The sequence below is a fragment of the Mastigoproctus giganteus genome, chromosome 5, assembly GCF_048544385.1.
Source record: "Mastigoproctus giganteus isolate SK-2022 chromosome 5, ASM4854438v1, whole genome shotgun sequence".
In the NCBI taxonomy this organism is placed as follows: domain Eukaryota; kingdom Metazoa; phylum Arthropoda; class Arachnida; order Uropygi; family Thelyphonidae; genus Mastigoproctus; species Mastigoproctus giganteus.
The window spans coordinates 155,243,262-155,315,350 of NC_143579.1; positions in this window are offsets into that span (position 1 = coordinate 155,243,262).

A 72,089-nucleotide genomic window follows, 5' to 3' on the forward strand; every position below is an offset into this window, starting at 1 on the left:
CCAGCAAACAGCAAATTGACCACAAGGCACACGCAATTTACAGACATTATACATGGTGCAATATGGCCAAAGTTGCTGATGCGCCTAAAACCCTAGAACAACAACAACACGAACCCTTCGTTTTCTGGAGGTGGAGATGTACCCCTTGCTTTTACTGAGAATTTTGTGTTTTGATACAGGCTCGTAATGGTTGATCTAGGACTCTAGATTATCATTCTTTTGAAAAAGACATTTTTGTGACGCTGGTAGGTGTTTTGCTGCGAACTTTAGTGGCAACTCTAACCTGCCTTTTGTTCAGGAGTATGGAGTTGTGAACAAACACATATTCACGGGATTCGAACTCAGACCGTTTCCACCCAAATAGGGGAGGAGACGGTCATTATAACCACTGTGCCACCTGCCAGAGCCAATATGGACATGTTTATAAACTATGATATCGATGTTTCCATTCTGTGGCCGATGTTTCAAAAGAATCTATTTAAAATTTGTTTTTTCAGCCACATTCTCTGCTTCCAATAACAATATGAAGACTTCTTCCTCTCCATGCTCCTGGAACAGCTCCACAAATCGAAATAATAAATTTTTCGCCACATAAAGTCAGACTTGTCTACAAGTTTGGTTTGGTTTTGGTTTTTCTGGCGCATGAGCAGCTAAGGCTATAAAGCGCCAAGCCCAGTCTGTCTACAAGGTAGATAATACAAGACCATCACAGTATTTATCGGCCACGTTCTCTCAAACACGTGTGCTATTGTATTCCAGCGTTAACCTCTTAGCTGCTACAAGTCAGAACCATATTCAAAGAAAGTGGAAACAAACCCTAGATGGTGGAGATTTCATTTTGCCAAAATGAAATCTCCACCACCTAGGTAAAGGAACTGTTCGATCGAAAGGAAATTTTTCCTCTCATGTCCTGTTTGTTTCCTGGTAAGCATCAGAATGTTTATATTCTAGCGATGCGCCAAATTCAGGAAGGAGTTGACCACCACGGAATGTACTATAAATATCCTTTATTGGGGACGGGAGCAAAATAAATGTGATATTCTTGACATCAGCAACCAAACGGGAAATAAAGCTCACCAAAGTGCAGTACACAAAATGACTGGAAGAAATGGAAGAAGTGAAAAACTTCGGAAAGCCAGTGAGATAATGTCGCCTTTTCTGGACTAAATCTATCACAAGCTGAAATGAATTTAGAGAAGAATAAAATGGTCAGCCTAGTGGAACGAGGGTGGAGGATGTGCATTATATATAAAGAATAAATGGAAAATACAGAGGAACACAGAAAGAGGACCTCGTGGGTGGCATAGTTGGTAGAATCGCTGTCCTCCCCACACCAGCTGAAAAATGTCAGTAAACTAGTAGCAAGGGGATGCAATGTAGAATGAAAGAAGAATGAAAGACAGAATAAGTGACCCAGCATGAGGGAAAGAGAGAGTGAATGAGTGTTATGGTGAGTGGAAGAACAAATGTAATTGGCTAAAAGAATACAAAGTTAATAATAACTTACATTATTTTCTATTTAATAACAATTCAAACACTATCACTGCATTCTCCCCTGGCCTGCAAAAATCTTGCGACTAGGCCTACACCATAACCGAAGAATAACAGTAAGTTGGGGTGCTCAGAGAGGGCAGTGCAGAAAGCAAGGGTCGAATAAATGAAATGAAAGCCAGAAGAATGAATGAGAGTGTAAGTGAGTGAGAAAAAGAACACAAACCATAAATGTTACAGTTAAGTTCACACTAACCCTAGTTTTAATCTTTTATATTCTTTCTTATTTAGTTTAATTATTAAGCATTAGTATTTAAATTTACATTACACACCACTGCATCTCACCCTGGTGTGTGAGAAAAAAGATGAATGAGTGAGTGGATTGCCTGGTGGGTTCCCCACTGCCAGTTACATAATCCCACCCCAGAGCAGGTGGGCAGTTTGACCTTCCTACGAGATTCGACACTTACATGGACCTGACAACGATCACAGATGGAGACATGATGCAGCTCTGCTGCCGACAAACCATTTGGCGAGCTGAACCGGGTACTCAAACTCGGTTCCCTTTAACACCCCATCCCCAGACAGGAGGGGAGGTGACGGGTCTTTGTCTCCTCCCCCCTGCTCCCTTACTTCGCCTGGTGGGCTCGTCCCCACTGACCTCTTTGGGGATGCCTACTCTATCATCCTCATCCTTCTACCTGTTCTCCCTAGTCTCCAGACTCCCCCTACTCTAACTAAACCGACCGAGCGCACCCCTAACAACGATGCCAAATTCTAATCAAATTCTAAATTCAACCGCTTTTTCGTAAACTTCTTTCGGCCTTTTCAAATTCTAGTGTTCACCCCTCCCCCCGTTTTTTTTTTTTTTTTACATAGACCTTGCCACTGAAATCCTCGGAAATTAGATGGCCGAGTCTGCCAGAGTACTTAAATAATCTACTGGGTGCCTGACATGCCTCCTCGTGGCAAAGTGTGGGCAACGGTGGATCCCAATAGGGGCCCAACGGCTAAATGGTCAGAGAAACAACAGAACATAACAGTACACATCCTTCCACTCCCCACACACTTTTTAAATATCTGGCCTCCATAGAGTTCTGTGTCACCCATACAGAGAATACATTGTGGAGATGGGGGAACCCCAGAGATCTAACATATTTTACACTTGTCCTCCCCACACCAGATGGAAAAGACCTGAGTTCGCGTACCGTCGATGACGTGGTTAATTTTTATGGGCCTTTCTCACAACGTGTCTGAGTTAATTGGTCTCAGGCATGGTTTTTTCTCCCGGGAACTCGTTTTTCATCCATATCCTCCTGGGTCTTCCTCTTCTCCTTCTTTCTAGTGGTATCCATTCCAGGACAGCCTTTGGATATCTGGTTTCTTGCATCTGTTTTACATGTCCATGCCATTTTAAACGCTTTTCTTTGATAGTATCAATAATATTCTTTTTCACTTCAATTTTCTTTCTTATGTCTTCATTCCGTTTTCTGTCTCTTCTAGAAGTTCTTGCTGAGCGTCTCCAAAAATCCATTTCTGTGGAGAGCAATTTGTTTTCCCCCTCGCCTATTCAACGTCCAGGTTTCCACTTAAAGGGTGTATGCTTAGTATAAGTGTACGATATAAATTCATGTGTGTTTCTGTTAATGAGCCAGACACCCAATCAATCTTTGCATGTGACATCACTAGACATTGAGCAACTTTAAACAAAGCGAGATCTCTTTAAACCACGCCCCACTATACTGATAATGTGGGGGGATAAGAAAAAGAGAGAGATAGAGAAAAAAAAAAAAAAAAGACATGCAAGTAGAAATAACCACATTTAGGTCTCTACAACAACGGCTGCTCGTTGCAAGAATCCGTGACCTGAATGTTGCTACAATTGGGTGTATCCCCACAGAGAGGCCATGAATTTATTGTTACGCCGGATTCATAAAGAGTGCCTTTCACAATGACACGCTGTGAAAGATCTTAACCAAGACCCTGATTGCAAAGCCCAACCTGAACAAATAATGGTTTCAACATTGGCGCATTTAATACCCGAAGACGATCTTTCTTCGGTTTTATGGTCGATTGGTTAGTCTCAAAAGCGATTTCTTAATTTCGCATTTATTTTAACGTTCAGAGCTGTGACGTCATAAAAGCAGTTTTTCGCCCAATTGTGCTAAAAGCTAGTTTTTTTTTCCCACGATCTTCTGTGGCCATTGGGCGCCCACGAAGTGTCGCAGAGATACGATGAGACTGCATATCCCAAAGGATAAGCTATCAGAGATGATTCATTAAGTTTCGGTCTTTGGCCAGCGTTTTTGAGTCAGCCGTTTTCTGTGGCGACAATAAATTACCCTTCGGCAGAACGTGTCTGCAAGAAATGTTGCGTATCACCATGGACGGCAATATTTTATCAGCTGACGTACTGGTTCGCCAGCCCTCCTCAGATGGGCTGTTCCGCGAACTGCCACAGGTGATCAATGCGCTATACATCAACAGATTTTGCACAGGGAACCAGACTAGCGCTGAACACTCGTGAATACTTGAATAATGCAGAACCTCCGATAGACCGCATGTTCCAGATCTGTTTATTAGTTTCTGCGACACGTTATATCAACGGAATTGATGGCATTTTCGTAAAAACCTACAGTTTCTTTGCGAAGGACAACATTAAATCATTAAAGACACAACAATTCTTTCTAAAAGATACGGATTACTCAGATGTTTACTAGTGATCGTGAGCTGGATGCACGCTACTTTGGTTATTTATCAATACTGAAGGAAGCAGCGTTTTTTAGTGGGTGATTAACTTTACTGCAAGAAACAAATAAGGTATAAAAATCCATCCTAAATCAATACATTGATCAATGCATTCTTAAAGCAGCAGTTCGGGAGGATGGGGACTTTTAAAAGGTTCAAGAATTCAAATTCACTTCTTTTTTTGTAATTTTTTACATATTCAGCCGGAGACTTACTAACTCAACCTCCTAGAAACTCGAATCAATCCAGACTTTCCCAGAAGGGTGTTGACTAACAAATGCACTTGGCAAAGTCGCGTCAATTTAATAAAAATACGCTCGCAGATGGCACACGCTGGTGGGATAATTAAAAGGTAGCGCGTAGAATAAACACCGTTCAGTATTCCTGATTTGAAACAACAGGTTTTTGGGTGTAACCTAACCTTTGGATGTGTGACCTAGGATGGTTTTATGTTAGAAAATTCTTGTAAAATAACAGTGGACAGGTATTTATCCGCCTCATTAGCGCAATTAAGTGACATTAAAAAGATGAATTGGACTTTAACCATTTATCAGACATTCATTAAATGTTCATGACTGATGACTCAGACCATTACTTTATGGTAGCGGCGAATTCAAACATTATGATGGAATTATTCGAGGGAAGTTATACACCCACAAGAGATCTAAAGTTTCCCCCCGTGAAAAAGAAACAAAAAATCTAGTAATAAAAACAATGACAAAGGAAAAAACCCTTGTTGTAATTTTAACTTCCACCACGTTCTCCAAATTTTCAACGAGTTTCAGGTTCATTCTAATACTCCTGCCACAACCAATAATTGATGGATTATTTGTATAATTGATCAAACACAACTATTCAAATCTACTAGCGATTCTGATCGTCAAAAAGATGCATCCATTGGCTAAAAAGATGGTTTCCAATTACCATGAAGTAACCCAATACAATTAATATCTTTATTGCACTACATTCAATTGAAACCGGTTACAATCAATCGTAATTGATGAGTTTATTTCCTTTTCATTTGGGAATACATATACAAGTATCGCACACTTTTTAAGTTGCATTTATTGTTTTAAAAAGGAACATATAATAAATAATATACAAAATAATATCTCATTCACCGCAGAATGACATTTAAATTTTATTTTTCTTTAATATTCCACGACTCGGGTAAAGGACAACAAAACCCGGAACACGAATAAACATGATTAAACAGAACAGATGGCCAAATCTAAACGAAATTTAAAAACAAAAACTGGGGACACAGAAAACTGATTTTTCGTATTTTCCTCTTTTAGGAGAAAAATATGAAATTAACCTTCACGAGAAGGGCAAATCCGTCAAGGAGAAGAGAGGAGGCTTATCTTATGCAGAGTTTAACTGACTTCACTTCTGTGGGGTGAATAACATCGTTCTGTGAAGGTCAAAGCAACTATGCCTCGGGGAAAAGAAACCTGAACTGTTAACAAAGGACCGTATCTATTTATTTAAAAGTCACCACTAGTAGGGACTAATAAGTGTACCGGGGCACGAATGTCAGCGTTCCGTAACGCGCTGCGCGTGACTCGGTCCAAACCGCAAGGTCCGACGTCACTTCCGGTTCCATAATTCACGCGGATTCCTAAGAGATTTCTAGAGAATCCATATTTCCTATAAGATAATGCCTGGCTCGCCGTGTTGGTTTTAACCCCTTTCTCGGGACACGGTAGGGTCATTATTTCACGCTAACATCCCCCAGACAGGGCCCTAATCAAATAATCCAAACATGCCACGACCATAGCGCACGTCGTTCTTTCACTCTGATTTATTCCTGGTGTTTTTCATTTGGCTAGCAGGGGTCAAAGGGAAGGTTTATGAAGAGGGTACTTCCGTATCATTCCCGCAAGAAATATTGTTTTCTGTTTGGCTCTCGACGATAAATACGAAAGAGACCAAATAATACATTACGCAAACCTTCATTGTGTGTGTCATATGATATATATACGTTTCGCATAACCCTAATAACGGCACGCACATAGTGACCCACTTTACTTACTGGCACCGTGCCAAGAGCGCACGTGCATGGCGACCAGCTGTGTTCTTGTGGCAGCTCCTGTCAGGATATTGATAATGTCTATTATACGGAGAACAGAGAGCCGCAGCGTTAACTCTAAGACAGGTAATTGGGGAATTCCTAACAACTTGAAAGGCAGCTTCCAGATTTAATCAGCAGAGAGAAAAGTGAAATGTGAGAAACATCTTTTCGCTATTTGATAGTGCACGCTCACACCTCTACACTCATCCGACCAGGATGGGTTCTCGAATCTGCGGGAGGGAGGGAGGAAGAGAGGGAGAGCTGTGTGGAAATCGGTGAGGTTTCCTTCGCTGAGAAGTATACCAGTTTGAGTTCTTTTTTGCTGTTCTCTAAGGATGAAGCGATACCAACCAGCGAGAATCCGGCCAATAACGCAAATGGGTTATCTCTTTCAGAATCTGCCATGCACCATTATTTTTACTCCCTGTTATTAATTAATATTAATTTCCTTGTCGAGATATCGGGCTACTGATACGAGTTAAAACTATCTTATGCATATTTCATAGATAATTTGCTATTTATGGACCACTGCCAACATAAAACTCGTGTTTAAATCATGAAATAGAGAGAGGAGAGGAGAGAGAAAAAAAAGGGGGGGGGGGGAGAGGGAAAGGCTTCTGGGTGTACGTTATGATAACGTTGGCAACTCCTACTATTTCCACCCAAGGCCAGATTTATTGAGCATAGTTGTTTCGGGGACCAACGCAAGTAAGTTTTTAACTTTTAAAATTTATGCACACTACTTAAATCCGGAATTTCAACCCTCTGGGGAAGGTCTCGTGAGTGATATGCCGATTCTACATAAGATAACAACTTGTTCCAGCAATCACCAACTATCTAGTCTCACCAACTATCTAGTCTAAAAGAAAACTTCCTACAATCTAGTCTAAATCTCTTCCTCTGTAATTTGAATTTATGCCCCACTTCTGGAATTCTTTATAACAGTTAGAGTTCCACCTTCATTCATTTTACTTATCCCTCTCAGAGCCTTATAAATCTCAATCAGGTCACCTGTGAGGTGCCTGGTTGCCAAGCTCTGTAGCCCACATAATCAGTCTTTCCTCGTACGGTCGTCCCTTTGCCGATCTCAACATGCGAGTTGCCCGTCTTTGGACAATTTCAAGAAGCTCAATATCTTTTTCCAGATGAGGTCTCCATACTTGAACACAGTATTCCAAATGTGTTATTACTATTGCCTCATACAGTGGGAATATGGCTTTCCTATCTGTAGAGGATAACGTTCCATAAATCATCGATTGGACACCATGGGCTTTCCTGGCTGCCTGTTTACACTGTTCAGAAAACTTCATATCTGCCCGTATCCTAAACTCCCAGATCCCCTTTCTCTACTTTCCTACTGTACTGTTTTTGTTTCAAACCCACCAATTGTATAATTTATTTGGGGTTTGCTATTCCTCAACTGTAAGACCTTGCATTTAGCAGCATTAAAATATAGCTGCCACTTCTCTGACCATCTCTGAAGTCTGTACAAGTCACCCTGAAGGAGTGTTGCTTGGCACATCCTTAACGACCCTAACAATCTTTACGTCGTCTGCAAATTTTTACATCACACCTTCAATTCCTTCGTCGGAGTCATTTATGAAAATGAGAAACAACAGTGGTCCAAGAACCGATCCTTGAGGGACCCCAATCCTGACATTAAACCAATCTAAAGAATATTCATTAATCACACCCCTTTGCCTTCTGCCCTGCAGCCGCCTAGCAATCCATCTTAGAATCTTACCAGTAATCCCAACCTGTTCAAGCTTATACAATAACCTCTCATGAGGGACCGATCAAATGCTTTGCTAATAAACTGTCGAAATTGTTTCCCTAAATCCAGCTCTTGAGCAACTGTGTAAAAATAGCCTACTAATTAGTTAAAATGATTTTCCCCTAACAAAGCGATGTTGTGTGTCCTTCAGAATTCCACAGCTATCTAAATGTTTCTGGATTGCACTTTTACTCATTGCCTCTAAGATTTTAACTACCACTGAAGTCAGACTAACCGTTGTGTAGTTACTAACCTCACTCTTAGAACCGCCTTTATGTATTGGCGATACGTTGGAACTTCTCCAATCCAAAGGAATTTCCCCCGAGTCCAAAGGTGCCCTCATAATTAACCTCAATGGTTCAATACACTCCCTGGCGGTCTCCCTCAAAACTACAGGGTATATTCCATCAACTCCAGGTGCCTTACTTGTCCTTATGCTCAAAAGTTTTTCTAATAAACAATCATCTGTAATTATGAAATCACTAATTTTATATGGCTCAGCCTTACTCGCGCAGCCTCTTTCAGCATGAAGGGTCTTAAAGACGATGCAAATTACTTAATCAGTTCATCCGCAACATCAGCTGGGTTATCTAAGACTTTTCCCCAATCAAGGCACAGTAGAGAGTTGAAACACTAATGAGGTATCCCCCACCCCAGATTCCTATTCTTTTACGAGTAATTCTTAAAATGTAGAATTGATGGGAGCTTAGAATTAAAAGCAAAACGTTATGGGAGAAGAAATACGAATATTCAATCTCGCAAGGCTGTTTTTCAGGTTGTTCTTTGCTTATTGATTATATTATGTGTATTTATGAGTTCCGGTCAACCAGATGGTTTGCAAGTGCGTTCTCATAGTCCCAGTGTATGCATCGCTGATTTAATTCACTCCTGCATACCCCACAGTGTCTTTAATGGTTTCTCACCAAATTATCTGCTACGAGCCTATTTACCGTCACTGCAACTTGCAGCACCCTTTCTCATCCTTTTGTTCTTGCCACGGACTGCGTCCTCTTTCTCCTGATTGTCGGTTCTGCTTTGCTAAGCGTGCTAATAGATGTGGTGACCTCTTTCAATGTAATCCAGTTGCACGGAACAGGAGGTCATCGTTGTAGAGAGCACACACGAGTGCTTGATTTGAAACAGTCCTGTCTTTCGGCTGTGTGATTCTGTTTGAGTGTTAAGTTTACTAGATGCGAATAATCAGGATCGATTTCCTTCTGTGGTACAGAATTCCGGAGGCGAAAATTATGCCCCTCCAATAGTTTAAGGGTCAATTATAGATGTATTAAGTTAGCCGTCTCAAAGGAGGATACAGGCTTTTGATTTTTTGACCCAGACAAAAAGCCAGATCTGCATTAGAACAAAGCAACGATGGTGCTGTAGAGCTCAAGTTGCTTTGGTGATAATATAAAATGACTTCTTTTTCATCAATCGTTTTGTCACCACAAGAAACATTACCGTGAATAACGTGTAGTGAATTCCAGTCTGTATTAGTGTTTTCTTTCATTTTACTAACCCCTCTCAGAGTCTTATGAACCTTAACCAGGGCCATTCTAAGATACCTGGTTGCCAAGCTCTATAGTAGCTCACATAATCGAAGTCTTTGCTCGTACGGTCGCCCTCTTGCTGACCTCACCATGCGCATTGCCCGTCTTCAAACCCTTTCGATAAGCTCAATGCTGTCTTCAAATGAGGTCTCCTCACTTGGACGCAGTATGTAATTGCCTCATACAGTGGGATTATGACCTTCCATCTCTACAGGATATTGTTCGATAAATCATCATTAGGACACACGGGCTTTTCTTTTCTGTTTACACTGCTCAGAGAACTTCATATCTGCTCCTGATCGTAACTCCAAGATCCCTTTCTTCCTCTACTGTTTTTAATTCAAACCCACAAAGTGTACAAGTTATTTTGGGCTGCTATTCCCCAAGTACAATACGTTGCATTTTGCTGCATTAAAATGCAGATGGCCACTTTTCTGAGTAATTCTTGAAGCCTATTCAAGTCATCGTAAAGGAGCGCTGCTTGGCATCCATCATTAACGAGTCTCCCAATTTTTACGTAGTCTGTAAATTTTGACATCACGCCATCATCCCTCCTCGTGGGCAGCACAGCTGGTAGAATCGCCATCCTCCCAACACGGGGTGGAAAAGACCGGAGTTCGAGTTCCGTCGATGATGGGAGAAATTTTTATGGGCCTTTCTCACAACGTGGCCGAGTTAGTCGGGCACAGGCGAAGGTAGCATGGTTTTTACTCCCGTTAACTCGGGTTTTTTTATCCAGCAAATTTACAGATAGCAGATAACGGAGGAATATGGCCCTTAGTCGCTGATGCTCCTATTACAACAATGTTTCGTGAACCTTGAGATGTAGAGGTATGGAGAAACAACTGGATAAGACATTCCCTCTCCCCTTCCGTGACTACCTAGCCATGGGCTAGTTATCGGACTGTCTGGTGAACACCTACATCTTTTTCATCTACAAAGGGAAAATATCATCTAAATGTCTCTTCATAGCACGCTTATTCTCGACACCCAAGGCCTTTGTACATAGGAAAACAAAGGTATACTAGACAAATACATGCAGGCGTTCCACAAGGAGGAGTCCTGTCCGGAATTCTTTTCACTGCTATCATCTACCCACTAATACACAATAGAACAGATATGATATCATATGCAGATGATTTAAAGATCTTCACAAAAATAAATTTGACCGATGAAGCCAAAAACGCCACAGTAACCATCAACAAGACCTTATCAGAAGTACAGCAGTACCTCAAGAATTTTGACCTGCAAGTGAACCCTGAGAAATCTGCCATCATGGTATTCTCTCTTAAACCCATACCAACCATAATTCAGCCTGCGATTGACGGAGTCCCGATCCCCTGCGTTGAAAAGCAAAGAGATCTGGGTGTAATCTTCGACAGAAAATTACGATTCCATCACCATATAGAAGAACTCTGTGCTAAATTCAACAAGAAACGGTGGGTTGCCAAGCAGCACTTGCTACACATTCACAACAGCAACCTGATAAAAATGTACATCAGGATGATGATTTTTGGAAGTGTACTGTATGGAGTAGAGTTGTGGGGCTCAGCTGCAGACACCACAATTAAACCATTAAAAGCCGCTGAATACTGGCTCCTGAAGTGGGCAACCTGGAAGTGTCATCTCCCACCACAGCAGCGCACAACACCGATGGCCAACGCGCTGAATTTAACCAGGTTTTCAGCATTAATGCACGAGAGAAGACTCATCTTCACCGTAAAAATGATTGCCGGGAGAGTCTCAGCACCCAACGTTTGGGACACCGTGTGCTGGCGGATTCCCCAACCAGGTCTCCGCTCCACTCCCAAGCTTCTTGCTCTTCCTTCGAGACTACATTTGAAAGATCGGTTCCTGCCTTATCAGAAGCTCCACCTGGTTCAATCCCTGGATGCTGACTTATTTAAAATCATAGATGATAAAAAGTATAGACGGATCATCCTAGATCTGCACGTGGTCTCCAGAACTACCAACTGATCTCAGATCGTAATGGCGGGGCAAGAGACTCTCAGAAAACTGGACTTGAGGAAAAGCTTTTGTTATCACAATTTGTTATTTTTGTTATTTTGTATTAGTTTTCCTTTCAAGTCAATGTTCTCTGCCATGAGTACTTTTTTTTTTTTTTTTTTTTTATTATATAATTTGCTTATAATTAATCTTTACAATTTCTTTATTATCTCTGCCGTTTGTTAACCTCTGGCATGGTGCCGTGAAGGGTATTGTATGGTCGTGGTACCTGCGTGTACCGGTGAACTGTACAATAAAGATCTTATTTTTTTTCCATTAAATTAGTTAGTTATGCCTTCAACTTACATCACACTTTACCGATCTTAGCTATGTCTTAAGAACTGGATTGGCACCCTTCCTCAGTGAATCTGCATCGTTCACTTATCTCCATCTCTATGGGTTTCCAAATGTCTAAACGTAAAGGACTCCTTGCTATACAATTAAACAATCATCATATGATACAATAATTGAATCAAGCGAGTGGTCATTGCCGAAGTACAGATTTAATCAGAACACTTGTTCGAATTCACGTGATTGAATGATAATATTTCAGTTTCTCTCGTGTAAACTCCTGTAGTCGTCACGTGGCTGCCCTGGAGTATAAATAAAGAAGACTTCTATTTAATAGGCAACGTTAGCCACGCCAGCGATCCATCAGAGATCATCCACCACAAGTTTCCTCTGCAAGGTGCCTGGTCCTGAACAGTGAAAAGGTCAAACACCGGAGACGAGGTTAAAACACATGGGATGGTTCGAAAGATATACTGTATCCCACTAAGGGGCTCGAGGAGTGATACAGCGCATTCATTCTTAGACTCAGTTATGCCGCACGCCCTCGGCTTTGTGAGTGACATAAATTTGAATATCAGAGTTTTAAAAGGTAAACAAGAATTTCCACCCACCGGAGTGAATGAAGAGCAATTTCTGTTTAAGGCAGAACCGGAACGTTAACAACCTCGCCTGACCACTTCTTACAAACACGTGATCTCGTGCGGTTAAACGGTGTCTGGAAAAAGTGACGCCTGACTCGACGGTCTGCGCGTACGCAAAATTTATCATTGAAGTTCATGGAAATTGTGGCCTTCCCCTACTTTAATTAAGTTGTGTCATTCTTCGCGCATCTCGGATCGCCTTTTTGTTAGGTTTAGATTCGAATCGTTCGTGTTCCGATTGTCACCCTGACGATTCCTATTCAACTTTGTCAGTTTGACGGCGAAAACTCAACTTTCTGGTTAATGCACGCATCCTTCACATATCGCCAACTTCCCTAATGTGTGGTCTCTGACAGGCACGTCAGTTTATGAAACCTGCTGTTCGTGACACCGCTTCATGCATGCGAGGTCGTGTATTATTAGCAAGTGCCGTCTTTATTATGCGTGACAGCTATTTGATCCAAATGTCTTAATACGTTAAAGACTTTCTTATGGTTTATGAGGCAATCTTTTTAGCAGTCGCGACTTAGAACTGATGAAACTTGTGTTTAATCTGTAACAGACACGAATGTTTCTCGCTACTTCTCAAAACTGTGATTCATCAGAGCATTTTAAGGAGAATGACAAAACATTGAAAACAAACCGTGACAAAACATTGAAAACGAATGCAGACCAGAATATATATATTTTTTTTTATGTGAAAACATCTTTGGTGGTACCTACTAAATTTTTCGGACTGAAGTAAACCCGATTGGTAACGAAAATGCGAGACAGAAATGACGCCACATTTAAGGATGGTATGAAAGAGGATTGGAGACAGATCCTTTATGAACATGTGGCGAACAGGAGACTTGGACGCGTGTAATTTTTTTTATGTCGCGAGTATGAAGACCAAAGATAGACTTTGATGGCACATATTCCTGGCTTATCGTGTGATACAGTACATTTACTTACTGCAAATCGTGACTGTTTTAATTCATTTCAGGAGTTTTCAGCTGCTGTTTTTGCAAGAAGAACTGTTCTTAGAGCCTTTCTTTGAGAGGCAAACCTGGTGACTGGATTGTCTTCATGGAGTTTCTTGTTGGACCTGATTCCTTCTTCTCAGTTCTGTGATTTTGGAGAACGGTGCGTTCAACTATTGGTTTCTACCTCTGGCTAGCAGCTGGAGTGCTGGACCTGGTGCTCTGGTTAGTTGTCTTTTGTGCAGTGATAATGAATACTTCCTTCGGGATTCTGGGGTGCTGGACGTGATTCATTGCGTCGGGTCTGGTGCTCTAATGGTTCTATTTTCCATGGCGGATAGTTGGACATTTGCTGGACAGTACCTTTATTGGGTTTGGAGGTTCCAGTGCATGTGGAATAGCAAATGAAGGAAAATTCAGTCGAACTGTGATTTCTGAAGTTTATAGTTGTGCCATCCAGATATTTGATTATTAGTGTTGTTTTATTTTATTTTTTTCCCCTGCTGGCTCCCTGGTATGGGCAACCCGGGGAGCGGGATTGCTGGCACACGATGGCATTGCACTACCTCCAGTGTGTGCGGGATTTCATGCGTGAATTGCATTACAATAAAACCAGACCCAGGTAATTCAACATACTTTTCCAGGCCTGCTTTGTAAAGACTACGTATTCACAAGTTTTCAAGGTAGAGTTGGGCTTATGCCTGGGAGTTACCCTGATTAAAGAACATACTTACACACGAGTGTTTAATGATATGTACAGAGCATATCATATGTATAAATATATTTTATATCAACCATATATATACAGTACTTTGATGTACATAATCTTGAGACTGTATACTGTATTGTGTGTAATTAATAAATGAATGAAAAAAAAGACTAACTCAGTCACTAACGTTGATTCGGTATAGTAAGTTGCGAGCGTGAGCATAAAACGTTACATCGTTCATAACTTCGGTTCTAGCTGTTCGAAGTTAAAAATTTGATTTGATTTTCATTAGCATCATTTAGAAAATGCTGTCACCGAGTCATTTCCGTCTCGCATTTTCGTTACCAATCGGCAATAATTCTTTTCATTCCTAAAACCCGTTAACCTCATCCAAGCCAAGGATGTTTTTTCTATTAAGTACATTTTTGCCTTGTCTTGTCAAAAACCAACAGTCACCCGCCATAGCTGGATCGCACATTCTTTACTTGTCGTTGTGCTAGTGTTTTAGGCACATTAGCGACTTAGACCATATTGCGCAGTGTGTATTACGTGTGTCTGTAGGACAGCGTTTACTGGCCGATTAGCATGTTGTGCGGGGAACTGAAAAACCCAGAATAACTCAAGGGGAAAACTCTATTCCCTCCAACTAAGATCGGCTAACTGCAGCCCTTTAAAAATTCCTCCAGTCTACGATGAGACTCGAACCCAGACCTCCCCACGGTGTGGCAAGAGACGAATCCATTATACTGTCGCGGATATTTATCCTAGTGGAACCTTTCGCTTTCAACTGGTTGAGAGTCACAGGTGGGGGATTAACTCTTTTAATAAAGCAAAAATAAAACATTAAGGGGCCAAATAAATAGAGAACAAAAATCACCGAGTTTTATTGAGCTTTTATATTATAAAAAAATTAAAGTACGTATAGAAAATTAGAAAACATTTTGCCAAGGACCCAAATACTCCAAAGATAGGTCCTGCCGATGACTTTTAAATACCGAAGATACACCTACGGGGGTTCTTCTACTTTTTATCCAACCCAGACACCATCGACTACAGTAGTAAACGCAGATCATTTACAGCTAATCCCTCCCACCCCCCAAATGAGAATAAGCCAGTCGTATCGTTAATAATTAAAAACTCATAACTCAAAATAAACGAAAAGTGTATATATGAGGGCGATGAACTAAATTATTCATCTACAAAAGCATAAAAAAGTGAAGGGTTCCCTAAAAGGGGACCGGAAATGTTTGAATATACATTACGAAACTCTGGATTGTGATTTTGGCAAATAATTTGATTCAGGAAATGTTTAATAATTAATAGCAGGAAAAACGGACTGTGGATAGTTCCATGGGCTATAAGGTTACAGCAAACTGTAACCTTATAGCTCATGGAACTATTAAGGACCCACTGACTGCGCATGCTCTTACAGTAACTGTATAGACGCTTATAAATACACGTGTCAGATATAATAAATTTATGTTTATACTCTAGAGCAGCCACACAGATGGAGCACTAGCAGTAAATGCATTAAGAGCTTAGAATGGACCGAAACGCATTGGTTCATCACGCTCATCGGCAATGTCCTATGTATACTTGATTATTAAAAACAGTTTATTTAACGAGCGTTTCGCTTTGTAAAATTCCATTTCTATCCCTGAATGTGATAGATATCCCTATATGAGTCTGTGCAGATGCTGAAAGAAAGCGCATCCTTAACAACAATTCCATGGATTGAACGATGCACAGGTATTCAATCCACCGCTGCACGCAGGGCCTCGGACACTGACATCTAATAAGTACAGATCGCCACACTCGAGTAAAAACTGCGGCATGCAACAGCACGTGAAGTGATTGTCGTTTAAGGGGGGAAACAGCGGACGAGTAGCGACTGTGGCAGAGTTCGCAGCACGCTCCTAATATCTCTTCGAATTTAATGCGGAGTTTAATTAACACGGTTATCCCCAAGTCGGAGCACCGTAGGCGATAAGCGGAACCTATGCAGTGTCCTTACCCTCCAGTTTAGCGGGGTCATTACACCGTTGACGTAAGGCGGCAAAGCTGCGGAACAGGGACCACCTGGATGGTGCAACAAATGAAGCGTAATCTTTCTATCTTTGTAAGCTGTCCATTCCTGGTGTTCCCCATGATGCTTGTCAAATTCTGGAATTCGTGTACCCCTTCCTGTGACACGGGGGAAAAACAGGAATTGGAATGCCGAAGCGTATCAATTGAACTAAGAGACAGCGAGGCCGTTCATGCGCTGTAGGACAAATATGGAAAAGCAAATCATGAATTTTCAGCGCTTATATACTTCTTACGAGTTTATATTAGCAGCCACTTTGTAGCTCATTTCCAGACACTCCTGAAACAATAATCAAAATGCGTATAAAATATGTATCCTTCTTTTCTTCTCAGATTTATTTATTTATTTTTAAATTTCCGATCTAATTTCTGATCGACTGCATATTTTTCACGAACATTTGAATGCGCTTCTGGTCTTCCTGAACACCGAGAAAGCATTTAAATCTTTCATTGTGAAGATCATTTTGCTTTGTTTCAGGTAATTTTGATCGCTCTCTCTCTCTCTCTCTCTGACCCGATTCCCATTTTGCTTATCAGTCAGCAGATGGAATGCAAATCTGGTGTTAATCCGTTGCATGTTCAATCTTGCGTGAAAATTCTTTATCATGAACCAAATGAGATTCCCATTTGATCAACCAAATCAGGAAGAATGAGATGCCTGTGAATACATCGATTAGCTGAGTCAACTTTGTAAGATTGAAGTTCGTTGATTCGCTATGGCCGAGTTGACCACAAATGTTTGTTCAGTTTGAGTATTAGTCCCTTCCAAGATGCTTGATGTATGGATGTGATCGCAGTCACCTCGATTTAAGTGTTTTTTCTGATCAAAAATATGGAAAAAGGCCACCACCGTAGCTGTTTGAATTCAGTGGACAATTTTTGTTATGTGTGGACTATTTGCAAGAAAATCACATGGTCAGCCAATAACAAAAAGGATTAAACCTGATTATTTTCATCTAACGTTTGGATGCCACGTGGGAGATCAAGGCAGAGTTCGGCATCGCATGTGTGATGCATATCGTGCTATGCAAGCCTCACTGGATGAAAGGAGAGAAAAAGCATGCTGTTCCCATGATGTTGCAAACCAATCAGCAGTACTGAAGACTGCTATTTGTATTCTACAAAAATTTCGTGTTTACTGAAGAGCCGCAAAAATAAATTGGAACATCTAATCGTTGCTTCTGCAGTGAAGCCAATTCAGCATGGAGAAGTCTTCTTGCTTCCGTACCACCTACTAATTGGAAAGAACTTCCCATTCCCCACGAAGAAGAAGAAGAAGAGAACCCAAGGGAAGATCCAAGTTACATTCCACAAGTAACGAAGAACCACGCCTAACTGAACATGGAGTTAATTACCTAGTACGTGACTTAAACCTTTCAAAAGCAACAGGCAAAACTTTCGGGATGAAAGACTGCAAGAATGGAACTTGCCAGTTGATCGTACATGAGTTTCCGTATTTAGAAAGAAAAATACAGAAAATAACCAAATTTTCGGCCACGCAGGAGTCCCTTTGTGTCTGCTTTCTGTTCACAACCTTTGTATTATAAATGAGTTGATGGAAGAATTAGGATATGAACACAAAGCTGAAGAATGACCAAAATTCATTGATTCACCTGAAGTAGATTTAAAAGCAGATCGAAAGGAAGATACTGTTCCTTTTTGACTTCGACCGCAGTCCTCCAGGGGAAGATTAGTAGGGATAATAGCCATCTGTCACTCGGTTACGGGAGATCTGGGTTCGATTCCTGCAGATGGCTGAAGGAAATTCTGAAATTCTTTTCAATCGAGGCTGTAATTATCTGATCTCAAACGGAGGAAGTAGGTTTTCTACCCTACACCTAAAGCAAATAAATTTCCATATACAGTATTTCTAAGGAAATATATGCAAATCTGAACACAATAGGTGTGTCACATATTGTATTCAGATTTGACCTTTTGACCAATTTGAAAGTATATTTTGTTTGAAAATTTTATAAGGAATACGATCCCTCATGCTCGCCGTTATGCTACTGGATATCGCTGATTTTGGCTGTATCCATTGCCATTTACGGCCCCCCGCCCAAAAGCACGGTCCCCAAGCACATGCCAAGTTAGCCTAGGTCTAAGATAGGCCCTGTTTATCAGGGCTCCTCTCGAAATAAGGTATTCAAAACTAGAACTTTGCCAGATGAAGTCCGCTGCCCATTTTTAACTCCTCTTGGACCAAATGAGTGAACTTTTTCCAATGAGAAGACAGTTCCACTTGTAAATCAAAGTTCATCCATCAAGTGCTGGGACTGGAGTACGTATATATTAATATACGTATACATATATTAATATACTACGTATATATTAATATACTGGAGTACGTATATAATAAGGCTCTCTCAAAGGCAACATTGTAAAGAATGATTATCGACAAATGAAGTAATCACTCTACATATAAAAAGTGGTCCTCATTCCACTTTCTGCTTCCTAGAAGAAAAAAAAAAAAAAAAAAAGCAACGTGTTGAAATGTCCGCTTTTTCTTTTTCTTTTACTGCAGCTCACTGGATAAACAAACTGGCAAAAAAAAAAACAGTAATTCTGCACGAATAAAGAGCATCTCTTCTTTCGTCGATTTTAACAGCATCCCAATCTCACAGCGATGTAAAGTGATGCGAATGAAGTCGTATCTGAAGAACAGCTGTTGCTAAACTTCATTACTCGCGTCCAATTAAGTAGTTGAAATAATCTCGTGACCCATCAACCTCAAATTTATCAACTTAAATATCAGCGCGATCAGTGACGCAGGTGGTCTTTTTGCTGTTCCAACTTATCATTCGGCCAACCAGCATTTCATCACGTGCCACTGCATCCGATTCTAAACAGGTTTCAAGAAATCGCGATCTACTTCACGATCGGTGTAAGCTCTGGGCCGTTGATTTCTTTTTTGCGCCACGGTATCTAAAGCCACGAATCAGATATCGCGTCAGTAAACTGCGTGATCCAAGACGTGGAAGAGAAAAACCTTAGGTTTCTTCCTTAGGCTGGCTAATTATATCCCCGAGTGGAAAAGAGCTTTTCCAAGATTAAAAGCCAGTTGAGTCTATCTCAGTGTATTTAAGTAATTCTCTCATGTCTCGCGGGTTAAATGAAATATCGTCTCGTGCACCGCATAGGGTACTCTTGGAAAAAGTGGCAATAACTTCAGCAGGCTCCTTACCAGAAAAAAAAAGAAAAGAAAACACCTATTTATCCCCACCAAAAAGAGACTTTATGCTACAGTTGGAGATTGGATATTCCAAGATATAATAAGCCCTCTGTGTCATTCTGGAAAGGGACTAGTTACCCCCCCCCCCCTTCATAAATGGAAGCACCAGAATGTAAGACTTCGACAAAAGGCATACGAAAGATTCACAATTTTTAAGGCTAAATATTAAACAAAAACGGACCAAGTTTTAGCAGTTTAAAGAGTGGTGGTGGTTAGTGAGGCAGCAACGCTTTGCACACACACAAAAAGTGTGCCGTTGTGTGGGGAGGATGGGTTAAGTCATGATGTGCAGGGAAGGTTCGATAACACTCTACCGATGTCATTATGTTGCCGAACAAAGCTACGATAAGATGAAACATCTGGTCGCTTAATACTAGCTTGCCTCTACCCGAAGTGGTGCGTGAATGGAGGGGCACGGTAACCATGGAAACCGCTTTTACCTTCTCGCCGAGACGTCTGTAGCTTGCGCGGTCGTCGTGGGAGTGTCGGTCCAGTGGGAGTGTGCCATCAGCAATTTGACAAAGGGAATCGGGTTCACAATACGCGTCTGACACGTGTGCCAGCACCGACACGCGCAATTTCACTATCGGCTAAGTGTATTTACATAGGACGAATACACCGGGGACCAGATTAAGCAATAATAGAAGTAAATGCCGATTCGATGTTCAGATTAATTAGGTGGACGCGATGGAAACAGATTGATACATCAGGATAGGGACTCCGAGAACATAATCTGCGCACTTTGCAGGACCCAGAGTTCCACGAGCAACCTGAGGAATGAGACATCAGGAGGGCATCGCATACACCTTCTGCACGTGACTAAAAATCAGCTCTGGGTAGCGTGCTGGAAGCTGCATTGCAAGCATATGGAAAACTAGCAATTGTTATCTACAATTCATAACTGGTACCAAGGTGCTACCAGTTATGAATTGCAGATAGCAGATTGCTAGCTGTCCATATGCCATATGTCTGTGAACAGAACGATTTTTATATGCTGTAACCTTCTGCCGGTCCTCGCCAAAAAAATGAACATGGAGGCTACCGCCATATACAGGAACAGAGATACATTAGTTTGTCCCAAAAGGTTAAATGTATTCTATTGTAGTCGAAAAACTCGAATGAGCAGTATTATATACTCTGGAACAAATTCAGTAGCTGAAAATAATTTGTATTCAACAACAAAAAAAAAAGTTTAAAATATTACTCAGTATTATGCGCAATATTGAAAGAATAAATGAGTTTCTAATGGCTATATCCATTTGTAGAATAGTATGACTGCAACAATACAACTATTTGACCCGCAACAATACAACTATTTGACCCACAACAATACAAATCCGTCTCGCATTTCCGTTACACTTTCATTACATTCCATTGTTAGGTTTCGCTAAAGATGTTTTCACATCAAAAAACGTTCAAATTATATTTTAAAGTAAAATTGCGCAGAATTTGTTTCTATAGTCCTGGAGTTTCCAAAGAAACCTGGCTGCAATTCTGGGAAAACGAAAACTTCATGTCCTTTCGTTTTTTAATGTTCAGTTACGTTTCCATGCATAAACACATCCTTTTTCCCGCTCCACAGGGGAATTTTTCGATCTAGTTATGTAATTCCTCAATAAACTTGTAGTTCGTTTCTTTTAAGACTTCTTCCTTCTGGCACTAGAGTTTTTTCCCCTTCTTAAACAAGGAAACCAATTATAAAACGCGTGCGATTTTCAGATAGTGATCGTTCTTGCACGTGGCTAACTCTAAAGGATAAATAATGCTTAAATCCGGTATTGGTAGCCTTAGGTATAACCTCGCAGTTTTCGATTTCTAAGAATAAAAGTTACTTCGCCTCTTCCCATCGTGAGGTACGATTTATCACTCAACTGCTTTGCAATAACACATTTTTTTCAGCAAGTGATGACAGATGCGAGATATTTTAGATCACCAACTTAAAGGAGCTGTTGTCATGCCACGTATTGCAAAAGCACCTTTATATCGGATGGTTCATTTAACAGTTATCTCTGAGGTGTTTAGAGTGTCGCCAAATAATTAGAGTGTTGAACAGCAGAGACAGCTGTCCAGTAATTAGTTTCCTGTGTCAGACACTGTTACATAACAGACCAGCAAGTTGGCAGTTTCCACAAACATTCCGTTAATTTTTTTTCTTCCCTTAACGACCCCCTGGAGAAGCGAGTGCTAATGTTCACTCTCCTGTACTAATTTGTTCACATCATTCCTCATCAGTAGCGGTAAACGTCTTCCGTTCACGCAGGATGCAAATACAAGAGAAATCCATTCTTAACTCCTTCCCTGAGTATGCTCTTCTGCGAAAGGAAGTACTCGAGAGTTTGAGGATTACATTAAATAAGAAGCGTTTCTGTGGCAGATGAATGTCAACAATGAAGTATATTCTACCACTAAAGGATGTCATTAACCTTCACCGTACCATTTTTGAGTTTGATTAAATATCTAATTTTAAATATTGAACGAGTCATTTGAAGGCAACAAGATTTCAGACCACTCCACTCTTTTCCACTGGTTTCTGGGACATCATCAGCCATTTTCAATCCACTGCAGGACAAAAGCCTTTCCTGCAACTTTCCAGTTCTAGGATACTCTGTATCTTTCTTGCTGTTCCAACCTAGGGTTTGGTCAGGTGAATCATCATCAGCCATTTTCAATCCACTGCAGGACGACGGCCTCTCCAGCAACTTTCCAGTTCCTTAGTTTCTGGGATACTTTATATCTTCCTCGCTGTTGCAACCTAGGGTTGGGTCAGGTGAATCAAAGCCTTCCATGTTCTCAAATCTTATCTTCTATCATTCTCTCCAACTCAGTTCCCTTCGTTTCCACATTTTCCCTAATCTGAATCCTCCATCTTTTCCGGGGTCTTCCTCTCGGGCTCTTGTCCATTTTCATCTCAAACATTCTAGGATAGGACAGATCAAATTAGTCCAAGGACACAAAGAACCACGCTCGCTTACTACAACAACATCCCTATTGGGCAAAGCACGAGTCCTCCAACTTTTATGACGTCATAAAAGGTGACGTAATAATAAAAGATGAATTTCAAAGCAGAGTGAGCTTTTGTATAGTTTTTGCCGGCTGTGTTAGGGACACAACCACTCTACTCGTAGCTGCATAAAATGAAGATCCAATACTGAGTTTGGAACATTCGCGCTTTAAAAAGGCCTGTTTTATGTTGTGGCATGAAACGAGCACTGTCAGCTCGCGAGCGCCATCGTTACGGGCGTTAAAATATCATTATGGGAGAATAACAACTCTCATACATAAGCGCATATCATTAACGGTGGGAGAGCCGCGATATTTACATTCTCTTTACAGCGCTGTGCGGATACTGGTGGGAGAAGGCTATTGAGAGAGGAGTTCAGCGTAATGGAAACGCTATGGGAAGGCCAAATGTTTATAATCTCTCCTTGATAGTTGCATGACGACTACCGATACGTATTATAACTGCCTGCACCTCTTTAATATCCCCTTTAAATATTACATCTCCTTCTCTCTGCCTTGGTATTTTGGGCAGGAAGGAGATGGAGAGAGGGAGATGGAAGTAAAGATTCAAAATGCAGAAGAAAGAAAAGAGAAAATATGATTAAAACCCACATGTTCTTTCAGCATTTAAGTACTACGTAGAAAAACGTAACCACATAAAAAATTAACTTCAAGGCGCAGGTGATCTTCATTCTGGCCTTGTCTTAATCTTTTTTAGCCTAAATTTTCCAGGGGAGGAACAAACGTTATACCTTTTAGTCTAATGAAATCCCCCGAATTAAAAAAAATAGCATATAGGGCCTTATAGGCCAATCCAGCCTAGGTAAGCCTGATGGTATAGTATCACATGCATTTCAGTGACCGTTATTCGAGCCCACGTGCCTACTGAATCGAAGATTTAGTAGAATTACAGAGACCTCATCCACTGCAAGGATGGAGGAGGAGTCGAACCTAAGACCTTTTCCAAAAGGATGACAAATTTCGTGCGATATTTAAATGGAATTCAATACGGGCTTGCTGTATTTTGTGATATATTTTAGGCTGAATCGCTTATCCTCAACCTCGGGAATTTCGCATGAATGCAGTGAAAATTTCCCCCACCCTCCGGGCAACCTCATTCTCCCCTTGACTTTATTTGCAAATGTTCTCGCCAGCATCGCAAAGAGTTGCGCGGTAATGACCTAGCAAAGTTCATGTCAATTACGAACTGCATTAACCCTATTAGGGGCGGGGACAACTGTGGTCACTCAAGGATCATTATCAATGAAATCTTGAGACTACAGTACAGTACGCTAAAATGAGCCCCGAAGGCTCAAAGACACTGAACAAATATTCAAATTTTTCTGCTTCTGGTGGAGCTGCACAAACCCTCTCTCTCGAGAGCGGGCGACACGGATCCCCTCCATTTGCTGCTGGTCGTTGTGCGTGTTACGTCAATTCGTGTATTTCCAAGTCGATGATTTACGGCGCCGCAAATACCAGAGGGGGAGGAGGAAACGCAAGATGTCGAAATATGTTATTTAAATGACTCCTTCGCTACTGATGAATGCATTTCTCACCAACACCCGTAAACACGGATACACTTGCTGCTTACTACAGCTCTTTGTGCGAATGTCGATTAATTTTATTAACTCTTCCCCCCCCCTCTTCACGTGGTTTCCTCCCTGCATGCGAATTGATTCGGTAGCGTAGCAACTAGCGACACTAAAATGATGAATGCACAGTTCTAGTATACTTCCCTTAACGAGGGGACTGACAGAAGGGCTTTTGTTTCCATTTTTACATTGCTGATGCTTGCACGATCGATACTGCAGCGAATAAGGGCTCGAGCCTATTTGCATACTGTTTCACGGAGTTAGAAGCTGAAAAGACGCGGGGTACGGGGAAAGTGACGATGTTCGGCAGACATCTTAAGTATCCGTCGTTGACATCGTGCCGGTCATCATGAAATATTAATTGTCCAATTCTTCAGGTGTCCGCTCTCTTCTGTGGGAGGGTTTCACTCCATGCCCTGGGTAATCAGAAACGCACATCCTCTTGCATTTAAGTTACCGTCTGGGAGAAAAGGAACCAAAGCATAATAAATAAAGAATGGATGTGCGACTTTGGTCACTTTTGGGTAAAAACAGAAAGCTAGCTGAATCACCAAAATGAATTTTAACCAACAAATAGAAAGTATATGGACAGGCGAAGACAAGCAAACGGAGAGGGATCCTTTACGAAGCTTGAAACCACTGACGATACAGTTCTTTCTCAAAGAATCAGACAAAGCCACAATTGAAGGTTCCAAAGCGTCGCCTTGGCTACGTTGGAAAGCCGACAGAGGAATTCCTTGATTTATGCTTAAGTCTCCTACGGGATGTCTAGCAGAAAGCAGAGAACCATCAGATTGGTTGTCTGCAACGAACAGCAGCGTAGACTCATTTTGAAGCATTGAACAAGGAAAATCCCTGGAGTTAAGAATTTGATGTCACTTCAGTGTGGCTTGGCTCGATGCCAAAACACACTTGGAAATCTCGATCCCTACTTACATCGTGGTTTAGCGAGATGGTGCGAAGACTTCTGTTTGCAAGTGCCACTTAACTTTAATGAAGAGCCTTCTCAGCGCATCCGTCAGTCTTATGTTTCTGGACACTGAAAGACATTTGTAAACAACTCTCGGCTAACTTTCATCTTCGGCCACAAAGAGAGGTTGAGAGGGAAATTAATCGTTTTTGAGAGAGTATTCTTTTCAACCTAAGAGTGGCTATTTTCATTCCAGCTACTCCTACTTTTACAATCCCATTGGGAAACGGCTGCTCATCTATATCATAATTATTCCTTCCAGTTCAAGTTTCCCTTAAAGTGGGAGGAACAATCAAAATAAACTTTGGTATTCCTTCATTTTGTCTGACAGACCTCTACCACGGTTCCATCTTAAAATCTGTTGTTTGATTATTAGGTTCAGACGTTTCACAGTACACAGTTATTAATGGATTTCCGCGGACTCCTTTTTATACATCCTTGGTACTCACGATTGAACTGTCAACCGTCTTCGTATTAAAATATAAAAATAAATAAATGAACCAAAAGGATTTTACAGTGATAATTAGTTGACCACAACTAAACTATGAATTCTTCAAAATTAAAGGCTTTTAAACATGGTGGAAGCCAGCTTCGATAGTACGCTAACATAACTAAAGAGCACCCAATGAATAATGGATTAAATATTATATCATCCGGCGTTTCGCGTGTGTCTTTTTTTCTTACAAAGCCTCCGAGGTTCAGGAAACGAGGATAGCACAAACAGCAGGCAGATCATAGGAAGCTGGCAACGCCCCAAGCTCTTAAGAATATTTTCTCCATTACATTTATGACCTGCCTTGCATTCCTTATTAACAATTGATATTTCTCAAATATTGGGGCCAAGTGGATGCTATTTTTCCATTATTTAATTCTCTACGCTTTGTTCTGGTAAAATAAAGGAGATGGCGTTGAATATCATTCTTTTCATATCCGTCTTCTATTCTGGTCTTCAAGATCCTGTGGTACAGTGTGGTAATAAAAAATGTGCCTTCTACTTGGGGTAACAACCAACATATCGAAGTAGGGCTGATTGCCTCTCATCCAGTTGTTTTTACACGTGATGCTCAGCAGGTTTAAACTTCAGCATTTCGAGAGATATTTGGAGAATAACCTTTCTGACAGATTGTTCAATATCGTCAGGAAATACTCTTAGTAACAGCAGGGGGATAGTTGTGGCAAATCCGTGGTCAAGACATCTCCATTTTTTGCAGTTATTTTAACTTATTTATTTTATAAGTCACGTGGATCTTTTCAGAGATATATATTTACCGTATCCTTTAATTATCAGATGTTCAAAGGGTATCGTGAACCAGGCAGGTAATTTGGATACGGAGATCCCGTTAATTTTTGGGAGTAGCGAAAGTGCTTCGCTCGAGCTAAACTCGTGCGAGCACGGAAAGCACACCCCGTCCTTGATTAAAGTGTCGCGTGTCTTTCTGGACTGGTGAGATATCTTAATGGTTCCTATATTTTTAGAGTTGTTTGGCTTTATTGGCGTACTTCTTGGCGTTGTAGCGCAGGACCGACAGAACATTAGAGGAATTCTCAGAACGAGGAAAAGCATTTTGACAAGAAATAGAAGTGTAAGAGAGTGGATGGATGAAAGGGGGCTTAACCTGTACGAGTATTTTATCTTTTGAAGAAGCATTTCAAGATTGCATTCCACGTGATCAAAGACGTAAGACTTAAAATTTTTGAACACTAGGGATTAAAGGATTGACAGGAAAGTTTTCTTTATTCTATAAATAATTTCTATCCCCTTATATCATCATCACCTGAAGGAGTAGTAACGACAAAATTCCGTGGTGCGGTTGATGGATAAAACAACCTCAGCCTGTAGCTTAAAACTGATGGGAAAAAATCCCATTTTCACCAAATTGTTCAACGTACTGCCGCAAACAAAGAATTCCTTCAAATCCTATGTGCAATCTTCTCCAAAAAATTGTACGCTAAAAACCTCTGCATCTGTGAATTGATGGCATCTTACGACAACACACGGACTTCAAGCAGTGGTGTAGAAAAAACCTTCAACCTGAAATTGTAGTTGTGTCAGTGGGTTAATTGCGCATTTATACAGATGGCTTCAAAAAGTCCTGTATTTCAAACATAACAGCGATGATGACGAGGTAAGTACTTGTATTCCATTTTTGGTTTCCCACCCTTTTATCTTAAAGTACGATAGAATATATTTTATCATACTTTAAAGTTTTCCTTTCTTCTTGTAATATTTTAAATTCTTTAACAGGAAGTTCTACACATTTGTTGATATTAGATACTAAACCAAAATGGCTATCCTAGTTGAAATATGCATGCGATTATCCGATTTCTGAGTATCAAAGGGACTAGGCAACAACCTCCGTACCCGAGTGGTCAAGTGCGTGGGTACAAGGTGCTTGCTCTTTGGGTGACCATGGTTCAAGCCAACGTGGCCACTGAATGCGGTATAATGTTCTTGTATTCTACCTTCTGAACAGACAATTCTTGTTTACATCGAAGTCCATTGATTCACCAGCAAACTGTGAATGGTTCAATAATGCCATGTCCAAGAAAGGTGCAAATCGGTTCGCTGCAGATTGCAGTGCACTACCATGCCTTCGTTTAATTCGTCTTTCAAAAAATTGAGGTGTGTTCTTAGGGGGCATGTATACTTGGAGTAATATGCAGTGTAAATGCTTACTCGTACTATCACCAACAAGCGAAACAAAACAGTTATGACCGCGGGTTAAAATTTCACGGCAGTTACTCTTCTTCTGTAGAGCGACTCAATGTTCAATAATGTCAACAGTGGAGCGTCCTGTTCCATTTAACGTATGAAAATTTCATCGCTAAACAAGACTGTACGCGATTATTCACAGGCAGATTACTTTTATTACTCCATAACCGTGCTGTAAATGCGATTAGCGTTCATTATGGCCTTAAGTGTGGTCAATAATTTTCCGTACTTATCGCGCAGTAAAGTGCGTTTGATATGGGTGTGCTGTAGTGTGTAATCTAGCATTAACTAGCATTATTTACTCGATGAACAGCATCTCTGATTGATCCCTATTACCTTTTGTTTCCTAATTGGGGCGTAGGTGGGGTACTCACGGTGCTGCTGAGTTCTAATAATCGGGTTGCACTGTGGCGTTGTGTGAGATACCGACATCTGGTTTTGTTGGCTTAATGTTGCTTTGTTTGGATAAAGCGTGGTCTTATTCTTAACTGCCGGGCTCGTCACATAATCCTTGTGCTGCTAAAGGTAGGAGAGACATTCTTTCCAGCAACGCAGAACTTTGACAAATAGATCAGTCTTCCCTCTCCTCGCGATGCCGAAGGAAGAGAGAGAGAAAATTAGACTTGGAGAAGTAAATCTTTCTTAACGACAAGCTAGACTGGCTTAAGTCGAGCAAGGTCTGGAAACGAATAGGTCTATTTAAGCGGGGAAATTTGATTAAATCCACTCAGACGTCCATTTCAATTAAGGCAGTGAGGAACGCGATCCACCGAAACCTACTGGTGACTTTGTTAAACATCGCTAATCATACACCGGAGGTTTTCTTCTAACGGAAAGACTTTGGCGGATCACTGACGAGCGCCTTCAGCACGAGCTCTGATAAAGAGATCGTAGAGTATTAAACACTTTGTACAATGCGGATATACAAGGTTTTGTGTATTTATCGAATCTCTTTTGGTTTCCATTTATTTCTTTTTATACATCTTAGCTGTTGGATGCGTTCGAGGCCTTGGTTGTTACTTGTGTTCAGGTATAAGAAAAATCCAACCAATATAAGGTGGGCTGGGTTGGTCTGCTTAGGTTGTTAACTAATGCTTAGGTTTTTAACAAACCTCGGTAAATTTCGTGTATATTTTATGGTTCTTGCCACGTAGTCAACTTTCCAAGTGGTGTGAAAGACCAAAGGCTATATCCATTTCGTTACTCGCCAAAGTTGACAGGAGTAAGGGCTCTTAGCTGTCCAACTGATGTCTATTACCCACTTAATTTCTTGGCCAATTGACACAGGGATGAAATAAATTCAAAAGTGTGCCTTGTATCGCTGGAGAGACTACAGTTTTGTATTTATCCATTTAGGCGTTTCTGAAAGCTATAAAAGTTATATAAAAAATTAATAATAATAATAAAACAGCTTATTTGGGATTTCAGACTTCTCTTGTTTCATGGATCGATATCCCTGGAATAACGACAAGCATCGTTTGTTCATAGCCATTCATTTCAGTTTGTTTTACTTAAAAAGAAATCAAAACTTAAATTTGAACTTCAGTTGAACAATGCTGACTCTCTTAAGCTTGCCATTAAAGAGAACCAGAACCGGGCATCACAGCCCATCCTTTTCTGATGTCAACCCGAGATAAGTGTTGGGATGGCCCTCCCAACTCACCTATGTGTTTACCCACCCTCATGTACAAGGGTTCTTTTCCTGTTGCTTAAGTAAAACGAGGATCTTATTGGCCATTGTTATTAATTTCACTAAATGAGCCGAAATATTCCATCTCTTTGGACGTCTCCACCATTTTCTTTAAAAGCAGAACTAATTTCTCTTGCGGATCCTCGCCTTTATTTAAATGACTGCCTGTCACGTATACAGACATCGATGTTAACACGGTCCTGTACCCTGCTATTACTGTTCAATGGCAAATAGCAACTCAGCTGTTCGTACTAACAGAGCACCATCAGGTCTGGAGATCATTTAATAGTTCAATTCTGGACTCCAACCAACCCCTTAAAAATTGTCATTACAGAAGTCTGCCTTCTTTCTCAGTGTAATTGCTATTTTGACGTTAGGCGGCGCCCCTGACAGTAAAGGAGATCAATGGAGCCTCGATGTCTGTCGGTATTAAAGTGAAATTGAGAACGAAGAATTTTTCCTTCTATTCCGCTCATTTCTTTCTGCCTTACTGTCAGCCAGCAAGAAGGAAGAAATATGTCACCGCTGTTCCCCCTTTTCATTCTGCTATCTCGTAGGAAGGTTTTTTTTTCCCCTCCTCGTCATTTTATGAACTTTTAAACCCGGTGCTCACAATGGCAAATTGAGGCAAATCGTCAGCATATATTACCATTAAAATAATGACCGAAATATTTCTGTACAAAAAAACAGGAAGAGCGGTAAGAACCCGCATTAATTTTGTTAAGGGTTAGAAAGATTGCCACAATCAATCATCTGGACAGATTCCAAACTCTAATGTAGAAACATAAAACCACAAATATATTGACTTCGTATCCTTACTATTAAAGTTATCGGGTTATTAGAGTCTCGATGGAATAATAAATGCCACCAACCTTCTCCGTGCCTCGTGTCGCATATCTTACTGTCGAAATTGATCGCTTCATTTCCCGGCAATTTATACATTCCCTTTTTTTTTTGTTCAAAGCCACTGTGTTACACGATGTTTATATTTGAACGCAGGCTTATTTCTTAAGGGGAAGTTTATTCCTTAGGGGAAAGGGGACGGCTGTGGCAGCCATTTTAAGTGGCATTTATGCGGTTGCTGTTTCTTCATGAATTCCTAAAATAATAATAAATAAAATACTCGTAAGTTCTGATTTTCCTGTATCTGAACGTCAGTGATGTCACAGACAATCCTTCGAGGTACCATTCAAGTGTTTTCCGTCCGTCCCTAATCCCTCTCCTCTGTGTGGCTCTTGATTTAAAAAGGTCTGGTCATACTGCGGACAGGAAATTCTTCATTTACTGGATAGTTAGAGAACGCAATCTAAAAACGGAATCGCCTTCCACGAGGGTTCTTTAGTGCGTGGAATGAAAATCAAACTTCCCTTAACTGATATCCTTATCTTTGCTTGTCTATTATTAGGATGTGGTCTTTTTGTGTCGCGACAGCTGGACAAGTAAAACCAGACACTCTGTATGCATGAAGCAGAGGGTGAGAGAGTGAATAAATTTCTCCAGAGAAATATGCTTGCTGTCATGCATCATCAACGTTACGTGTGTTCTCTAAGAGCGGTCTCCAATAGAAGGTTCAGAGATCACTTTAATACCGAGAAGTGTGATGAGACAAAACACGGGACCACAATCCCACCCTCCGTTTCTTGCATGTAATATTATGTGTGTGTGTGTGTGGTTTGAGTAGCAATACTTTGGTATTCTTTAGGTTCTACCATCACCCTAAACCTTGATATTCTGAGCGATCAGCCTCATTCCATGAATGCAAACATTGTTTCCCACAAACGATGCCATGTTTTAGAAATTTAAATGATATTACACACAGCAAGATGTATCAAGCCTTAGTTTGAGAGGCATAACATTTCCCATAGTCTGCACAATCACCAGATTTAAACGTTATTGAGCCACTTTGGGCATATTTGGAGGGGAGGGTGAGAAGCACATTTCCTCCACCTTCATCACTCAAGGATCCTGAAAGGTACCTCCATGAAGAATGGTCCAATATTCCTCTTAAGGCAGTTTAAAATTTATATGAATCTATTCCACGTAGAATGCATGCAAAGGGTCAACCAACACCATATTTGTGCATATCTGTAACTCTTATCACAAATGTTTCCATTATTTTGTCAATTCCATTTACATTATCTCTGTATCGTCCCGAGCTGCATTCACTCCATCATCGTTAATGCCAAGCATTAATGGTTGCATTAAAGGAATGAAATCATTTCGGGGGATCAAAATGGACCTTTGAAAAACCCCTAACAAGGAGATGATCGTGAAGAAAATGAAGTCCTAGTTTAGATTTCTGACTGAGCACTTCCCCACACTGCTCTCTCAAGAAGCTATATGGTTTGGAGTTTCGGGTGATCAAACAAGCGGTAGTACCTGATTGCCGTTTTTTCACCACTTTTAAAATTTACATATAAATTCCACTAACAACACACCTACAGTTCGCAGAATACAAATGCGCATCATCAATGCTTTGTTAAATTATGCTCCACTCGGCATGATCAACTTAGCATTTGGGAAATGTTTGGTTGAAGAACACCCAACACAAGTTCTTAATAACGCATGCAGTTATATTATAATATTATAATCTCAATAGAGATTATAATATTATTGGATGCCTAAACCACCACTCATCTGTTTTTCTAATTATTAGCTTATGATTCCCTTCTCTTCAAAGGTGATACTTGTGCATGTCTGCTCTGATATTCCTTGTCAGAGACTTTCCAATCTGCAAAGTCTTTTTGATCTCCTCTGGCTAAAATTCTCTTTTTTCCATTCTACCAAATCCACCTGTTGCCACTCCAGTTCTTCCAGCTCTAGAAATCACTGAGAACTCTGTTGAAGCTCAACGTTCTCCATTCTAACTTTCTTAACAGTGAAGTAATTTTCCTTGGTGATTTAAATATTCGTAACTCCAGCTAGTTTCAATTTTCTAGTTAAATGGACCCAGTTGGTCGAGTACCGAGATCTTCGCGATTACTAATGACCTCACACAGCTTGTTCATTTATTTACCAGAGACAAACCCAACTACACATTCAACACTCTTAATCTTTTCCTTTCCAACAGCCTACAAAGCATACAGTCAATGTTAGTCGTCCTCTAGACATCTCTGCTCACAGCTTGTGAAGGTCTCTACTCTAATGGACTCTCTCTCTCTCTCTCTCATGAAATTTCTCAGCCTCGTGTCTTCTGACGTTATAATAATGTGAAATGGTTTAATCTTTTATTTTAACAATCTTCCCAAGTTTGCTTGGTGTGTTATTGATATTTGTTCAGTCGTATTAGTGAAATGATTCTTGTAGGGATGAAATCCTATACTCCTAATTCCACTACAGAATTTTGTCCTTTATACTGTATAAACTTGGTTTTCCAATAGATGTGCTAAAGATGTTCAAGATAAGAATGCAGCATATTGCAATTGGCTTGTATCCAAAATTCCAGCTTCATTTTCTGGCTACATTAAAGTTCGCAAATTACTGAAAAACAATTATTAATTCAAATTTGATTTTGAGTAAGCTAAGAGTAGAAAAACTCCAAATGGTAGTCAAGCCCAGCCTCTGGAGCTATTAGCTGCAACATCTATATTTCCACCTCTGCTGTCTAATTGTTCCTATTGCATTCTCAGCTAAAAACAAAGTTGACGTATACTTTTCTTCTAACTCTTGTACCGATGGCTTTGGTAAACTTCAACGCGATCTAGTAGATGTCTATCGTGGTCTTCAGACAGAAGAAAGTTTGAACTGAACAGAATTCTGTTCTCTAACTTGTCAACTAGTGCTGTTGTGGTCCCCGCTCTTTGTAGCACAATGAATACAATCACCGTCCTTCCAACACTGGGTGGAAAAGGCCTCAATACAAATCCTGTCAATGCCCGAGGAACTTTTATGGGCTTTTTTACTACGTCGCTGAGTGTTAGTCGGTCTCAGGCGAGGATTACACGGGTCTATCTTCCGGAAGCTTGGGTTTTTCGTCCGGCAAACAGTAGAACCCAGCAAAGAATGCAAGCAATTTACAGACTCAATATACTGAAGCCTCGTAGTCAGTTGCTTTGACACTTCACACATACATATACCCAAGTGCTACCGTTGTCCAAGATGAAGTTCTTTCTATACTTTTTTCCTCTCGTATAATAATCACATTCTTCAACTAACCGGAAATCTTTTCCATAGTTTTCCTGATACTAATGCACTACATTCCAACTTCCAATTTGAGGAACTCTGTCCAGCACAAACGGCTTAAGCTTCTCGAATATTCGCCACCGATTCCTTAAATGACATTCTCTAGTGCGGTGAATAATACTTATTTAATTTCAATTCTTCTAAAACGTAGTCCTGTCCAATTTCTCACAAAAAGAGTCAATGCTCCTATTCTCATCTTCCAGTGACATTTAGATTTTAAAACATGGTCACATATGTCTATTACAGGGCTGTCGCCCTAACGTCTAAATTCTCGTGGCAGCATAAGCACATCACAAACACTGCATCCTCTGAATAAAAAAAAACAGTGTTTTCTTTTTCGCTCTTGGCGTTCCTTTTCTTCTAAACAGCTATTACCTCCAAAGAGGGATCGAAGGGTGACACGAGTAATTACAGACCAGTTAGTTTAACTTCTGTTCCGGGTAAAATAATGGAGTCACTGGTTAAAGATGCATTGCAGGATCATCTAGACAAGACTGCAGCAATAATTCAGACACAGCATGGGTTTGTTAAGGGAAAGTCTTGTCTGATAAATTTGATAGGATATTATGATGTGGTTACAAAGGAACTGGAAGGAAAAAAATAATTTTGATGTCATATATTTGGATTTCAGGAAAGCTTTTGACACTGTTGCGCATGGAAGACTATTGTACAAATTGGAGCAGAATGGTATTAAGGGTAAGTTGCTACAATGGATAAAAGGATGGTTAAGTGGGAGAAGACAGAGGGTGGAAATCAATGGGTGCTGCTCTTCGTGGACTAATGTTATTAGTCGAGTCTCACAGGGTTCGGTGTTAGGTCCAATGTTGTTTTGTATATTTATCAATGATATTGATGAAGGTATATCAGGCTTAATGTCGAAGTTTGCAGATGATACATAGGTTGGCAGGGTTGTTAATGACAGTAATTTTATTTATTTATTTATTTCGTATGATGTGATCAATACACGAAGGAACCAGTTTTTTCTTGCTTCCTTCGTGTATCGTGGCCGGGATATCCAACCAACCGGTTGGTTCGGCACCATCCACTGTCCAGCCCGAGGCGAGAATCGAACCCGCGACCTTTGGGTTGCCAGGCAGGCACTTTACCTACCCGGCTAGCCCGGTCGGCAATGACAGTAATGACAGTGTGCTACTGCAACAGGATCTAGATAATTTGGGCAGATGGGCTAAGAAGTGGCAACTGAAGTTTAACCTTGACAAATGCAAAGTATGCATATGGGTAGAAGTAACCCCAGAGAAACGTACCAGCTGTGTGGTACTACACTTAAGGTGGTAGAAAATGAAAAAGACCTGGGAGTAATTGTGCAGTCAGATATGAAGTTTTCTGAGCAATGCAGACAGGCTGGCAGGGCAGGTCATGGGGTTTTGTCAATGATATATAGGAATTTTGCTAGCAGGGAAAAGAGGTGATTGTCCCTTTGTATAAGGCAATGGTCAGGCCACGCCTTCTTTATTGCGTACAGGTCTGGAGACCTCATTTTAGGAAGGATGTAGATTTGCTTCAGCAGGTACAGAGAAGGGCAACAAGATTGGTGAGGGAAATGAAGGGTTCTTCTTACCAAGAGAGGCTTAAGTTCTGCAAATTGCAGTGGCTGGAGACAAGGCACCTGCGAAGTGATCTGATTGAGGTGTATGAGGCCTTGGGGTTGAGCACGCTGAATTCTGATGGGATTCTTCCACTTGTTCAGATTACAAACCTAAGGGGGGGCATAGATTCAAATTGAGGAAAGACAGATGTAGAATAGATGTGCGGAAATTTGCCTTTAGCCAGCGGGTGGTTAATTGCTGGAACAAACTTCCAACTGTTGATAGGTTAAATAAATTTAAGGAGGAACTGGACAAACATTTAGAGGGAATTATTTTTTTATTTATTTATTTTTTTTTTTTGCTGATGCTGCATAAGCTCATACACTTGCTTTCTTGCATCACATGCCACTACTACTGCTACTCATAGAATTAACTTTTCCTCTTCATATATCCCGTGTACTTCTACTTTCTGGACCAATCCAAGCATATCACGAACATAACAATCCATCAGACATTAGTCCAATACCAACAATATTGTCCAATACCTATACTGTTAGTATCACGTATGGGTGGAAGGTTGCAAAGACCTTCTGTCTTTGCAACTTTCCATCGATGCTTGATACTAACTGGCAAAGGGACGCAAGCAGAGTTTATTGTTCCCTCTCTTCGACTGTCGTTGTTTTTTATGAAAATCGGCTGGCTACGGCCCTGAAATTACAGGATACAATACCAGCTACGTCTCAGTTTCTGTCCGCCCACCCACTCACGCTCTCAAAGATAACAAAGGTCAGGTGCTAACCTCTGTTATCTTTCAGGAGATGACGTTAAAGACGAAACGCACATATTACGATAGTTCTTACTCCACTTACAATTCAGAGATGCCAGCCGAAATTACAGATGCAATGAAGCATTCACGTAAGACCTTGAGAAGTGAAAGGTAAGAAAACACCGCTGCCTCCACCCTACCTTCTTCCGAATCACTTGTAATCGAGTATTAAAGTTACTGAACACAAGAATAAAATCAATTTCCCGAGTGAGTCAAGAAACGATGAAAGTAGTGGTATTTCGCTGGAAGCCGAAGGCAGTGGGGAGCCCCCCACTTACAATACACCTCTCATGTCCTCTTCAAAGAATCAGACAGGCTCAAGCACGCCTCTCTCAACCACTCCTTGCTTCTGGTAGTTCTTCAACGCACACTACTAAATATTATGGTTTGTTTGGATTTCTTGTTAACATAATCGAACATCCACAAAGTGAACTTTTCTTGTTAACGCATGGCTGTCAAATAAACAAACAAACAAACAAAAAAAAAAAAGCTCGAACTCAGTGAGTGGAATGAAGTACGCCGTTATAAAACATGGTTGAGTCTTGAAGGTTCACGCTACATCTTGAAGGTCTACATCTTGAAGGTTCACGCTAATGAAGACAGAAGAGAGAAAAACGACTTGATGTGAAGACTCGGCAGGATGTAACCCGCTATTTGCCGTGAACGAAATCTTACTCTTCTGGAACGTACCACCAAAGCAACTCAGGTCACGAGGCATCAGAATACAAGAGTAAATTATGCATGTTCTGAAGTTGATATTTTTTCTCTTTAAAACAGACGAGGTTTTAGATCAGAGCAAAGGCAACTCAGGTCACGATGCTTCAAAGGAAGGGTGAACTGTGTATTTTTGTGCTAGTTAAAAGCTATTTTAACTAGCACAAAAACTGTGCATTCCTTTACCAAAATATTAAAAGATCGGACTATGATAGTGCCTTCTGTGAAATCTAAATTGAAAATCTGTCACTCAGCCATGAATAAGGACGACATACCCATAAGTAAAACTGCATTGCGGTTCTGTTTATAGATAAAATTCCTTGCCTTTAATATTTTATAGGTTGGTAAAGATTTACCATTAGAAAAACAAACGAAGCTAAAAAAAAAAAAAAAAGAAACAGTGTGTGTACCTTGTACGCACGAAAGATGTTTTATTTTATGTGAAAGCATTCTTAGAAAACGTACACGTGAGACTGTATTTTAACACTTTTCACAATTCGATAGTACACGACGAAAGGATATCAAAACCGTTTAAATTATTAAAATCGAACAGCTAGACCCGCAGACATGAAAAATGTAACGTTTTATGCTCACATCCGCTACTTACTCCATCGCGTTAGTGACTGAGTTAGCGTCATGTCGGAAGTGACGTCACTTCCGTCTCCCATTTCGTTAACAATAGGTTTTACTTCAGTCAGAAAAATTTAGTAGGTGCCACCAAAGATGTTTACAGATCAAAAAAAGGACAACAGTGTAGGTGCCATGTATCCGTACGAACTATCAAGCGTTTATAGAGAGTGGTTGTTAACTGGAAAAAACTAGAAGCGACGGTCACAAAGCAAATAAAAAAGAGGTACGAGTCGAAGTTGTACGAAATTCACAAGCTTGTTTCTGACCAAGTCAGACATATGTTTCGTTCAAAGGTGTCGTGCACGGCGACAGTGGTCGTTTCAGCAGTGCAAGCGTGTAATACAGTCCTGCGACTCCCTCTGTTTGCTACTGGAGAGCGGAGGATCCAGACTGCACCATGGACAGCCTTCTGGGGTGGATAAAGTTTCAGTGATAAGTTGCATACCCCTTCCTCATCATATGTGACGATCAGCCAATTCTGCAATGTACTTAACACGGTTCGGAGTACTCTTTATCCTCGAGTGACGCTGAATAACACGCGCAGCAATTATCACACACTACACGCAATCGCGTGACATTAAATAAACGCGTTAATTTAAAAATACGTAGCAGAATTCGCACGAGCTGTAGCCATAGCTGAACAAGCTCGATGCCTCCAACACACTCTTCCCAGACCCAATCAACTGGATCAGTGAAAGCAATGCAGGAGGAAAGTCCGCGTGGAATAAGCAACTGTTAGAACTGCATTGGCATCGGCAGTATGAGGTCGTCATGCAAAGCCTCGCTAAGATTAGTGATTAAGGAAAGGTGCGCCAAACAATTAAAGGCTACACGTCTTAAAGGAACCAAGTAATCCTTAAATGGATTAAAATCTCTCATCTCTACAAAAGTATCGGTTTCCTGTTGCCAAAGAGCGCCTTTTATCCGTCTAGGGTAGTTGACTTCGTGAAAAAGCGGTTTTATTGACATCTTGTACCGTCTCCGGAAGCTTCTCGTCGCAATAATCGTGCTTTCCGATCCCCCGCATCTATGAAAATGATACTCATGCACGCGCCATTCGTTTAGGCGTGCATGCGATGACTCAGTTCGTGCAAACAGTGCTCGCGATGGAAAACGCCGTGCCAACAGCGGTTCGACGACCACTCTTGTGTTCTGCACGCGCGGAGCGTTGCCACCCAGAAACCGACTGTTTAACGATGTGCTTCTGGCGTGCACTCGCAGCGCCGCTAAGAGGAAACAGTTCTTTAACCACACAGACGATTTTCTTTTACTTGCGGTTTCGTACTTAGCGCTGAGCAGATGAAAAACACGAGCACAAGACATCCCCCGAACAAAAATGTCTTCCTTTTATCTCCCGGAGCACGTAGATTGCGGCACGCGGGGTGGAAGCTGCACAGAAACTCCACCTCGTACCTTTCGCTGAGCCGTGACGGCGGTTTCCTTAAAACGCAGAAACCTTATTCCGCAGTGCAGACTGTCAACAATCTTTTAAATTAATTATATTGGCGCGTGCTCCTGAACTCTGTCTCCCGAGCGTCTGGCGGAGCATTATCTTTCGTCCGCCGAGGGATTCTAAATGAATTTACATACCAAACTAGTCTGGGTCTGGATTTGCCAACATAAGGAGCAGCCTCCTGGAGTGAAGGGTTCTCGTGCTTCGAGCTCATTTGTATACACGACACGCGCTGCCCGCCTCTCCTTCCCTTTCACATCTCTTTCTCTCTCGCTTTCTTAAGTAAATTGCCGCTATAGGAAACTGGCGAACTTCTCACCGACAAGATGGCACTGCAGCTTTCCTCGGTGACACCGTATCTAACTGTTACAATGGACAGCAGGACGGAACCGTCCACGCGTCACTTCACCCAGAGGTGTTTGCATGACATCATCGCCATCTGCATGATACTAAATCCGCTTCACGGTTCGTCGGGTGTGTATTTCCCGACAGCAAACTCCCCTCTCAGCAGTGGTGATGGTGTGGGCGTCTCAACTGTAAACGTACACCACGCCATAAAAAGTTTAGAGCCAGATTCTTTCAGTCGATGATGGTAGAAGAAGAAGAAGAGGCATCAACGGCTCTGAAGAGCATTCTCCACGGCCGGAATTACTGCGAACATGGATAAACTTAATTTGCTTCAAAGGCCAGCAATTTCTACTCTCCTCCTGCATTTCAACCAATTTAGGCAGTTTCAAATCCAAAATAATCCCCAAAGAGCTTCCTTGGTAATACACGAGAATAAAATTGTCACCAAATTTAGGCAGTTTCAATTGCAAAACAATCCCCAAAGAACTTCCTCTGTAATACACGAGAATAAAATTTCCAGATGACTTTGGACAATTCAGAATTTGAGTTATCTTCTTTCATTAAACAAACACAGTTCTCAAGGAGTTAATCCACTCCATCTTTACTCTTTACAATAACACTTTCTGGTTTTAATTACCAAATACAGTTGGCTGATACTTTACGAGTCTATTAGAGAACTGATTCACTCCTTGAATTCATGGTAAACAAACGGTGACTATCGCGAACCTGTTATTTCTAAATCACAATAGATTGTTTAATGATTTTTTAAATCCTTCCGGCACACATTATTAGCCAATTTCCGAAAGCAAAGCGCGTGCATAATCGCAATGTCGATGTGCATATGAAATTTCAGCCGCAAGGCGACAACCTCAAGTTCCAGCGGCGTGCTCATCACGAGGAATGAATTGCGCATAACGCTATTTGCTGATTTATTCGTCCGTTAAGTGCCCGTTCATGGACAAGATTCAAAATGTGGCATCGTGTGTGTTCTTAAGTTCCGAGGAAAATTTATGTTGTCTAGACAGGCTTTAGTGGAAACAGTCGGCTACCTCCACTTTTCTTTTGCACACGCTGTTATGACTCGGTGAACAGGTAACTCCGGGGAAATTCATTACCAATAGAAACAATTAACCACGGAAATGATTAGCTCGCCAGGAAACATTAATCTTCATTTTATTAGACAGTACACACGGCAGGAGCGTCGCCGGTTGCCTTCGCTACAACACTAATGCAAAATGTCTGGTTAAATCTTCCTGAGAAGTGCTTTTTCGGCTTGCGTTCTCCACAATTCTTTGTGCATTCTTAAATACTCTTAAGGGTTCGCATGACAACTTACTTACAGCGCGTATCTGACGTTAGTAGTCCTCAGGACCGAGCTTATCTTCGGTTGGATTTTACTAAGGCTTTTGTGGTTGATTCTTAAATTTTATTGCTTTGAATATCCACAATTTCAACGATTTCTGCTGTTAACACCACAAGGGTCTCGTCCATCTGAAGACGCTAGAGGTCTAAAACTTCTCAAATGTATTAACAGTATCCATGTGTATCCAGGGAGGATATTCCTCCTTTGATGCTTGTAATTTTGGATCGAGGAAGACTGCTTAAAAGAAAAAACCAACTTTTTTATAGATCGGTGCAAACTTACATTAATTTAGTGATGAACCAGTCTTTTTTTCCATTTGGTAAAAGAGTGGTTCAGTACAAAATAATCTATGGATAATAATCGTGTAGAGCGATTCTCCAACTATTTTAGATCTGTGTAAACTTAATTCTTATTACTTATAACAATTTAAATCATGACTGGTTTTTTCCTTTTCCCTTCGTTTTTCACAAAATAACTGAGATTATCAAAAAATTTAATTGAAATACAAATGTCACGAAGTTCTTATTTGCATAAAATGTTTGGTCCTTCAAGCGTGTCACAGACATTCTCTCGGATATGACAAGCTAGGGCTTGCTAAAACCTGGAGACTAAAACGCTGATGGAACTGACAGTCCAGTGACATTTCAGTCAAGTGGACCGAAATTCGGTCGTCCTGCAACAATAGCCTTCGGCCTTCTGGACCAATCTTCTGCTTACACGATGATGACACTATTGGTAACCCTGGACCCCATGTACATGTCCTGAAATACAGCACTTAGTATACTGGAGGTACAATTCGTGGCATATTTCAGGACTTCCACACGGAGGAATGCCGCTTCTTTGTATTAGCGGGAAATAGTAGGAGACAGATGACTCATCAACCGGTGCAACACCACCACCTTTGCTTTACTGGAGGCGCGAAGTGGTGAAACCCATGTTTAGTCTACAGAGTAAAGCTCGCACAACCCGAATCTCCTCCAACACGCAGTATGATTGATTGTCTTTTCAGATTATGATGGGCATTACGGTGAGATCCAATCTTTATTACAATTGAGGGTACAGTTCTAAAACGGTGTTCGCAAGCCGGACGTTAGACAGTCTGCTACCTAGTGACTGGATGGAGCCCGAGTGGCGCACACGCCACTGCGGGGAAGCATTGTCGAGGCCATATTATGCGAAGGAGCTGAGTATATTGTTGCTGTGTGCACACCATATCCAAATATTTCATTACTTAATACAACGTGTCTCCCCCCCCCCCCACCTTTTCTTTGTTCAAACCAATAGAACAAATTTATCTGAGAAAAGATCTAAACCTCCCAAATACTTCCTCGTTCAATTCACAAATATACGTGGTCTCCGTACTAATCTCAATTATGTCAATTTCTTCTAAATCTGCCTGGCCCCAGTGCTTTTTCTAACAGATCAATAATCTATCGGTCGTTCAACCACTGATCATCTTCCAATTATTCGATGTACGACTCCTTTTGTTTCTAAAGGTGTTACTTGCGCATATTTCTATTCTGATATTCCATGTCAGAGAATTAGCCATTTGGAATCTCTTTTCGATCTTCTATGGCTTAAAATCTCTCCACCCGACTCTGTCAAAATCATCTGTTAATTCTCAATCTACAAGTTTCACTAATCACTTGGAACTCTTTGACTTCCTTTCTTTGAAGCTCGACTTCTGCCAGTCGAACTTTTCGAAGAGTGAGGTAACTTTCTCTCTGACCGTTCCCTGCGGGTGATGGTAGATGGATCTCTGTCTTCCAATTTCTCCACTAAAGCTTCTGTTTCACAAGGTTCAGTTTTTGCTTCCACTTTTTTCCTTTTGTATATTAATGATCATTCTTCCATTGAATGGAAACCCTATTCAACCTGGTAATGATGATAGCACATGGCATTCCACCTTCCAGTTTGAAAAACCTTGTCCTGCAAAAACAGCTTCAACTTCTCGAATACCCACTACCAATTCCTTAAATGCCTATTTCCGGGTAATTCTCCAATAGGGCAAAGATAACTTAGTTAATTTTAATCCTTCTAAAACGCAGTCTTGTCTTATATCTAGCAAAAAAAAAAGGATTTTTCTGCCTCAATGTTTATCCTCGATGACACTAGTCAAGATCACATATCTCTATCAGGGATTACTCGCGACTTCTAATCTCTCTATTGGCATAAGCATCACAAATATTGCTTCCTCTGCATCCAAAAAATTGGGTTTTCTCTTTCGCCCCTAGCGTTACTTTTCATCTAAGCACCTATTTACTATGTACATATCTGAAATCTGTCCTACCATGGAATATTGTTTCCACATCTGAGACGGAGATTGGATAACCGCTCTCAGGCTTCTACTTCCACTTAAGTTAATTAGGCCCTTCGCGTACAAAGTCTCTCCGCTTTCTGTCTCATAGACGTTCTGTTCTGCTACATGCCTTTTTTAGAGATATAGTAAAATCAATTTGTCACGATTTTACGACGCGGAAATGGCGTCATTCAACGTAATTTCCGTTTCATAACAGAAAAACAGAATCGGGAGAGGAGATCGCGCAAAGGGTCATGGGAGGTGGTATTTGAGGTGCTCAGAGCTGGCATAAACCAGCTGGCGGCAGAAAAACGTTTATAATTCGGGGCATACCATTTAGGTGGCTTTGGGCTAACCATGGCCACCCGTGGCGGAAACCTTTTTGGTAACCAGAGAAATGGATATCTTGAGGACAGTGATCTTGGATGTGCTCAGAGCTGGCATAAACCAGCTCTGAGCACACCCAAGATCATTACATTACATGTGCTTCAGCCGTACAACTTGAAGCTCATGTAATGTAGGCGTTACAGTACCCGTCTGTATTATTAATATGGTTGCATACTTCCATCAAGAGGCGAATCATAAACGTTTTTCTGCAACCAGCTGGGCCGGTCAAGAATATTTGAATCGGTACGCGATTGGGAGATAACAGACTCCAAATTACATGTATGAATAGAATCTTTTGCTTGTCATTGGCCATTCTCATTAAGTTGCAGAACTCCTAACCGAGCATCAAGTTTTCGCATTTCTTTGCGATTGCACTGAGTCAGTTGACGTGATGAGATTTAGATCCTCATTCATCTCGCTGTGTGGATGATATTCAAATTTTCGAAAGGGGTCTTCTTCTCGCAGTCGCATTACAAGGCTATGAGATCATCACCGCATGCTTCTTCAGGGTCAACGTCGTCGTTGTCTTACCACGTCGTCTTACATATTTCAATCGTTTTCCGAATGTCCAAGTCCGATTCATACAATTTACGATCTAGTATGAGCCCTTCACTGTCGTAGAGGATCTTGACATATGTCATCTCTGACAGTATCTCTATTTTCTCATTGGGAAACCACGATGCCAGACTTGTGATAGTATACAGACAGTAAAACATATACTGTATTAATAGACTGTCCTAAATATGCAAAAGAACGCAAACAAACCTTCAAAGATCACACCATTAACCTAGCAGATCTCTTGAATGATAGAGATGACTTTACAGATGTTTTCACCTTCCTTAATTTATACCACCTCCTCTAAGGAAAATAAACACAAGCAACAGTCTAACCCCAATGAAGTATGAATCAGGCTAAGTCTAAAGTGTTTTTGGGTTAAACGGCACCAGGGGTTTCCCCCATCTCCGCGTAATATACATTGTCGTGTGATACAGTACACTGTAAAGGCCAGAGATTTAAAAGTGTGTGGATCTTGTACATGTGTAATGTTCTGTACCGTTGTTCATCTGGACTTGTTGCATGGCATTCCACCTTGACTTAAGTTTTTGAGTTTGGGTTCGTTTCATTAGACGCGGTCGAAAAGTTAGAGAGAGGCTGAGTAGACTGAAGACTGGGGTGGGGTAAGACAGAGGTGGGCCAATAGGAAAGGCGACCCCAGATGGACAGTAAGGCATGCCCATGCCCCACCATATGGAAGAAAATGGGGTGGTGAGGAGGGAAGGAGACAATAGACTTCTCCGTCCCCCACCCAGGAAGTAGGAAGACAGTACCGTGCAAGAGTGCGCTGGTATGGGGAGGCCAATGGCCTTAGCTGCAGCAATAGTAATGTCCGGTGAGTTTGTTTCAGAGGTCACAGTAGCTAGTGTCAGGTTCAGGAGATGTGTAGAGTCAAGTCTGACTTTGTGATAACTGGTGTCTTCCGCCGCAGAGGACCTCAAGACAGGTGAGCAGTGGACTGCGTCAGTTCCGTGTCCGGTCCTGTTGCAAAAGGTCCTTAGTATGGTTAGCTCAATCTTTCCGTTTGAATGCTTCTGTTCCATTAGGTTGAGTTGTTTCATTCAGTTACTGGCTTTAGTTATGATGAATAGCAATAAATGTCCTCCGCCTAGAAAACACTTCTTTGGCAAACATCGTGAAGGCCAGGAACTCCTCCCTCGAGTCTAGAAGGTGATACTCCAGTCCTGCTGGTAGATATGTGAGTTCCGTCATAAGTCGACAGCGGAGGTTCTCATAATGGTCACAGCTGTACATAATGTGGGACCATGTTTTTGTCTCTCCACATGTGCAGAGGAGGTCTTCCTTTATTCGAAAATAAGTTAACTTGGCGTTCACCATGGCCTGTCGGGAGAAACGCTGTAAATAGACCTGGTGGAACCAACAGGGGGCTCTAGGATACACGAGTCCAACTGTAGGCAGGAACTTCCTGGTAATTTCCCCTTTTGTTGAAGCAGACCACCTTTCCTGCCATGCCTGCTGCTCATGATTCTCAAGTCTGGTCCTTTCTTCTCTTCTATTCCCTGCTACGTTGATGGTGTATTCCCCCCAGAGAGTGTAAGGGTAATCCTTTGGTCAGGTGGTACGTCATTCCGCAGCATATAACTTCTAGGTGGAGGGGCAGGACTCAGGACTTGGAGGGCATGCTAAAAGGAACAACTCACATTCAGAGTAAACACCTGTGAAACACACCATACCATAGAACTGGCGCATTATGACCAAGATAGTCCATGCGCCATTTAAGCCCTAACAACCAACAACCAACCAACCAACCAACCAATCACTGCGAAATGGAATGTGCAGGGTTACCATCTCGCGCTTGTACTCATTGAGATCCTAAGCCAAGTCATAGTTTCGATAATGTACTATGCGTGGATACTGTCGTTTCTTGCAGATCTCATTTGCGCTGCATGTGTAATTTGCGACAAAGCATGACAGAATAACATGATCCAACATGATAGTATGATTGTAAGAATACAAATACTTGTATAGTTGCAATCATACTCTTCAACAAATGGCTACAACCAAATGGGTAATTAGGCTTTTGCCCTAACCACTTTCAAACGCTGATTCGGTAGAGTAAGTAGCGGGGGTGAGCATAAATTACATCGTTCATGATTTCGGTTCTAGCTGTTCGAAATTTAGTAGGTGTCTAAAACATCTTTCGTGCGTACAGGGTACACGCGCAATTTTTTTGGAACCACTTCCCTGTGTGTGTGTGTGTGTGTGTGTGTGTGTGTGTGTGTGTGTGTGTGTGTGTGTGTGTGTGTGTGTGTGTGTGTGTGTGAACATTTGAAATAAGTGATAAATAGAAAATTAGAAAACGAGTCTCAGATCAGATTAATGCCATCAAATTATTGATTAAACTTTACATCAGTCTGCAAAATATATACTACAGTGTTTATTGAACCGTATTCAAAGGGAACCTAAATGCCAAATGAAATTTAATAAGAATATACCTATTGAGCCAGAAGGCCAAATATGTAAGTAACCTAAAATGGACTCCAGTGTTATACCCTATAATTAAACGATTAATCAATAATAAAATACAACAGAATAATATTATAATATGATGATGAAGCAAATTACTGATAAAAGGATACATTGAATGGTTTGTTGACGAGGGCTACCACCACTCAATACATCCTATCGATAATTTCAATGGCTATCCGTTTCTGTTTGCTGTTTGCCAATTTTTCAAGGTCCAAATACTCTAAAATTATAGCAGCAACAGCAGTCTATATGAAATTTAACAGCAAACTGGCAGAATAACAGCTAGCCCGACAGATAGCATTGAATCAAAAATAATGAAAATGAGTTTATTTACTAGTGAAAAATAATTAAGTAGAAAAAAAGGAAAGGCTGTTGCCGAATTAAGGCGAAAAGGAGGAAGAATAAGGATGGCAATATTACTTCAATTTTCCTTGAATTACTCTACTAGATTTTGGGGTATAAAATTTAGAGTTAGCAAGCAGAAGCAAAAGCAAAAAAAACATAAATTAAAGATATTTCGGAATTACCGGGAGCGTAACTGCCCGACCGTTTGGTAGGGATCCTGGTAATACAGTAAGTAGTGATGTCTGAAGTAATTTTGAAGAAATTGTGAAATACCAGATGTAATATATTACGGAAATCCAATAAGAATAGAGAAATACCAGATGTAGTAAATTAATAATAGAATTTTTTTGGAATAATGGAAGTATTTAAAAAAAAAATAGAATAACATTAAATTTTACCAAATAGTAAAACCAAATTAGATTTTCTGCAATAATAATAAATATTAAATCAGCCTTACTGAAATACCTGATCAAATAGAACGTAGAGAACATAAATCTTACCGTATTCAGCAAAAACATTCTATCAATAGTATGACAGAATCACTAAAAGAATTAAAAGCTAGGCTGATAAGGAATGAATTCCCAAATAGGTTTCTTTCTAAATATCTAAACAGGGCTATAATTATTGCAATTAATAAGTGGCACAGAAATATTACTCTAGTAAAGTTATAGCTGAAATATATACATAACAAATATGACAGTCATATTTATTCTCTCTAAGGTGCTTCTGAGAGCTTGTACATATGTAAATAATAGGCGCTTCCCTTGAAGCATATTACAGTGTAGAAAGGTTGTACCTATATTTGTTCTACGGGCAGTAATTAATTATTTAATTTGTAAGTCGATACTTAATTGGTAAGTTGATATTTATCTTTATTCATTCATATTTGGGTACCAACTAATTTCCTGCACGGAGAGTCAAAATAGCTGCTATTTTTAGCTGCTTTCTGTAATTTATCCCTTTTTAGGTTTCCTCAATTTTGCAGCATTTCCCACAGTTTTCTACAATTATATGCATTTGTCTCATGTTCTCTGTTGTTTGTTACCTTTTGCAGTTTATCCACAAATTTTCAGCAATTTTCTAACATTGGCAACTTTGCAATTAATTATTGCAGTTTTATAACATTGTCATTCATTTAATTAATTAATTATTCAATTGATCTTAAAGAAACCAAAACTAGGAGGGCGCTGTTATCTTTCTTTGTCTTACATTTGTCACAATTTTATGCCATTTGCTGTTATTTATTTATTTATTTATTTTTTGTTATTTGCTGACTTTTTCAGTTTTCCACGATTTTCAGAACTTTTCTAACATTGTAAGTGGTTTAATTAATTATTTCAATTTTTCATAATTTTCTGAAACTGTCAGTTATTTAATTAATTATTTATTTAATTGGTCGTAAAGAAATCAAAATTGAGAGGGCGCTGTTTTTTTTTTTATCATATATATCTGGCTGCATTCTGAGTTATAAACCTTTTAGGAATGTTTTTACAGAATACGATAAGGTTTATGTTCTATAAACCTTCCTAGTTCATTTCACAAATATACGTGGTCTCAATTCTAAACTCAACGATGTCCATTTCCACTTGCAGTCTGCCAAACCCCGTGTAATTTTTCTGACAATCTCAGTTATCGGTTGATTCAACTACTGCTCATCTCAGTTGTCCAAATCATTCGTTGAATGATTCCTTTTGCCTCAAAGGTGGTACTTGTGCATATGTCCGTTCCGATATTCCCTGTCAGAGACTTGGTAATTTCGAATCTCCTCTTTTCGATCTTCTCTGACTTAAAATCTCTCTACTTCATTCTGTCAAATTCGCCTGTTGTCTCTACCTTTCTCCCAACTCCACTAATCACTTGGAGCTCTTTGACTTTCTCTCTTTGCAACTTGACTTTCTCCAGTCCAACTTTCCTAACAGTGAGGTAATTTTCCTTGGTGATTTTAATTTTCACAACTCCAGCTGACTTCCGTTTTCTAGTCACACCGACTCCAGCTAGTCGAGATGCTGAGGCTTTTGCAATTACTAATGACCTTGCACAGATTGTTTTCATTTACCCACAAGAATACTGGACAATCCTAACCATAAAGCCAACACACTTAATTTTTTTCTTACAACCTTTCGAAGTACACTGTCGAAGTGAGTGATCCTTTAGGCACCTCATATCACAACTTGGTGATTGTCTTCTGCAATGGAGCCTTTATCTCATGGCTATTCCCAACCTCGTGTTGTTTGGCATTACAAGAATGCAAAATGGGATGACCTGCGAGATTTCTTTTCTTCTTTTCCTTGGTCGGATTACTGTTTCAAAACTTCTGATGTCAACGTTTGCTCAGATCGTGTCAGTGAAATTATTCTTGCAGGAATGGAATCCTTTATCCCACACTCCACTTTAAAATCTCGTCCTAAAGGACGAGATTTTAAAGGCTGTTCAAGTGCTAAGGCTGTTCAAATGTGCTAAGGCTGTTCAAGAGAAGAATGTTGCATATCGTAATTAGCTTTTTTCCAGTTCTTCAGTTTCATTTTCTGCCTACACCAAAGCTCGCAACAATTCTAAAGCAGTTATTAATCAGTCTAAACCAGATTTTGAACAGACTAAGAGTAGAAAATTTGCTTCTTGCCCTAATGGCAGCTGAGCATTCTGGTCTCTTGCCAACGCTACTGGCCGCAACTTTTGCCCATCTCTGCTCCCACCTGTGTCCAAACCAGATCGTTCTGTTGTCACTTCAGCCAAGGATAAAGCTGACCTGGTAGCATCCCATTTTTCTTCCAATTCATGTATTAGTGATCTTGGTAAAACCCCTCCCACCAGTCCCAACACGCTCCATTCAATGCCTCCTGTCTTCCGTCAAAAGGATATCAGAAGGATTTTGACGAATCTTGATGCTAAGAAAGCTCCAGGTCCCGATTGTATTTCTCCACTGGTTCTCAAAACCTGTGCTCCCGAACTTACTCCTATTCTTTGCCGCCTTTTTTCACTTTTTTATTCCAAAGGTGTTTTTCCTTCTGCTTGGAAATTTGCTCATATCCAGCCAGTTCCTAAAAAGGGTGACAAATCCCTACCATCCAATTATCATCCCATTGCAACTACTTGTACTCTTTCTAAAGTAATGGAGAAATCAATTAACCGCCAACTCATAAACTACCTAGAAACATCCCGTCTGATCAACTATCACCAATATGGATTTCGTCAGTGTCCATCCACTGGTGATATTCTGGCTTATGTTACCCATTTATGGACTAATTCAATGGAAAATTTCGGTGAAATACAAGCAGTTGCTCTTGACATTTCAAAGGCTTTCGATCGTGTTTGGCATAAAGGTCTTCTAAACAGTCTTCTATCTTATGGTTTGCCAACTGTTTTTTTGTAATTGGTTATCCAGTTTTTTTTTCTATTATCGCTCACTGAGGGTGATGGTAGATGTTTCTCTGTCTTCTGAATTCTCCAATAATGCTGGTGTTCCCCAAGGTTCAATTGTGTCCCCACTCTTTTCCTCTTGTATATTAATGACCTTCTTCCATTGACTAGAAATCCTATCCATAGTTTTGCCGATGATAGCACATTGCATTCCACTCTCCAATTTGAGAAACCTTGCCCTGCTCAATCAGCTTCAATTCCTTAAATGCCGATCTTCAGGTAATTCTCCAGTGGGGCAAAGACAACTAAGTTGATTTCAACCCTTCTAAAACTTAGTCTTGTCTTATATCTCGCAAAAAGGATTCTTCTGCTCCTATGCTTATCTTTAGTGACACTCCGATTTCTAGGCAAAATGATATATCTCTTTTGGGGATTACCCTGACTTCTAATCTCTCTTGGCACAAGCACATTACAAATATTGCTTCCTCTGCATCTAAAAAACTTGGTTTTCTCTTTCGCTCTCGGCGTTACTTTTCTTCCAAACAGCTGCTCACTCTGTATAAATCGCAAATCCGCCCTGCCATGGAATATTGTTCCCACATCTGGGGTGGTGCCCCCAAAACCTCTCTCAGGCTTCTTGATTCCATTCAGAAGAGGTCAGTTCGGTTAATTAATGATTCATCTCTAACGGAGTCTCTCCACTCGCTGTCTCATAGACGCACTGTTTCTGCTGCATGCCTCTTCTACAGATACTTCCATGGGCACTGTTCTTCTGAATTGGCTTCTATAATTCCCGCTCTCTCTTTCAAAACAGTCCGAACACGTGCCTCCACCAACCAACATCCATTTTCTGTCCAACTTCAAACCCACAGAACCAACTTTTCGTCTTCCTCGTTTATTCATTCAACTGCCGTTTTCTGGGACAACCTTGCTTCATACGTATTTCTTGAAAATTACAGTCTACAGAAGTTCAAGTCCAATGTCAACAAATATCTTCTTTCGTCTTCTCAACCTCCAACCCAAGCGTGGTACCAAGTACTATAGGTTCTAATACATCTCGTGTTTGGGGTTTTCAAAAAAAAAAAAAAAAAAAATAGGTTCTATTTGATCTGCTATTTCAGTAAGGCTGATTTAATATTTATTATTATTATTGCAGAAAATCTAATTTGGATTTGCTATTTGGTAAAATTTAAGATTATTCTTACTATTTCTTATGGCACAATAGAAATACTTTTCCTCTGAATACCTATATTTTATTTTCTTATTAAATTTCATTTGGCATATGTCGAATACGGTTCAATAAACACTGTAGTGTACATGCACTGCCTTACCATTAATATACGGACACCCCTCCATGAATGGGGAAATAAGTTCTATGTATGTAATACGTGACAGAACCTGCTATAAATATTTATAGTAGTTTCTGTCACGCTGGGCTTGGCACACTGGGCTTCGAGCAGACAATTACAAAAGTGGGCATTCAAGATGACACGTTCAACACAATTAAGAAAGTTCCAACGTGGAATCATAGTAGAATGCCACATTATCAAGCTTTTTTTACGGGCCATCGCAGTCACTCTGGGGATCCCTAGGTCAACGGCTAGTGATGTCGTATGCAAATGGCAGAGGAATGGGACTGAATCTGCCTAAAAACGTCCTGATAAACCCCGAAAACTAACAGAACGGGACAAGCGAATTCTCTGAGGAACTGTGCGCGCAAATCGTAATTTGCCATCGTCTCAAGTCACACACACCTTGTGAGAGTATTGAGACTAATGTCAGCATACGAAGGACACGCCATGATAATGGTTACAATGGTCGTGCAGCTGTTCACGAGCAATTGATCACCTCAACAAATGCTAGACGCGAATTAACATGGGGTAAAGAGCGCGAATCCTGGACTAGGACTGTAAAGCAGTGGAGGCAGTGACATGATATGGGGCTCCTTTCATGGTTTGGCTTGGGCCCATTAGCCGTTATCGACAAAACCATGAATGCTGTGCAATACCAGGACAGCCTGGATATTATGCACTTCCAAACATTATGGCAATACTTCGGAGAAGGCCCATATCTGGTATCAGCAACACAATGCGCCATGCCATACATCTCGGGTCGTAACACAGTGGTTTGAGGGCATGGGTGTGGAAAGGTTGGACTGGCCAGCCAAGAGTGCTGATCTGAACCCTATAGAATCTTTGGGATGTATTGGATCGTTGGTACATGCACGTCGAGATCGCCCAAAGAACAAGGCTGAAATGGAGGCTGCGTTAAAGGCCGAGTGGAGGAACATATCACCTGACATTTATAAAAAGCTGGTTGAGAGTATGTCGCGAAGGTTGATGGCCGTCATAAAAGCAAAAGGTTTCAGCACAAAATAGAGGGTATCATGGTTTTTTTCTTCCGGAAAGTCTGGTTTTTCGTCCAGAAAACAGAAATAAAAAACAGTAAAACAGAATATACGCAATTTACAGACAATATAAAGAGATATAAGATACTTAGTCGTCAATGCTCCTAGAACCCAATAACAAAACAACATCATTCCCACCGTCAGAGTAACGCCGGCACGCCACTGGTCCGATGGGGCCTGCTGTATGAATTGGCGAGTTTTCTTTGATTTCTGATTTGAATGGGGCTCAAAGAAGTGAATTAGACCAACGTGGAACTCATATTCATCTAGCGATGGATTTGACGAGTTCTGAAATGGAACGCCTCGATTTCTAAGTAGTAGACTGCCAGCTAGTCTTACTGCACAATCTCTTAGATCACGATATTAAAATGCTTGTACAGTCGCATCTTTTAATAAGTATACAAATGTATTAGTGTTCATATTAGCATAGTGGAGTTTCCCTGAAAATATTACTGAAAGGATCGATAGTTATAAGTCTCTCTGTAAGCCACCTCTGTAGAATCATCGACTACTCTACCTACGTTTACTCGGAATCTATGGGATTGTGGCCACAGCAAAAACAGAATGACGTCACAACGCTTAAAAACCTAAAAGGGGCATCACTGACATAAATTGACGTTTTGGCAGATTTGTTACATCAAACCTGCGCTGCTACTTCAAACAGTTTCTCTGCAATGCTGTTAATCACGTTGTAACGTTGGAAAGTGTTTTCACCTAATAGTTATCCATCTACTGAAGGGCACGTAACAGTAATATATCAGGCATTGTATCACTATTTGCCGGACATTGGAGGAAACAAGAAAAATATTGAGAACACGTATTAACGAGACAGAGGGAGGATATATCGAACCACCACTACAGTAAATAAGATTTCTCCGTGCCGATACGTTAAGAGTGTCCGGAATGATTTACCAGTCTCTTAATAACACTAGTTACTGCTTTCTTTCTTGAGTATGGAAATTTACAATTAATACATGGATTTTCATCTATCAGTCAACACGATTCATGCTTCTGATATATAAATCTTTATTTGTTCTACCAAATATAAATATAGTGACAAATTCCCTTCGCTGCAGAAAATGCCAGGGGATTGATAAAAATGAACTATCGGATAAATATTCACTCTTTTTATTATAATTCGAAAATTACAACGAATGGCTTGAAAAGGGAAGGAACCGGTGTCTCCAATGGTGGACAAAAATTGAGGTATGAATGACCAAAATGCAGTACTTTAGAAAATAATAGATGGTCCATGAAGACGTTGCATTGAGTGTTCAATAGTATAAGATTTTTTAACCCCTATAAAGTTTAGGAGTGGGAGGGTTGATGAAATTTTCCACTCATACATCTGATTGAAACTCAGGTCTGGACACTTCAGTGTCCCATCCAAGGATTACTGTCCATTAGAAGGGACTACTGCACTGCAAAAAAAAAGGGTAAGAAATACGGTTCAAAGTTTTTTTTTTTTTCTATACCTTACAAAGATGCAGCTCCAAGCCCTCTTTCCCCCTCTTTCTCCCTCCAGATAAGAACATGTCGATAATCGGACTTAGAATGGACTCATCCACGAAAATTAACATTGGATCATTGCACTTGGGCCCAACTGGCATATTCACAGACCAGTTAAACGTCCTGGAAGAGAAAGACACAAATCATGGGTCACCTTGTGTAGAGACCTCTCTCGCAGACTTAAAATTCTGTTTAGCGGAAATATTCCATTCTGAGGTGGCTGCAGATCCGGAAGAGAGTTTCTGTGTTGTCATCACCCTATATTGCTGATAGTTAGGACTACATGTCAATCACCAGCTGGTGTTGTGACTCTTGAGTCATCTTTGTACAGCTCTTCGAGATACTTCTTCTGCATCCTTCACAATCTCGATATCATATATTGGTGGATATTCAGGATCCTTACTATATCTGCAACTTGAATAGTTTCCATCCTGCTGACCGCTTTCCATTGCTGTCAATATGATATATGTGCTACTGTATTATGAAGCGTTACTCGGATGTGCTTGGTAATCCGTACATAATCAAACAGAATTATGTACGGTTAAATTGCTCTATTTAAAATCACTCATATCTGCATATCAGAACGTTGTACACATATTCTCACGGACACCAGTTACTTGATCCATGTGCGCAATTTCAGTTCATTTAGAAAGGGTAAACGTGCAAACTCTGTTATACCTTTTACTTTTTTTTTTCTACCTGCGTATTTCCAGTTTTTTAAATAAATTTTACGAATAAACATTAACAAAAGCACGCGAGATTAGAAAATGCAGCTAATTTTGCCCAACTTTTCCATCCTCTACCTTCTAAGCGTCGGTGGATGGCCCAGCAAATAACCCATGCATGGGTTATTTGCTGTATGGTCGCAGTGAGAGCCGGTTTTACAGTGGCACAACGCTTCTTTGTCTTACAAACACGACTGTATAAAATTTAATCATAGATAACATGGGTTATAAATATAAAATAAATTCAAATGAATAACAATAAACCAAATAAATATAAATCGATGATAAATATAAAAAGGCATTTAATATTACATCTTGCCGTGTACTGTGGTAGTGTCGTGGTTCTGCGTCACTTTATAGCCTAGCCGCCAATGGTTAGGTATTTCTGCTGCAGATATGCAAAGATACAAAGCTTTCTCGCCTGCGTTAGCATCTCGACACGTCTGGTACACAGGTCCTCGCGGTTGATGGTACCGTAGTTACAATCAATTGCTGTCCTTCAGCACCTTGTTTGGAAAAGGCCAAAATTCTAGTTCTGTCAAGATAGGAAAAAAATCATCACAACCAGAACTTAGTAAACATTCATTTGGACATCCTCCTCTTGGAAATGTCTGCAATGAACTGAAAGCACCGTCACACTTCTTCCAGCTGACCAGGGAATATCCTGGTGGGATTTGATGGCCTTTCTGGCGGTCGACATCTACCTACTGCACACAATGATTATTCCATCAGGCAATTCTCCAGCATCAGTGAATCAACTGTTTCATAGGCAAGTTCGGCAGATAACTCAACCTCCCAGATGATTCCTCGCAGAGGGAAAAACTACTTACGATTTTCCACTTTGCCTTTTCTTTCCCTCACCCATCTCTAGCGACATTTCCATCTTGCAGTAAGCATTTCCCCTCCCTTATTATCGCCTTGGGGGTACCTTCCACTCTGTTGCCTCCCTTTGCCTTCCCTGTCTTCATGTTTTCTATAAAATGCTCCTTTCAGCTGGCTCCCTTCACCCTCGTTATTGCAAGAGTGCAGTAACTGCAAAAATAGGTGGATGAAGGGATAGAAAGAATTGGCGACTAGAGTTGTACCAAGGAATCAAAAAGCACAACAGTTTTTCAATGTTCATCGACAACATGTTTGCAAACGTTGAAGGCTTCAATCGCGCAGAAAAGCCAATCTGAGAATCCTGATGCGAGTGACTTCTGACCTCTTTTGTTATCCGAACGGTCTTAATCAAATTCAGAAAAAATAAACTTTAAGATGAAATCAAGTGAGGTGAGTGGAATTTCGAGAAATAACAGAATGACAGCAATGAGACAATTACAGCAAGGTTCATCGTGGACGAATCTACAAGTGTTTGTCGAATCCAGAGTCTAATGATTACATGGATCGAAATAAAATATTTCCAACTTATTCTTTGCCAAAGTGTTATAAAAAATAATTTCGTGAACTGTCAAACGGCTGTTGTTACTACACGAAGAGGCGAAAAGAAAACACTTACAGGCGGTTCTGAAGAAACTGAACTCTTTTCGAAGAGATCACGCGCATGGTAGTTGGACTATCACCTCTTATCACGTTAGACTACACTTCAACTGTATTCGAAGGCACGGTGTCACCAACGCAAAATTTTAAAACTAGGTTCTTCCATCGTTGTGAGAGAGAATTATTATTATTTGTTGTCTATTGATAAATACCAAGTTTTGCAGCTCATTTCTACATTCGAAATCAATTCAAACACTAAAATTATTTGAAGAAAAGATTTAACTAGTTATCTGTTATTTCAGATCACCAGAGAAATAATGGTGTTTCAGAAATGCATGATTTGTTTTTCCAGTTATAAAGACTTGCAAAAAATATATATTCCAGAATAGAATAGAGATAGAGTAAGCCTATTTCAAATGAAAACAACTGTATTGTAAAAACAAGGCAAGAGTGGGAATGTTCGTCAATCAGTGGTATGCCAGTTTAGAAGTCAACGAGTCACAGACTTGTAACGCAATCATTGCAACTCTTAACACGCATTATGCAAACTTAAATAAATATTTTGTTATCTCAGGGGAGCTTATCACTCTTACAGTCGCAACCTTCTAATAGGTATCTAATAACAATGCACAACAATCTTCATAAAGGGCTGCCAATCACTACAGGTGTACCACAAGGGGGAGTGCTATCTGCTTTCCTCTTTGTGACAGTTATTGCTACATACATGTATATATGCGAATCAGAGACTTAAATCATGTTGCGCCATTGTGTGTATGTCTGAACAAGTGTTTTTGTGTTCACAGGCCGATCCGTACGTTGTGCGGGCAGAAAAACGAGGTATAACCCGGTGAAAGACTCCGACTCCGACAAGGGTAGTATGGTTTTTTCTCCAGGAAACTCGGGGTTTTCGTCCAGCAAACCGAAAATCGACCTCAGAACACACGCAATTCACAGACAGTGTACACGGAGCAACATGACCTAAGTAGCTGATGCTCCTAAAATCCAATAACATCAACAACAACAACAACAACAAACGACGTCCTCCCCTTGAGATCGGCTAAATACCGCCTCAGTTGAAGATGACTTTAAAATTTCAAGTCATCAACGGGACCCGAAGTACAATGTCTTTTTTTTTATTATTATTATTCATATCCATATGATGCAAGGAAGTCTGAGGCTTATGCTGCACCAGTAAAAAAAAAGAAAGTTCCCGAGTAATCCTGAGAGAGAGAGAGAGAGAGAGAGAGAGAGAGAGAGAGAGAGAGAGAGAGAGAGGAGAGAGAGAGAGAGAGAGAGAGAGAGAGAGAGAGTCAAAAGTAGAAGGGAATCACCAAGAAAGAGAAGAATGATGATATACAGCTCAGGACCTTGGGTATGCCAAGCCCATACTCACCCCCGGGGTTATTACCAACTTGTCTCTCCCAAACAATTGACAAGTTGGCAAATCCATTGTATTGTTCATCAGGGAGAATCTGCTACAGCCTCGGAACCATTTCCACCTGATAGCTTCTTGAGCCAAGGGAATGGTATTAAACTCTTTTTGTTATGTCAGTGGAACGACAACTACTACATTAGGTGATTCCATACAATAATAGCCGGATCCAACGAATTAAAAAAAAGAAGCAATGCATTCGCCTGGAATTGAAATATTCAATGCTCAGCTACAACTAACAAAAAATGAAGAGAACAACCTTTACAGCATATAATGTGAAGGAATGGGGCGTATGCAATCCGCTAGATGGACATCCTTATATCACAGAATTCGAATTAGAATCGTTGACCATTATCTTTACTTTGGTCTGGAATAGAATAGTGGCCAAATCTCCCATTATCATTTTAAACGCAATAGAACCAAGGTACGTGGTCCTTTGTGAGATGTCATGACTCTATGCCTTTGTCTAGTACTGTATATCAAGAGGTGCTTTATGTCCATTTTACTTTGTCTAGTTATGGTGATCGTCGGCTCCCAACACATGCACGACGTTATCTTAGGAAACAAAACTAGACTCATCTTTGAATGAACAGGGTTGCAGACAAACCTTTTACCATTTCACGTGCTGTTTTTAATCCCAACTTCTTCACGATTCAACGTAAGCAAAGTGTGTCAGTTGTCTGACGGCACCAGGGGGTTCCCCCATCTCCGCGTTGTGTACTCTGTTTGTCTAGCACAGAACTCTGTGAAGGCCAGAGATTTAAAAAGTGTGTAGGGAGTGGACGGACGTGTAGCGTTGTTCTTCTGACCATTTAGCCGTCGGGCCTCCGTAAGGACCCACCGTTACCGCTCTTCGCCCCGGGGAGGCAAGTAAGGTACCCAGTAGATTTTTTGTACTCTGGCAGGCCCTGCCACCTAGTTTCCAAAGATTTCAGGTGGCAAGGGCCTATGTGAAAAAAGGGAAGGGGGGTTACGCTAGAATATAAAAGGCCGAGAGAGGTTTATGTAAGCGCGGTTTAAATTTGGACGTTATTAATTGATAAGATGTGTGGGGTGTACACTCCGAGTTAGACAGAGTATGGGGAAGCCTGAAGGCTGGGGTGAAAGACAGAGGTATGGGGACAATAGAGAAGGCGACCTGAGAAAATTAGTAAGGCAGGGCTATGCCTCATCAGGTGGAAGAAAGGGACGGGGGGGGGGGATAAGACAGAAACCTGTCTCCTCCACCCCGGCCGGGAATGAGAGTAAAAGAAAACCAGGCTAGAGTGCTCGGTTTGATTTCCAATGTGGCTTGTGGCACAGAAGCTGCTGATATCTCCAATGTCTGGGTTTTGGAGTCTTGCGTGGGATCAGGTCCCAGTTGATCTTACCTGCAGATTCAGTTGCAGATTCCAGCCCGATGGAACATGGATGAAGGAAGTGAATTTCAGTTCAATTGAGCTTCGATGAGGTTGGCGGTTGATGCTACTGGAGAGGGGTACCCAGAATCTCTCTCTCAAGTTATTGGTCTTGGTGGTTTAAAAGGCTCCTTAATGTTCTTCGTCTGTTGAAGACTTCGTATGCAAAAGTGGTAAAGTATTTATAATTGTCATGGGTATGAATTAGTATATGTTCTTGGTCCTTTGGCAAATTAATAATCTTTGTGATCAGAATAGATCTGAAGTATTCATAGTCAGGACAGTCATACATTTTATGGTGCCAAGTTTCGTCAGTACCACAGTGGCAGCGTGGATCATCTGTGATGATCAGAGACGTTAATTTCTCTTGTATCGACCCCTATGGCCTGTGAGGAGGTACGTTATGTACAGGCCAGGGGAAAACCAGCTTGGGACTTTTGGGAACGTGAACGTTACTTCAGAGATGAATTTCTTTGTAATTGCTCCCTTAGTGAATTTTTTTGTCATCCATCTGTCCTGCCAAGCCTGCTGCAGGTGAGCGAGAAAGCGCCTTTTCTCTGTCTTGCGATTGATTGCTGGGTTGGTGGTGAATCCAATGGCGGTAGTGGAGATTCCTTTGGACAGATGATACAACATGCCACATCTAATTATTTAAAGGTATAGAGGGATTTGGACTTGGAGAATAGGTGTGCTCACCGTGCAGTAGGCTCTGGTGATACTAAGTTGTATTGCTCTTTGAATGGTGATTTGTAACAATAGTTGCCCAGTGATACCAGACCCCTGCAGCATATGACATGGCTGGAATAAAGACTGCTTTGTAAAACAGGGCTAGGGTACGTCGGTGTAAGCCCCAGTCCCTGTGGGTGACCCTTGCCACCAATGCTGTGTAATTTCTTATCTTCTTTTGGATATAGTGTAAGTGTGGGAGGAAGGACAGTTTTGAGTCCAGGACTACACCAAGGTGCTTAAGCTGGATCTAGTGCTTGATGGTTATGGCATTGATCTTAATCTGCGGTGGTCTGGTTGAGTTTAGGTTCCCTTTCAGGAGGATGCTTGAGGTTTTCTCAACCGAAATTGTCAGGTTGTGCTGGGTAGCCCACTCCTGGAGGAGCTAGAGTGCTCGGTTAGCAAAAATTTCAAGCTGGGCCCTTGAGATGGCAGGAACGGAAATGATCAAATCGTCTGCACTTAACATGCTCAAGATATAGATTTAGGAACTCGTCTAGGACCGTGTTCCAGAAATTTGGTCCTAAGACCAAGCCCTGCAGCAGGTGATTACTAAAAGCTTCTCATCGCAGCTTAACAAAAAGAAAACACAATCCCAAGATGTCTTTCAACTTGTTTTCTTACAACGCCATGAAGTAAGCAAGGCGAGAATAACATTCCTCTCACAGTCAACATCCGTGTTCTTGCATCAATTGAAAGGATGCGTCCAGCCAATCCCTTGAGATATTTAATATCTTAGCATTTTACGCTGAAATGAGTTGTAGCTACAAATCAGATCGGGAGAGGAACTTGTCTGATTCTTACGGCCTATTCCTATTGTTCCTTAATTAGTACCTGACCACCTCTGGTGGTACCACTAAGTACTGAGAAAGCTGGGATTCCAGCTTTATGGAATCCAGCCCTTCCCCTTCAACTGTGCTTCATTTACAACTGGCGTGAAGGAATAATGCTCACCTATTACTGCATTACTCTGTGAATTTGTATGGACTGATTGGATTCTGAATTGTGAAATCCGTTTAAATTTATGTTTAAGTTGTATATCCACAGTATATTATGTAATTTATCTGTAAGTTACTGTATATTACCTTACCAGATTACAATACACACTCTTAATACGCATTTGGTGAACACAGGAAACAGAATTTCGTGATATTTCTGAAAAGCCAACTTCCGCCAGTATTATTCAAATTGCAACTGTCTGGCAGCTGATTCATGGTGTTGCTCGATACAGGTGAATTGGTTTTATTATTATCAAAGAACTCTGCTTAACATGGAATAGCCCAAAGGGAGTTATAAAGAACTACTAGCACCAGATGGTCCGAAATGTCGATATTGCAAAGCTAAAGTGAAGTAGACGCCGACCGTTTTGAAGTTTGTTGAGTTGGACACCCAAGTTACTACGCAAGGGAGAGAATAACTACTATATAAGTACAGAATAATACACCTCTGTGGGCTACCATTAAGGGATATCAATGGTAAAAATAGTATATGCAACGTGTACACTGAAACTTAGATGTTCTACAGGAGCGAAGTTTGTGGATGATTTGTAAGCAGTCACGCACCATGCCTTCATCCACGATCTGAACGAATTGCGTTGGGAAGTTTTTACATCATAGTTATGCAATCGTTCACAGTGGACAAGAAAGTGAGCCTGGAGTCCTGGTCTCACTTTTCTCGGTGGGCAGTCGCTTTTCAAGATGGGCAGTCCTGGGAAGTGGGGATTATGGAAGAGGTATGGACTGCATCGTAGATGTGACAACATCTCCCGTCATATTGCACCACTGAACAAATTGCACGATGTGTCATATTTTCAGAGCGATCCAGGTTTCCTTTTCAGTTTATTCAGGGTGAAACAGTAACAGATGCCAATGATTCTTCGTGCTTCACTATTTGTCCACCATTATTATCACCACTGAAACGTCACGTCACAAGAACACGAATAAATGTGAAACACCGTCAGCCGTTACTTCTTTATGTGATTCTCCGTGACAGTACAGTGGTTTCACCGCTTGTCATTCGTTTGAAGAGGGCAGGGTTTGAATCCCGTCAACGACTGGAGGAATATCTGAAGTCCTCTTCAATCGAGGCTGTAGTTAGATCTCTGATGGAGAGATTAGGATTTTCCGGGTATTTAAGTCCGCACAACACACTTCTATACACATAATACACAATGCCGCAATGTAGTTTAAGACACCGATTTGCTTAAAACCCTAATTTAACAACGTTTAACACCCCTTTCCTGTTTTCGTTAATACCAGACAATTTTTCATAAAATCAAAATGGACTGAAAGGACAAAATACGCGCTCGGTCCAAATATGCAAATAAAGTACCAATTTACAGCAGTCTTCTTTTAAAAAAGTGTAATTAATCCGAGCGTATTTAAGAGAACTTGTATTTCTCTGCATCTGTGGCCAATAATGCGCTCAGCGACCTCTAGCGAAGGCGAACAGCATCGCATTAAGCACGGTTCGTTTATTGTAATAGTAGTGATTCTTATTTGTATGCGTGTCGTCATGCTTTTGTCTCAAGAAATCACTCGACGCGTAGAAAATGGAATGGAAGATCATTGCCTTACAACGGCTCTTAAGTGAAAAGAAGAAGGAAACGGAGGGAGGGAGAAGAGAAACTTTATTTTTAGCTTAAACAGAGAGTGAAGTAAAATCTCCCGAACACCGAGAAATTTATTTTTCATCTCCTACTTTTATCGCTTACCGGGATTGTATATTCTCAAACGAAATCACCCAACTGTCAGGAATTCCGCGGAACAATTTCACTCGCAGAGAATTTATTTCCATCCGCGGACCATCACTGTTTGGACTCTCATATAAACAACGGACGAATAAGGAGGGAGAGAGAGAGAAGGGGGAGGGGGACGCGGCAAAGGCCCGCACGAGCAACAGTAGTCACGTGCGTCGTCATAGTAACCCGCACGATCAATCGCATTTGCACGCGAATGGAGGAGAAGGGAATGAGAGCTCTATGAGCGCAAAAAATAGCCAGATTCCACATGCATGTAATTCCAAGCGGCGAACTTTCTGCCTCGTTGAGCGAACAGTTAAAAGCCGGGGGTGGGGGGAAGAGTAAGAAAAGTGAGGAGGCGGGAAACGGACACTCGCGCAGAACGATCGGAAAGAATGAGCACCACTTTTGAAGCTAAGTATTTGCCTCCAATCCACTTCGGTCCAAAAGCGGTTGAACGAGGAAGCACAACGTTCGCTGGAAGCGGAAATATATCTTTTTCTTTTTCAGCCTTCCCATTCGGCAGACGGCGACAAAGACCATTTGTCGTATCGCTCCCACTTCCGAGATTTGATCAAACGCAACGGTATGAGTTCAGTATCATAAGTTTGCTCCCGAGGGGCTCTTTTAATATTTCGCCGCAAAATTTTAGGACCCTCTTTGAATGATTATTAGAGCTGGCAAAGGAGCTCTGAGCCCCGAATTACTGCATTCTCAAGTTTCTGTTATGGTTCCCGTGTAATCACGTGGTACCTGTAAATGGGGAGGGCTGGAGGCTGTTATTGAGTAAGTGGCGCCCAGAAAATGAACAACCGCTAGGATGCACCATCCACGGTTTTAAATGTGGGGATTTTTTTTCCGACCCTGGTTCTAGATTGTCGATCTAAAATGCCGGAGGATTTCGTTAACAACTTTATTCCTACACTCCTGTAATTACTTTATGAAATCTATACAGTTTCAGCCTCTGGCAATGCGACCAGTAGGTACTCCCGCCATCCCTCAAAAAGCGCAATTTACTTTTCACTTTTCTGCGCTGAATATGTAGGCTATAGTGAATGTACTGGCAAGACCCAATGTCCACATGGTTCCCTGGCCTACTACTAAGTCCAATGTCTGGCTCCCTGAGCATGTCTGGGACCTGATGAGACGATAGTTCTGAACCATGCCTCAATCGGCACTAATCATAGAGATTTCAAGACAGTGAGAATGGAAAGGTGTTCCTCAGGAGGCTACAGGCAACATTTTAACTCAATGACAAGACGCATAGTGGTTTGCATCACTGCCAGAAAGGGGGGGGGACGTATCTATTGATGTATGCTGAATGGGCGGCTGAAAGACTAACTGTTTCCACTGGATATAAACCGTCAGATACAGAGTATGAAGTACTGTTCAAAACAGAGGTTTGAGAAAGAGACGAAAAAGGTAAGAAATATATCCTAAGTTTTCTAAAATGGAAGAGTGCCATGCGTGTCACGCATGGCACTATGTTCAAATGCACAAGATGACTGACTAGTCACATATGGTAAGGTGGTATCGGTGATGGAGCAGAATACCAGCGTCAGTTCTGTGTGGTCATCAAGTCGCCTCTTAGAAGCTTACCTTTTCACGGCAAGCGTATTGAAATGATATGATGAAACACAACTGTGCGACTGGCATAAAATATTTTTGAAAGGACAGGAGCAAAGGCATCGTCTATTTCGAATCCAACGCAGAAGAAACCACGAGTAACGCGCTGCATGTTGAGACGCTTCCTTCATGATCTATAATAGCAAAAGATTGCAGAAACGGACTAGGATTTTCTTCAATGTATATCCCACAGATCCATTGTGGTTAACAGTACCTTGCTAAACACGGAATCACAGCGTCATAGACTATCTGACCGATCCGATCCCAAGCAATGCGATCTTTTTATTCTCCGCGTGTAAATCAATTGCTGCAATTGTCATCATTTCAAAGATGAGGACAAAACCCGCTAAAGACGGTGGAACAAAACTAGATTCCTAGATTGTTCCCACTTAATTTACGATCTCAGACAAAATTATTCCGGGATTTTTTAAATGTAGTATTTATTGTTAGGGGTAGCCACTCATAAGCGTATAAGCAGTGAATCAGTGGGTAGATGGATTTGTGCAACTTGCGTAACTATCTAGAGCAACCATCCCATCTACCTTTATCCTGTCATCTCAACCACCCTTATTCTTGTTTCATTTTTAAATTAAATGTATCAAAAATTCAAATTTTGGTGAGCCCTCTCATCTCCCTTGGACACTTACCTCATCTCCCATAGGGAAATGCGACTCCCTGGTTAAAAACCCCTGATCCAGACATATTGCAAAACGATTTCGGTACCAACTGGTATTTGCTTCAAACTTTACCAGAGCATTTCATTCCTGTACCATAACAACTCTACTTAATCAACATCAGCTATTATTTAAAAGGAGAATTAAATAAACAGCATCTTCCACGAGAATTGCCGTTGTACAAAACCCCCCTTCGGTTGCCTAGTAACGGGGTTCATTATGCATTTCAATATAATAATCGCGACTGTTTTTTAATTCCGCTATTTTCTTTCGCGTTCTCCCCGCTTTCATAAGACGCCGCCATTTGTAAATGCCTCTTCACTTGTCTCGAGGCCGTCCACAGAAAATCGTTCTTTTAATCAATCTTCATTCTCGTGACAAGGCTCGATTCTGTCTTATCTTTCTCTCCTTGTGACACAGAGTCAGCTTAATTACTTGCAGCGACGGATACAAGTTTCCTAACAAATGATTATAATAAATTAGCAGAACTCCATTCTGCTTCGCGGGGAGGGTGAAAGCTCTCCCCAAACATAATTTACCTAAACTAGAAAGGAGACAAAGAAGACGAGCATAATTAAGCACCGTGTGCCTCAAAGACTTTCTCAAAAGGTAAGTTACCGTGTTCCGCTTACTGACAAGATTGTTTCAGAAACACATTTGTACTTCGAGTATCGCTTTAATCCTACGCACTTGTCAGAATTTTTGTAACTAAATATCTTGGACAGCCTCGTCAACAATACGCAAGCGACTAAGAACTTTGCAGTCTCTAAATGATAACCCCCAGAAGGCAATTTTGGTTTGCGTGGTAGTCTTGGAAACAAAGACGTCAAACAACTTACAATATTCGACAAAGTAATTGCTAATTCAGGAGGAAGGAACGATAAATAAATACAGAGATATAAATCCCCAAGTATTGCAAGGTACACAAAGCTATTTTTCAATCAGATTTTTACAATTGGAGTTGATTAAAACAAAAACATTTGCCAAACACAGCACTCGTCTTTCATTTTGTAGAAAACCGGGTCTAGGGTTTGTGGAAGGATTGAAAAACGAGTGAAGCCAGTTTTTGATCCCGATGAAACGCCACTGACAACCAAACGTTATCAGTGGGGTTTTAGGACTCAACTTTTAATTGGACGAATTAATTCGTGGGCTACGAATATTCTAACGAACAAGTTTACATAGTCCTTGTGGTAGAACAGTGGATATACTCACCGACCTCCCCATACTGCGGTCTACGTGGGTAGCACAGTTCGTAGAATCAGTGTCCTCATCACACCGGGTGGAAAAGACCCGAGTTCCAATCCCGTCGATAACGCCAGGATTTTTTATGGGTCTTTTTGGAACGTGGCTGAGTTAGTAGGTCTCAATCGAAGGTAGCATGGTTTTGGCTCTCGGAAAAATTATGGGTTTTTGTCCAACAAACAGGCGGATCTACCACAGAACACACGCGATTAACAGACATCTTATTTATTGCGCAATATGGCCAAGTTGCTGATGCGCCTAAAACACAACAATCATATCCTAATCCTATTGAATCCTATTTGGTTTCAGGCGACGGTTGCGTGGCTTATCTCCCAGAAACTTGGATTTTTTTGTTCGGCCCACAAGCAGATAGACCATATAATACATGCTAAAGCCTCATTATCTTAGTTGTTCAGCAATTAGCAAAAGAACAACAAGTTTACATGTTTAGGTTCGAATAGGTTGTTTAGATTCAAGCGTATTTGTGGAAAACCAAGCTGAGCACATATCATTTTCTTCCTTTCTCATTGAGTGCTTTTTATATATGGAATCAGTTGAATTTATGCAGAGCCAGCAAGACAAATTTCAAAAATAAAAAAAAATAACACAACCATTAAAACGTACTGGAATTGTGGCTCTGTATTAGTTCATTCAAAAGGGCCAAGTCTCATATTGGCAGTATTATTATTGATTCCAGTGATGTAATGATTTCACGAGTGCTTGTCTGCTCCAATATGGCTTCTACTGAAACAGAAAAACGTGCATTTAACAGCAAGAAGAGAGCATGCCTGTGTTCTCTAATTTGAAATTGTCGAAGTTTTTTTTTTTTTTTTTTTTTTTTTATGTAAACCCCAAACACGAGAGGTGTTAGAACCTATAGTACTTAATACCGTGCTTGGGTTGGAGGTTGAGAAGACGAAAGAAGATATTTGTTGACATTGGACTTGAACTTCTGTTGACTGTAATTTTCAGGAAATACGTGTGAAGGAAGGGTGTTCCAGAAAACGGCAGTTGAATGAATAAACGAGGAAGATGAAAAGTTGGTTCTGTGGGTTTGAAGTTGGACAGTAAATGGATGTTGCCTGGTGGCGGCACGTGTTCGGACTGTTTTGAAAGAGAGAGAGAGCGCGAATTATAGAAGCCAATTCAGAAGAACAGTGCCCATGGAAGTATCTGTAGAAGAGGCATGCAGCAGAAACAGTGCATCTATGAGAAAGCGAGTGGAGAGACTCTGTTAGAGATGAATCATTAATTAACCTAACTGCCTTCTTCTGAATGGAATCAAGAAGTCTGAGAGAGGTTTTGGGGGCACCACCCCAGATGAGAGAACAATATTCCATGGCAGGGCGGATTTGCGATTTATACAGAGTGAGCAGCTGTTTGGGAGAAAAGTAACGCCGAGAGCGAAAGAGAAAACCAAGTTTTTTAGATGCAGAGGAAGCAATATTTGTAATGTGCTTGTGCCAAGAGAGATTAGAAGTCAGGGTAATCCCCAAAAGAGATATATCATTTGGCCTAGAAATCGGAGTGTCACTAAAGATAAGCATAGGAGCAGAAGAATCCTTTTTGCGAGATATAAGACAAGACTGAGTTTCAGAAAGGTTGAAATCAACTAAGCTGTCTTTGCCCCACTGGAGAATTACCTGAAGATCGGCATTTAAGGAATTGGTAGCAGATTTTCGAGAAGTTGAAGCTGATTGAGCAGGACAAGGTTTCTCAAAATGGAAAGTGGAATGCAATGTGCTATCATCGGCAAAACTATGGATAGGATTTCCAGTCAATGGAAGAAGGTCATTAATATACAAGAGGAAAAGAGTGGGGGAAAGAACTGAAACTTGGGGGACACCGGCATTAGTGGAGAAGTTAGAAGACAGAGAGCCGTCTACCATCACCCTCAGTGAGCGATCAGAGAGAAAACTGGATAACCAATTACTAAAAACAGTTGGCAATCCATAAGATGGAAGCTTGTTTAGAAGACCTTTATGCCAAACACGATCGAAAGCCTTTGAGATGTCAAGAGCAACTACTTGTGTTTCACCGAACCTTTCCATTGAATTAGTCCATAAATGGGTAACTTAAGCCAGAATATCACCAGTGGATCGACACTGACGGAATCCATACTGGCGATCGTTGATCAGACGGAAGGTTTCTAAGTAGTTTAAGAGTTGGCGGTTAATTGATTTCTCCATTACTTTAGAAAGAGTACAAGTAATTGCAATGGGACGATAATTGGATTTGAGGGATTTGTCACCCTTTTTAGGAACTGGCTGGATATGAGCAAATTTCCAAGCAGAAGGAAAAACACCGTTCGAATAAGAAAGTGAACGTTTGGAAAGTTTGGGTGTTTCGTTTCAGCCCAAAACTGCTAGGAAAATCATCATTCCATATGCTGCTTTTCCAAAGATTATAAGGGCAGGAATCTGGTTCCTTTTTAATTACAGGATAGGAACCGAAGTAAATGAAAATTCATTTAGAAACATCAGACGTTCTCGTTCCCCACCCATAGAAATGTTTCTTAGCTGCCAACTCATCGTTATTTTGATCAATGCACCTAGTTCAAGGTTTAATAATTGGGTCTAAGAACACTGTATCGAGACGACGCCAATGCTAGACAGCATGGGAGTATGGTTGCTGAACCTGTCCAGATTTCTGGAGTCTTCGTGACAATATAGAGGGTTCCCACTTGTCACTCGTACAAGGGCGGGTTCAGCCTTCATGTGTGTGTGTGTGTGTGTGTGTGTGTGTGTGTTTGATGGGTGCTAGCACATGAAAGTTGTTCTGCCAGATAATGTAGAGATACAACATGCAACAATAAACTTCTGGAACAGTCTTTTGGGGGGGGGATTACCTCCCTTTCTCTTGATTCAAGTCTTTTTATTCGTTTGGGAGGATCTCGGTCCAGATCCCTTGAGAGGCTATAGTAATTTACTCTATAAAGGACGGCAGCTAGGTGTGCAGAGCTAACTGACAATTTTGCCTTCATGTGTAGGCTAAATTAATAGATTTTTAGGGGATGTCGATCTGATGCTTAAATCAGTTCCCCTAAAACTTATAGAGCCATCATAAACATTTTAGATATTACTCTAATACTTCGTAGTTAACCAACCTGTCTCAAATGCATGCGACAAAGTTAGCCATTTCAACTCCGAACATGAAATTCTGAAATTGGACAGAAATCCTTCTCCGATTCTAATTCTAACATATCCACAGTTCAGATAATTCTTTATAATGTTCCTGCTATTTGTTCTATAATTTTATAGCACGCTTTTGTGATCTATCTTCGCATTCTAATTACCTCTTAGGCTGTTCGGATCGGTTTATTGTTTATCATGTCCCTCAGCAGAATATGCATCACTCTTTAATCTTTTTGGATACGTTGCAAATTGTTCGAATTCAGTGCATAATTATAAAATTATTTAATACACGATTTGGATGCTGAATCTAGTTCATATACCCGATTTCCTCTCCATCGCGTTAATTTATTATTGTTTTCGACTCCCACAAATTTGAAAGGCTACCGAAATCCTCCTATAAAGCTTTCAAAAACACTGTGTTCATCGGTTTGCTATCTGGCTTATAAATAAACAAATGATGTCAGTTACTCACAAAAAACATACTGGAATGCTTTTATAGCGGTTAACCTAGCGCTTTCTTAATGGCCACTGCAAAACAAACCATTATTTAAAAATCTATAGAACAGATGAGGCAGATACGTACAGAGGCATTAACAGTGTAGGCACATTGTAAAGAATTTAAGGCATGTCAAATTTATTTACTAATGGTTTAGAAATAGCTCCATTTTTAAAATGAATAACAGAAGCGAAAACATCTAAATCATGGACAAACCTAAGAATTTAACGTAAGGAATTTAATTTTAAATTTAGAGATGACAAATGTAGGATGAATGGTGGCATTTATTCGGGAGATTCTGAAATTAATTTCCTCAAGTAAATTGCATCCTTTTATGGAGAAATTAATTATTTTAAAAATAAATATAAAATCATGGAGATCCCTAAGTTATTTTTCCAAGTTTGAAGCATATTTTATAAATCTTTGAATGGTTTTATTGTTATGAATGTTTCCTCAACCAGAAGCATCACTTTAATTGCTACAATCCAAGTGGATATGGATATATGGAAAGAGGACAGAAGGTTGTCACTATCAACTTCTTAACGACAGGAAGATTCTTATCAAATATAACCATAGATTGATGAGCACCACTACGACCTCTGTCGACATCCCACAAGGGGAAGTTCTTTCCTCATGGTTCTTTGCCACTGCTTTTGAGATATTTCTTGCGAAGCACCCAAACTTCCTCTCATATGCTGATGACCTTAATATGCTCGTCATATCAGATGATCCAGCAAAAGTAGATGCAGTCGCCTTTGAAACACAGAACGTCCTTATTGAACTCCAGGATTGTCTACGATGTCTCGGGCTAAAGTTGTATCCTCAGAAAGCAGCTCAGATGACTTTCACAAAAAGGAAGACAAAGAATGAAATAACGCTCAAAATCAACGGACCGTCATTGAAAAGGTCCACTTTCACGCCGAAGTGGGATGACAGACTAACCTTCAAAGATCACTTCAATATGGCTGAGCAGAAAACGTTCTCGGTTCTCTGGACAATCCGACAGTAGTTGATCGACCTTAGACCTCAGGAATTCCTCTTGGATTACGTCCAAAGAAATTTGATCCCGTACCGCTCTATGCATCTGTGCTTTGGTCAGGGGCCTCCTCTGCTCAACTCAAGAGATTTAAGAGTATTGGCTCCTGAGATGGTTAAACAGGGCGATGAGCCACCCTTTTACCATCTCTCGGAGCGTGCTCTACGCAAACCTCGGCATGAGACCATGGGATACCATCATCAAGGAGAGGAACCTGCACACATTGCACAACTTCTTTGTGGCTGAATGGATTCACCCATCTGGGAAGTGACGACAATCCCTCGGACCATCGAACGAACCTGGTGCAGTGCAACACCTTGTCTTAGATCTTCACTACAAAACCTGCAGTACCTTGGATCAGTGTTTCCGGCGAATACGTTCGGACCGTATAATTCCCTGGGAATTGATGCCTCAACTTTCTGTAGCTCGAAGCTACAGAAAGTTGACAGGACAGGACACCGTGAAAGAAGCGTATAAACTAAACTATTGACTGCATTACCTTCGCAGTTTTGAAACTTCAGTGTCTATGTTAGCTTACTTGTAAATACAATGTGTTTTCCTTTCTTTTTATTTAATCAATGTAATCGCCTTGAATATTTATAATGTTACCTCTAGCCGAACCAGGCTATTTCGGGGGTGCCTACTGATGTGGAAATAAAATGATGTTAACAATAACAATAATTGGCAGAAAGCTATGCTGTGCAGTAGAAATGTAGGGATGGATATGATTGAATGTTGCTGTTTCAGAAATCTTGGATGTGGAATTTATGATCGAGATTGGATAATTTTTGGTTTGAATCGGTTTTATTTTTTTATAATGACTGCTTAACGACTGATACAATGTTTTGTCAGGTGGAGGATACACCATGAAAGCGACAAAAGTTAAAAATCAGGTGACCAGGCGATAGGACAACACAGCAATATATTTTGAATAAACTTATGGGTAAACCATCATGTCCAGACGCAAAATTACTCTTTGTTTTGAGAAACTACATTAAGATTATATCGGAAACACTACAATAAATTGAGCGTACCTTATTTTTTTCGATCCATCTTTTGGAAAGTGACTAAAGTAGTTAGGAAAAATTTGAATTGAGAGTCTGGAAGAATGTTGCAAGTTTGTTTACAATCACACAGGATTGCCATCCTCAAGACAAATCCCTCAAGGTCTGTTTCATTCTTTCTTTCTTTCAAATACTTTCTTGAGCGCTAATTCTAGTACATGGAACATTCCCGAGTAATTTTCAACCTACGTAATCATTCAACAAACCACTCCAACCAGTCCAAAAAACCCTTCAGGAGAAATTTTAAACTTGTAGAAGCATTTGATTAGTAACATTTTACGCTCATCACAGTGATGTCGTTTGACTTTTCTTTCTCCTTTTTTTTTGTGGCCAATTTATCAATATTTTAAAACGAAGTCAAGCTAATTTAAAGC